A 63,162-nucleotide genomic window follows, 5' to 3' on the forward strand; every position below is an offset into this window, starting at 1 on the left:
ATATTTTTAATCTGCACCTTATTCATGCGCATTTTTTTTGGTTTTATTCATTTAAGTCAAACGAGTTAAACATCAAATGCATTAAAAATAAAACAAAACAAATGCATCAACCTATCTTATATAAGATCGTAAAAATATACCAACGCAACAATCGACATTAAGCCAATTGCAACAAACGACATATCTGACATTAGGAGTTAAACATGTGCCAGTTGCAACATCCGGCATATCTTATAATACGAAATATGGTAGAAAATTACCAACGTTACATCCGAGAGAGTGCCAATTGCAACATACGACGTAACTTATATAAGGAAATATCGTAGAAATATACTAATGCAACATCCAAAAATGTGTCATAGGCAACATACGACATATCTTATATTAGGAGATAATCTAAAAAGCAACAAACGACATATCTTATATTAGGAGATAATGTAAATTGCAACATACGACATATCTTATATAAGGAGATAATGTAAATTGCAACATACGACATATCTTATATTAGGAGATAACGTAAACCAAAACATACGACATATCTTATATTAAGGGACAAAGTAAATCGCAACATACGTTATATCTTATATTGCAACATACGACATATCTCATATTAGGAGACAATGTAAATTGCAACACACGACACATCTTATATTAGGATATAATGTAAATAGCAACATACGACATATCTTATATTAGGAGATAATGTAAATTTCAACATACGACATATCTTATATAAGGAGAAAATGTAAATTGCAACATACGACATATCTCATATTAGGAGACAATGTAAATTGCAACACACGACATATCTTATATTAGGATATAATGTAAATAGCAACATACGACATATCTTATATTAGGAGATAATGTAAATTGCAACATACGACATATCTAATATAAGGAGAAAATGTAAATTGCAACATACGACATATCTTATATTAGGTGACAATGTAAAATGCAACATACGACATATCTTATATTGGGAGACAATGTAAATTGCAACATACGATATATCTTATATTAGGAGACAATGTAAATCACAACATACGACATATCTTATATTAGGAGACAATATAGATCGCAACATACGACATATCTTATATTAGGAATTTATGTAAATAGCAACATAAGACATATCTTATATTAGGAGACAATGTAGATCGCAACATACGACATATCTTATATTAGGAATTAATGTAAATTGCAACATACGACATATCTTATATTAGGAGACAATGTAAATCACAACATACGACATAACTTATATTAGGAGACAATGTAGATAGCAACATACGACATATCTTATATTAGGAATTAATGTAAATTGCAACATACGACATATCCCATATTAGGAGACAATGCAAATCACAACCTACGACATATCTTATATTAGGAGACAATGTAGATCGCAACATACGACATATCTTATATTAGGAATTAATGTAAATTGCAACATACGACATATCTCATATTAGGAGACAATGTAAATTGCAACATACGACATATCTTATATTAGGATATCACGTTAAAATGCGACAGCATTTCATAGAGGACGTGTGGTATGTTTCCTTACTTTTTTATGTTTGTATTCAATATCAACATTTACATTTTAGAGTTCCGAACAAACAAACACCATGCAACATTACGAAGGATTGCCGTCGCCCTACACAATGAGCCCGAGGATGCTGGGCGTCCCACCACCACCCACATTTCTACCACCCCAGATGTACATGACCCGCCACGTCCCCGCCCCCTACCCCCACGGGCTTCCGGCACCTCTGCACCCGTTTACTCTTGCAGAGAGACTGGCAGGTAAAACTTTATCGTTAGAGCCATTCGTCTTCATGGGCCATTGGTGCCTTAGCCATTAAATGATTTTAAATGACTTTAAAAAATCATTTTAGTTCCTATTGTTCCTATTTAGTTCCTATTGTTAAATGTAAGATGGGGTTACCAACAAAATCCTTAAAAAGTACTACGTTATAAATAAAGGAATCATAACAAAAATAATTAGTTTTAGAAATGCTGATTGAATCAAACTTTGGAGAAATTTGACTGAATGTTCCCTATATAAATCTAAAGGAGCTTTCAAGACCCCTGATAAACCCCCATCGTTGGCAATGATTTGTACGGCGTCAAGGTCTATCAATAAATTGTATATGAAACTAAACTTTTCTTTACCTAGATCAAGCCTAAATATGCAAAGAAAATCACAAATGGTGCATATTGAATTAAAAATTAATCAAGCTCAAAAAACATTAAACAATTATGTAAGCTGAGTTTCCAGGATTGCATTGCGAGACACTTAATTTCGACATTTAACCAGATTTCAACTTAAAACCATTAATAGTGTCCGAATTCTGAAACTGACCACAAATGCTGACCTCCGACAACACAAAATGCCGCATGTGATTTTATTAATTATTAGTTTTATTAATAAATAAAATATGTTGGAATTGTAGATATGATATTCGAGGCACGTTACGGTCCACACCGGAAGCAGCGACGTAGCCGCACGGCATTCACGAACCAACAGCTGGCGGCGCTGGAGAAGACGTTCTCCAAGACTCACTACCCGGATGTGGTTATGAGAGAGAGGCTGGCCATGGTGACCAACCTTCCAGAGGCAAGGATACAGGTAAGTTACATAGAGAAAGGACAATACAGTTTGAATTCAAACAAATTCAGGTCGGAGGCATTTTCTATCAGGCAATGTTTCTCTTGGATAAATGTGAACATAATATTAGAATACAGCCTTCATTTCAGCAAATGAAGTTGCAGATATAGGCAATCATTTAGTACTAGGTTTAATCATAAGAATTTGAACTTTCGCGGGTGTGCTAAGGTCCGCCTACTGCCACTCATCCAAATGAATACACAATCCCTACGTCAGATTTTGCGTTCACAATGTGTCAGCCAATAAGGTTGTATTCCAAGACAGTTAGATGCCCTGAAGTAATATTTTTTATGATTAAGAAAGGCTCTTTCGCTTCGCTCACTCCGCAAATTTTTAATCATTAAAATATTTCTTCATGTCGTCTTACTATTACTTTGGATAGAAATTAAATCTTCATTTCCATATTTCATACTTGACAGAATCGTGCCTTATTGTCTAAAAGTACAGCACGTGTAAGTACGGAATGTCTAACTTATACAATTCATCATAAGACAGTTGGGGGCACAATTGACTGGTGCATAAATACATTGTCTGTTTCGTTATGTTAATGAGTTTGCTTTGAATTCGCAGGTGTGGTTCAAAAACAGGCGAGCCAAGTTCCGTAAAAGGAACAAGCTTCCGGCAACAAACGCCACAGGCGTTTCGTCAACAAGCACCAGCAGTAGCAGTAGTACAAGCGCGTGCCACGATGACAACGAGGCAACTTGTCCTGACTTTGGGCAAGATAGGGAAACAGTGGGACGAGATGAACCGGGGGCGGCGAGTACTGAAATTACAACAGAGGATGAGAATGTTGATGTAGATGGACACTCGGAAACCAGCTGCGAGGAATTAGACAACACACCTTGTAATCATGGTAAGGTGGTATTCTTATTGATCGATTATTTTATCCCAAACCACAAAGGGATTGCCTTTGGCCTTAAAAGTACTCCTGGTTCAGATAACACGGCTCTTCCTAAGAAATAGGCACCGACCCAACCGTTTTTATAGTCGGTCAGTAAAACAAATAATAATAATAATCATAATAATAAATAAAAAATACAGTGCGTGTGTGTACTTTTAAATGTCATTTAAAAAGCTTTACAGTTATGATTACTTTAAAGCTGCACTCTCACAGATATACCAATTTTACCGCTTTTTTATTATTTTTTTCTTGGAAAGAGCAAATTTTTGCGTAGATATCTGAAAACCAATGAAAGAAGATTGCTGACAAAAAATCAGATCGTAGATTTACATTTTTTCGTCCGAAAATTAATGTTTTATGGCTTAAACCGTTACTAACGGTTTAAGAAAAACTGCATTAAACATCAATTTTTTGGCTTAAATATAAAATTTGCGATCTATTTTTTGTCAGCAGTCTTATATTACTGGTTTCAATGGATTTTCGAAAAAAATGGCTCGTTCCAAGACAAAAAAATAAAAAAAAGTTGTCAAAACATTCAATCTGTGAGAGTGCAGCTTTAACGCCATTCCCAAATGATGACAATAATGTTTTTATTACATGAAGCCTTATAACAATATAAAACCCCTACGCATCCTGCCTGTATTTGGACAAGATGCAACTCTAACCACACATATTTTTGGCTACTATCAAAACCGCCAACACACTTTATGCACCAGTCAATTGTAAACACGCCCCCCCCCCCCCCAGGTCCGGGGGTATACCGGGGATAGCCGGGGAACTGGGCCGAGTTTTTACCTTTTAGGTGGCCCCGCAGTGCCGGGTGAATGCGGTGGTTTTGCCTTCGCGCAAAATATAGCGGGGAATGGGCCTCACCTAGGGTCTCTGGGGTGCGGGGGCATTTGGCGTGGATTTTACCATCTGTTCGTCCCCACAGGGCGGGGATTTTACTCGGGGTTGGTTGGACTGAAAGTCAAAGTCCCCGCTATTCCCCAGAGCTGGGGGCGTGGTTACAATAGACTGGTGTATTACATTTACTTAAATGTACTTACTCATCTATTATCTTTTTGGATATTTTGGTGGGGGTTTCCGATATTCGTTTTATTTATTATTAGAGTGTCGTCGACAATGCTGGTATCATTAAACTGATTGAGTTTGAATGGCAAAACTTTAAAACCAATAACAGTGTGTTTCGACAGTTTTTCGCTTGGGAGTAAGCGGTTTTCATATAGTTATAGCATTTCTAAATACAATTAAATTCTTTTTTCCCAGAGATTCAAAGCAGGGGAGATAACTGTGATGCAATTATGCCCTCGAGCAGCAACCATCGAGGGACCTATTTTCATCGGCGTTCACAACACAAAGGACACACGCTAAATACAGCTCTACCATTATAGAATATCTTTTCATTGATTGTTTTTATTATCTAATTTTATTTTATTGTTCTAATGCTTTAAACATATGCTTCCGAATATTTTTCGGAATAGTTTAGTATGAGTTGAATAAATCTTTATAATTAAAAAAGTGTTTAAACAATGAATGTAAAAAAATCTCGATGCTGAATTGGTGTTTTAGATTGAAGAAACCTTACAAACATGCGTTGAAACAAGATAGCAATCATATTCCTGATAATGTATAAAAAGAATCATACAGATATGTCTGAGTGTACCGGTGTTACGCCTTCATCACAAAACAATCTTAGAAAGGAAGTGACGTCATACACTGGGAGTTTTTTAGGAAAATATAAGTACCTCAATTTTTGATGGCAGGCAGTTAAATTCTTTAATTCTTTCTTGGTCACCCAACAACAACATTATGTCTGGTGATAGGAGTGGATTAGTCAAAGGCCAAGCTCTTGCCAATTTGGTGGTGGGGTAAAGGGGTACTTATGCGCCAATTGCAATTCTGGAACCGCCCTTGCATTGTATACATATTGGTACTGGTTCACTTCATTTTTCATAGATTCAGACTTCAGTCTTCAGTTCAGTTTTGTAAACGTGGTGGTTGAACATCATGATTCGTTTCTATTTCATTGTGTTAACTTTCAATTTACAAGCATCATTTGAAATTTTCGATTAATTAATCAGAATCGATATGTTTTACTCGTTATTTGAATCCCAAAACCATGTTAGGGAACGGAAAACCTCGGAAAATCTATCTTTTTTATTAAATTGTCTGAATTGCGCGGAACCGGAAGTTAATACATCGATTGACTAGCTCCCGTTTCATCGTCATCTTCTTATTGAAAACCGAAAGCCAGTACCAAGGGAAGCAACTGCAGCGTATAGCAACGCCAAGGGAAGCAAGTCATTCGTGTCTTTCGGAAAATGCGGAACAGGGGCTATTTTGTAACAAAACTACCAGCTCATGAAAATAATTTTTACTTAATAATATATTGGCTTACACTTGGGAATTATCAGTCTTTGACATCGTTATGAAATAATTAACAAATATTTAATTAACTTTACACTAGCAATACACTTGGGATATGAAAGCAATGCTCATATATCCTAATACATACAGTATAGGTTTAACAGTTACTGTTATGAAACTAGCTAATTGTATAAAATTTCATTAATATACTAGACCTATTCTTAGGCAATGACGGGCACTCAAGCGTTTCAGTTTGGGTCACTCTAAATAATTTTGGATTCGATTTTTAATGCCAGTGAACAGAACTGTAAAAAACTTCACGCTTGTCGTGTCTCCAGCCTTTCAACGCTTTTATTTAAATAGATGATTGGTCAGCAAACGGGTCAAGTGTAGTTTAAAGATGCACTATTACTCCTAAATAAGATTTACCATATTTAATACATTTGCTTTAATTTACCTAAATGGATTAATAAATGTCGACAACAATGGTTTTTATGAAGTATACTGCGTTTAATTTGAAAGAAAGGTGCAGAAAACACGCTATTTCTACCTTATGAGACGATAGTAAATCACAGTAAATATTTTAGCATTCACCAATCATTTAATATTTTTGCGTTTTCAGCTATAAAATACACGGTTATAAACTTGTTATCAGTATTAATATTTTCCATAAATGCATTATTTAGTAAGTAGTTAAAGGTTTATCACTCAAAACGTATGTTTGTTATACATGTGTATGTATTGATTTTGAATAAATGTGTCACTTTAAACCTTCGGCCTACGCTCCGTAGACGGGCGCAATAACAAATAGGCTATGGAAGCGGTTTACGTATAATAGTTTCGAAAAACGAGCCATACAACACGATTGATTTACATAAGCACTTGAATTTCTGCAGATAATCAAAGCACTGATAGTGCTGAATGGCTTGAGCGATGATTCCATCTATGTGATATTAAAAACAAATCAAAATAGCATGACACTCGCTCACTCGCTCTCAAGCCTATCTGTCTACTCATCCAATCTACCGACACAACCTTCCCGCCCGTTCACTGACTCACTGGCTCACCACCAACTCACAAAAAGAACCCACTCACCAGATTCGGTGTATTCCGTTGGCAGCAGAATAAAACGTACACCAGAGCAAGAAACTAAACTTGTATACTAGTATATAATTATATTGTTCCAATCAACAATTTTAAGAGAACATGAGCACAATTGTAGTATACAAAAAACTATTTCAATTCCGATCATAGCTTAAACAAAGGGAGTATAAGAAATTATTTACAAATGTATATACTTAGACCAATTATCCATAACAGTACTTTATGGAAATAAGAATCATTACCTTGTTCATAAGCTTACGACTTGCATGCGCAGGGGTTGATATTTTTAACTTCTGCGCAAATACATAGCAATACGGAGGAAAATAACCAAGTTACCCAAGAAGTTGGAGTATGAACGCCAATACGAGTTTGCAAAATCTGAGGTATATTTTAATTGATAATGATAAAGGATATATGCTCTTCCATATAACCTGCAATGTTACTTGGTATATTTCGACCATTTAACTAAGTTCACTGAAAGAGCAGTGCATGGATAAGGGAGTAAACCGCACTGAGTCAATAATGTATTGTATATCTGAATTCCCTCCCCTGTGGTGTATTATTTATAGAACTATTATGCCATATTGCTCATTGAGGTCAAACCCAGAACTGCAAGGAATTTTCCAGTTTATAGGAGAGCTCCCTTTCATATCCGCGTTTTATGCGATTGTTTAACTGCTAATAAACGCAAAATCGTTCATATTCTTACATGAATTTATTTTGTAAAACAAATATGTTCCAGGTATGTTTAACAGTCTGATTTTCATTGAAATCTGATACTTTCGAATATGATGTTGAACTCCACATGGACTCAGGTGATATTTTGTGGTCTAATACAAAAGACTTGAGCTAAAGCTCAAGTCTACAAAATGCGTTCATTTTGCATGAACCGGTCAACCTCTCGCGACCTCTGTAGCCGAAGTTTCGCAAGAGGGACCTGTGCAATGCATATTTAAAACACGAATTTAAAAATCTCGATAATATTCTAGACAAACGCAAGACAACAAAAAATGGAAATATGTTAAAAATCATAAAGTTTGAATCTTATTTCTGGTGCGTTCATGCAGTGCGAACGCTCCAGGGGCGGATCCAGTATTTGAAATTGGGGTGGGGAGGGGTAAGTTAGAAAGGGTAACCTTTTGACTTGCTCCCCCCCTCCTACTTAGAACCGAAATAAATATATTGGTTGAAAGTGTATGCCGGGGTGGGGGGGGGGGCTACTCGCCCCACTCCCGCCTTGAAATCATCATCGGCAACTACGGTACTTTTTTCCGTTTCACTTCATACACAAAGAAGGATAGCGTAGTGTTTATCGGGTGTATCCGACGGCGCCTAGACAATTTTAACAATTTCTACTCTAAAATGGTGCATTTTTTGCGTATTTTTTCTCCTTTATTGAAAAATAAAAAGTAAACTTGGACGATTTTAGGTGGTGGTGGTGTGTGTGCGCGTGTGAGTGTGTGTGTGTGCGCGCGTGCGTGCGTGCGTGTGTGCGTGTGTGTGTGTGCGCTCGTACTAACTGCATGAACGAACGAAAATTAAAAATAAAATATAGGAAATAATATCACTTTTGATGTTGGCCTTTATGCATTTGATTGTTTCCAACTGTAATATACAAGTCGTATTTGCCGTAAGGATTTGTATACGATTTTACATTTATTCGTTGCCGTAATTCGGATAACAAAAACATGCTTAATATAGTTATATACATGTAATACGTACATTTAAAATGCAACGCTGTATCAGCTACTTGTATATGACTTTAGTACATTTGTAGTTTAAATAAAAGCAGAAAGTTAGCCGTAGATATTTTCTAATTCATTCAAAATAATTTTCCATATTTACACATACATAATTTATTTGCTAAGCTTATGTCCAAAAAGCGGGATAAACTGATTACATCTGGTATGATGTCGACTTGTTGAATATTAAAACAGAAATCTGAAACTTCTTTGTCAACTGCACCCTGTACCTACGACATTTTATTTGCTATTACATCCGTGACCCCCAAAAAAACACAAAACATACTGTCGATTTGTATGTACATTATGACGTATTATATTTCGAAAATATGTACTTTATTTAAATCCATTTCCAATGACGTACTACATTGACATTAGTTTAAGGATTGATCGTAATAGTACATAAAATATTTTATTTTATTTTGCAATAAAACATGTAATATGTATAACCGAAGGATGGTTATACAGGATTTAATATTGAATCAAAACATCGCATAACAATTGTGTTGGCATTTGTATAGGTCATAGATGAACCACTTAAATTCGCGGGATTGACGGTGATTTGACTGTTTGGTCCGATAAAATACATTATATTATGCAAAGAATATTAATATCGCTTTCGTGGTGCACACCATAAGTCTTACCCGTTTTGGGCATGTTCGCAAAATTGGCCCGCCTTCACAATGAAACGTTAAGATATTATCGTGAACTAAGCAGGGACTTTGAATCCACCTGATGGGCCTGTTCAATGAGATTAAAGGACTTTAGGCGGTAACATTTTTTTGTCTTAGATAATCGAGAATCGTTCCGTTATCTTTCACTCCACTAACAGTATAATGCTCCAGTCAATTGTAATATAACCACGGCCCCTCAAGTCCAGGAAATAGCGGGGGCTTTGACTTTCGGTACAGCCAATCCCGGGTAAAATTCCTGCGGGGGACACACTGCTGGTAAAATCCCCGCCATATGCCCCCGCACCCCTAGGACCCCATTGTTACGGCCCATTTCCCACTATTTTCGGCGTGAAAACAAAACACCGCCCTCACTCGGCACAGCGGGGCCACCTAAAAGGTAAAACACGACCCATTTCCCCCTGCTGTCCCCGGTATACCCCCGAACCGGGGGGGGGGGTACAATTGACTGGTGCATTAGTAACGAGCTTGTTTTCACCTGTTGAATTCAATAACAGTTTTCTTTTAATTATTTATAAATTTACATTTGGAGTAAATAAATGCATTTACGTCTCCTGTTTTAGTTTAATCAAGACAATGTACGTGCCATAAACCTGTTCTAAATATTTCTTGTAATTATTTTAAAGAATGTCGATGTGCTTTACGTTTATTGTGTAGATATGTACATGTATTATATTGTTCACAAATGGGACTGAAATAAAATATAATTCTAGTACAAGTTACCAGGTTGTTGTCCAAAATCGTTTTTGTCAGTTAGAGAGCTCTATCACAGCTGCAATGTGATATGAATACACAACAAGCCTTTATTTGTCTTCTAGTTTATTATTTAAAAAAAAAGTTTTATTGTAACTAAGATTACACCTTGAACAAACGCATACGGGTACACGACACTCAATTCTTTCAATAAAGATGACTTCTTCTCCTCCGGTAAATTGTCTGCCCCTGAAATAGAAGAACGAGACATGGGGTGGTATTCAACACTGTTATTAATTTGATCTAAGAACGATGTAGCTAATCGGATTGCTCGATATAAATAACGGACCTATACAGACAATTATGTTATCCAATACTTTTCTAAATTGGATCTAAGAATGATTAAGCTAATCGGATTGCTCGATATAAATAACGGACCGATATAGTTCAGATGTTCAGAACTTTGTTAGAGTTAACAATGTTGTTAACGTCGTCATTGTTAACTTTCAAATCTTTACTACTCTGTAAGTTTAATGGATACACTTTTGTTACACAGTATTGCTAACAAGACTAAAGACAACTATTTTAGCAGTAGATATTTTATCTAATTATATGAGAATATTTTTTTTTTTAAATCACGTTAACAAATTTTGTTGTTTGCAATTTTGTGTGGGCATATGATAATCGAGGATTTTTTTCAAATGTTCTGCTTATTTTTTATTTATTTTTTAGATCGATTCTGACGAATGCTCCAACAAACACCAAATAATTTTGAGTCCAATTTCGTCGACGAAAAGAAAACATTGCGGGCTACCCCGGCCTGCGGCAGAGATATGCCCTCTCTTTTTCTGTAGTCTCTAACATATACATGAACGCCCGGTGGCACATGTCCAAAATACCAAATACATAGCTTAAGGCAGTTGTAAAATATATATTGTCTTGTAGGGCAGTGTCTCTTGGCTGGTGATTGTATGGCCTTGATTTGAGTGCCTTTAAAGCTGCACTCTCACAGATTGACCGATATGACAACTTGATAAAATGTGACGGAATAAGCCAATTTTTGCGTAAATGTTTGACAACCGGTGACATAAGACTGCTGACAAAAGATCAGATCACATTTTTTTATTTATTTATTCGACTATTTATTCGACTATCGATTATCGATTCCACTCAAGAAACCGACTATCGATAGAAGGATCGGTTTCTGACAAAACATTTATTGTGATTTTATTCTTGTTTATTTATGCTTATATTATGTGTATGTCTGAAGTTATTAAGCGTTGTTGTTGTATTCGTTCATATTGTTAACGACAATCACTTCCGAATAAATAAATGAACTCAAAGGTGTAAATTGGCGGAAACTAACCGAACGCAAATAAAGAGAGGAAAGAAAAAAATAGCTCGCCGGTCATATCGATGATCGATTATGACCAAAAACGATGGTTTACCGCCAATTTCAGGCCCATCAAATCATTTTTCGATTCAAATCGATCATCGGAACATCGCTACTTATATGAACATCGGAATACAAAGTATACGCACCAAGGCCTGTTGTTTGCAGATGTCCGGCACCACGAACACAGTTGGGTCCTTGATACCAAGATTGATGTTTTTGAAATCCACACCGGACAAAAATGAAGCTGAAAGACCAAAAACGTAGTTTACTGTCAACAAAAGCATATATTTTCAGGCAAAATACATGTATGTGTCTAAATGTATTTCATATTTGACTTTCTGCGTTTTCGAAATTGCGTAACACAAATTCGCTTTGTAACAAATATACATGTTAATATTTTAACAAGTGATTCCTGTTGTTTTTTTTTTGCTAGACATGAAAAGTAGAAGTTGATTAGTGAATAAATGAGTATGGTCTAAGATATTATAAAGACAAACATTGAGGCGAATTAAAGGAAAGAGTGGTTTGACAAGTTTTAGGAGTATTTTTTGATTAATAATGCAATCTGTTTAACATAAGACAAACCGTTACTACTCTATATATATCGATACATTTAAGACCGGTGTGTGTGTGTGTGTGTGTGTGCGTGCGTGCGTGCGTGCGTGCGTGCGTGCGCGTGTGTGCTTGCGTGCGTGCGTGTGTGTGTAACAAGACCACAATCATGAATGTAAAGATCTGGCATGATGGTGGGTCCGAGGTCTAATGGTATAATAGTTGAAGCCAGGGGTTTTCGGTTCAATCCCAGCATACACACTAAACAACATAATTATCATAATCTTCCAGGAGGGACGATAATTAGGTGTACCGTGTGAAATCGTGCCTGTGTACTACGCAGCCTTACCTCCCCTGGAACAGACGCCCAAATGGATGGTCCGGTGACGTCATGAAATATACGCACAACACATATGCGAGTATAATGCTATTGCAACGTGTTTCACAGTCGTTGTCAAATAAATGCACAATAGTTTCACTTACTGCCTTCCCTTGTGCCATACGTGAGTTCAGAAAGGGGTGTGCAATTGTCTGTAACAGTCATGGTTAGGGAAGTTCCGTCTGCCAGGTTCCACATATAAGGGGTGACCAAAGCTGATTGCTGGTGTCCGATTATAAAGTTTGTCCCTGCTGTCGCATTGTCTGTTTTAAAAGTGAAAGTTCAGTACAATCTGGAAGAGGGAGATTTCGTTTAGCTACATGCAATATAGTAAATTTACATCTCAACTTCCATTCCTGAAATGTACGGCCTTTCGGCAATTGCAAATATTTTCCGATGAACGCAACATCTTTGGATAGGTTCGGATCGCGAGTCATCGCGTATTAACATAACTAGCGTACTATTATCTTGTTATTGTTTGTATTGACAGCAGGCCATGGAAACCTTGATTCAACATGTTGAAAAGTATTAATTTATGATGTTTTAAATGAATTGCTGTCATTAGCTTTCAAAATTTACGTTCAAACGTGATTTTTTTTCGGGACTATTTTTTGTCAATAAAATGTGTTAACCGGTCGGGTTGTTCTTTTAACAAAATGGGTGAGAAAGAATACCTGTAAGGTGTTCTTAAATAAGTTTTTTAACAATTCTGGAAAATCGATGATTTGAACGCATTTGGGCTGGTTATAGTACGCGTAGAGTCCACTCCACACACTTCAACCTGCCCAACTGCGTTCATACCTCGATAATCAATTAGGCTATTCATTCCATAAATAGGTCAAGTTCAGTTTTCCTACCACATCTTATGTCATTTCTTAACTTAAATGGATTTCTTTAAAAGTTCATAGTCAAATAAAAAGAAAAGTTTATGAGAAATTCGAATAAAATTATGTTTGTTCAGTAACATCAATAAAAATGACACTTTTTTAATTTATTATATCAAATGATCAATAAGATACTTAACTTAGAAAAATGACTTAAGTAGGGAAACAACTTAATTGATGTATGTTGTCTGTGTTTTATCAAAATAGGATTCTCGGATAATGGGCTAATCCCTGGAGTTTGGAATTGCATCATATGTAATCATTTATTTTTAAACAAAAAATGAAAAACAAACGAGCAAAATACAGCCAAAACGAGCGAATAGTTGATAAAACCTGTCTTAATTAAGTACCTGGTATGCAGTTCCTGTTCTCCCAAGAGCCAAGTTTACCGCCTGTGCACGTTCCGTTATGAATAATATACTGCATGTTCTGAAAAGTAGTCCATGGTGCTTTTACTACACGTGTTCAAACTGCATTGCACAACATAGGAGTTCAGTTTAATTGTAACTAATCAAAAGGATAATATGAGTAAATATAAGGTCAGATTTGAAATATGTTAAGGTTGGCAACGAGTCACCGAATATCTGGTTAGTAACAGAAATAGCTGGAAAGAATCTAAACGCTTATCAGACCAAGCGCGTAGCTGCCTATACGCGAGTATGCGGCTGAATCCTCATGATTCTGACAAAAATGACAACAACAAAAGTGGCGAAGTTGCAGTAGGCGTACTTGACTACATAATCATAAAACTGTCCTTTTCCAGTACTAAATAAAGCACCACAGAACGCCCATAATGCACTAGATTGCACCATGGTTTTCAAAAGTTTCCGAGGGGGCATGCTCCCGGATCTCCCTACCACAATTATGAATCTACATGAAAAGAGGGCTGGCTACGCCACTGCCGACCCAAGTCAGGGGGGAATAGTTGTAATTACCTCATTATAGAGCTGAATAAGTGTATATGTCTCCGTGATGTTTCCTGTTTGCAGTTGTTCAAGAACATAAATCCTTCTCCCACTCGCATCGTACGAAAGTTGAAGGTTACCCTGTGGATAGGAGAGAGATTTTTTAATGTTGATGCTCTTTAAGATTTGTAAACAATGTCTTGTAATAAGCTCTTAAAGCTGCACTCTCACATATTTCCGTACGAAAATTAATGTGTTATGGCTAAACGCGTTACTAACGGTTTAAGAAAAATGCATAAAACATAAATTATTAAACTTGAAAATAAAAAAAATATGCCATCTGTCTTTTGTCAGCAGTCATTTTCGCATACATTGGCCCATTCAATGACAAAAAATAAAAATGTTGTCAATCTGAGTATCCTGCTGTGTAGTTTGGGTTGTTTTATTATAAAAAATGGACTCTAAATGGCCCTGGGCCAAACAAACGAATACACAGGAAATTGGCCCCTACTGTGACACCAGTGCAAATAGCAGGAGATGCACAGCAGGGGATTATTATGCCAAACATTCCTTAAGCTAGGCCTTTAAGGCAATAACATAGCAGATAGACAATCATGAAGTTATAGACTTATGCATTAGGAATGTCACATTTAGCTGGTGTTTAAAGGTCCACCTACTGTCAATCATCTGATACTCACTGCCTGTGTCAGATTTTGCGTTGACAATGTATCAGCCAATAAGTTTGTATTCTAAATCAGTTAGATGGTCTGAAGTAATATCTTAATAATTCAGAAGGGCTCGTTCCTTACGCTCACTCCGCCTATTCTTAATCATTAAGAATTTAATTCATGTCATCTAACTTTTAAATAAACTAGGCTTTTAGGCGGTACATGCACGTGTTATGATATCATTACCAGGTGGTGGAGTGTAAGCTTATTTATACGTGCACTCGGGCCTTGCCCATTTCGGAGAGAACTCCGACCAGATTGTTAGTCATTTTGAGATTTCGGAGCATAGTGCACAGACAGAATGTAACCCTGGTTAGAGCTACCCTGGTTCTTTAAAGGGGTTGTACTCCGTATGATGAAATAGCAAACAAAACAAAAAAATGTCGAAAACTGACATAAACTTGGTATCGATGTATACAATGCATTGAAACTTACTAACTAAAGTAGCACATAGTTTTCAATTAATTTATTTTTTCGCAGTTTTTTCGTATTTTTCCATTAAAAAAGATTACTAGGTATGTCAACCTAGTAGAATTCATTCCTTATGCGTGATTGGCTAGTCGATGTTATCACGTGATATTACCAAGTTAGGTATATAGCTTAAATATTTCAGTCGTTTAGAGTAAGCCTTCGTAGCACAGTGGATACAACACTGGGCTGCAATTTTGGCGACACCGGTTCGAACCCGGCCTCCGATTCGATTTTTTTTTTTACATTTTGGTATTTTTTTACAATTATGATATCAAAGAGTAAAACATTTTATTAAATAATTGTCCTGAGATTCGTTACAGAAAAAAACTTTTTTGGGTGCCAATCTGGTGTACAGTCCCTTTAAGGTCACACGTGTATAGCACGGGATCCCCATTTAACGTCCCTCCCGGAATAAAGTTAGTATTTTTTGTGTCGTGAGACGGGATATGTGACTCCTGGATTGATAGTCAATAGTGTCGCTAGACCACTGGCACCAGATTTTCAAACTCAATCATATATATTTACAGTACAAAGTGCATATATTTTTTAAATAGATTAAGTTAGATTTTTTTTACATTTTTAGTATCATTATATTTAGTTTGGAATTATAAGAATTTTTTGGATTTTTAAAAAACAAATGATTGAGTTTGAAAACCCGGTGTCAGTGCACTTAACCATGGATCCACCACTAATTGTCACGATCAGTGTGTGTATACCACGTGATAAATTACGTCATATATGCTACGTCGGAAGGCAACAATGAAGACTTAAATCAAAGATAACTTTTCTTGTACAACACCATTTTAAATGAACCAAAGGGCAGTCTATTCCTCTTAAAGGGCCCCGCATTTGTTTTGTTACCGAAATTTGATAAAGTCATTAGTTTCATCAAACACTTCGACAAACCTGTTTCCAAAATCATGTTTTGACAGTGCTACGTCAGACGGCCGTATTGTGAAAAGGTTTGTCGAAGTGTTTATAGAACTTAACTCTCAATCAAACTCCGGTAAAAGACCGAAGGTGGGGCTCTGTAACCTGCGTAGACTGCGCTATGTTTCATTTAAAATGGTGAAGAAATAGTGAAGTTATCTTTGTTTAAAGTTTTTTTTTTCAAATCAAAATATTGCCTTCCGACGTAGCATTTATGACGCAATTTATCACGTGGTATGCACCCACTGATTATCTAGGCTGAAGAATATAATACCACGCACCGTTGTAACAGACGTATGGCCCTCGTCATCAGCGCTTCCGGTAACAAGCCCTTCCACACACTCGAACTGTGAGGGGAAGCAGCAGTTTTTCACCCCTAAAACCGCGGGGGTGAGGATCAGTAACACAAAAAGTTTGTCCATTGTTCTGTAAAAAATAAAGATACAAAAATGACGTCGGGAAACGTTTGTAGCCCGTACATTTTCAAATGGATAAAACGCGTACTTAAAGAAGGCATTCAAAACGTTTTAATTTACCACAAATAAACAGGAAACTATTTTTGCAATATATGGTTAAGTACAACATGGCAGTTACCAAAATCATTGTTCATGAAGTTTTTGAAGAAAGTAAACTAATATCAACATACCTTCAACAGCGTTCGTGAATAAAAGAGACACACTAAGTGGAAATATCCTCTTTTAAAAAAACCCGTCCAAGTTCAGAACTTCATCAAGAAAACAATCTCGCGATAGTAAGCATATGATACCACGTAACGACATTCTAAGACAACGGAACTATGCTGTAGTCGCGCAATAGGTACGGGTCAACATCGGAATCTGCTGATAAAATATCGCACTATAGTAACCGCATCATCTCACAGCAAACGATTACATAGACACCCGGTTCACCTTAACCTATATACTTACATACGACCAAAATCATCAGTAGGAGAACCATATTAAAGCAACGATCCAGTTTTTTTCTGATAATCAAGGTGCATTATTCAGCATTAGTAATTGAAAAATAGATCATTGTGGTGAAATGGGATGAAATCATTGCACTCAGAAAAAACAAAGATATATATAATTTGGACGAAATAATAGACTGCAAGAATAGAAATGATGTTAACATAGATATAAAGCTCGTGGCGGATTGTCCTCCCAGATATGTATTTCGGGAAATGTTATTATACACATGCTATAGACTCTTATGTTATTATACACATGCTATTGACTCTTATGTTATTATACACATTCTATGGACTCTTATGTTATTATACACATTCTATGGACTCTTATGTTATTATACACATGTCATTGACTGTTATGTTATTATACATATGCTATCTTGACTCGTATGTTATTATACACATGTTATTGACTCTTATGTTATTATACACATGTTATTGACTCTTATGTTATTATACACATGTTATTGACTCTTATGTTATTATACACATGTTACTGACTCGTATGTTATTATACACATGTTATTGACTCTTATGTTATTATACACATGCTATCTTGACTCTTATGTTATTATACAAATGTTATTGACTCTTATGTTATTATACACATGTCATTGACTGTTATGTTATTATACACATGCTATCTTGACTCGTATGTTATTATATAAATGTTATTGACTCGTATGTTATTATACACATGTTATTGACTCTTATGTTATTATACACATGCTATCTTGACTCTTATGTTATTATACAAATGTTATTGACTCTTATGTTATTATACACATGTCATTGACTGTTATGTTATTATACACATGCTATCTTGACTCGTATGTTATTATATAAATGTTATTGACTCGTATGTTATTATACACATGTTATTGACTCTTATGTTATTATACACATGCTATCTTGACTCTTATGTTATTATACAAATGTTATTGACTCTTATGTTATTGTACACATGTTATTGACTCTTATGTTATTATACACATGTCATTGACTGTTATGTTATTATACACATGCTATCTTGACTCGTATGTTATTATATAAATGTTATTGACTCGTATGTTATTATACACATGTTATTGACTCTTATGTTATTATACACATTCTATGGATTCTTATGTTATTATACACATGTTATTGACTCTTATGTTATTGTTCACATGTTATTGACTCTTATGTTATTATACACATGTTATTGACTCTTATGTTATAATACACATGTTATAGACTCTTATGTGATTATACACATGTTATCTTGACTCGTATGTTGTTATACACATTGACTGTTATGTTATTGACTCGTATGCTATTATACAAGTGCTATCTTGAATTGTATGTTATTATACACCTGTTATTGACTCGTACGTTATTATTTACCTGTTATTGACTCTTATGTTGTTATACACATGTTATTGACTCTTATATTATTACACACATGTTATTGACTCGTATGTTATTATACACATGTTATTGACTCGTATATTATTATACACCTTTTATTGACTCGTATGTTATTATACAACTGTTATTGACTCGTATATTATTATACACATGTTATTGACTCGTATATTATTATACACCTTTTATTGACTCGTATGTTATTATACAACTGTTATTGACTCGTATATTATTATACACCTGTTATTGACTCATATGTTATTGTACACCTGTTATTGACTCTTATGTTATTATACACATGCTATCATGACTCGTATGCTATTTTACACGTGCTATCTTGACTGTTAACACCTGTTATTGACTCTTATGTTATTAAACATATGTTATTGACTCTTATGTTATCATACACATGCTATCTTGACTCGTATGCTATTTTACACGTGCTATCTTGACTGTTAGCACCTGTTATAGACTCTTATGTTATTATACATATGTTATTGACTCTTATGTTATCATACACATGCTATCTTGACTCGTATGCTGTTATAAACGTGCTATCTTGACTCGTATGTTATTACACACATGCTACCTTGACTCGTATGCTATTATACACGTGCTATCTTGACTCGTATGTTATTATACACATGTTATTGACTCTTATGTTATTATACACTTGCTATCCTGACTCGTATGTTATTGTACACCTGTTATTGACTCTTATGTTGTTATACACATGCTATCTTGACTCGTATGGTATTATACACCTGTTATTGACTCTTATGTTATTATACACATGCTATCTTGACTCGTATGTTATTATACATTTGTTATTGACTATTATGTTATTATACACATGATATCTTGACTCTTATGTTATTGTTCACATGCTATTGACTCGTATGTTATTATACACATGCTATCTTGACTCGTATGTTATTATACTCATGTCATTGACTCTTATGTTGTTATACACCTGTTATTGACTCTTATGTTATTATACATCTGTTATTGACTCTTATGTTGTTATACACCTGATATTAACTCTTATGTTATTATATACATATTATTGACTCCTTATGTTATTATATAAATATTATTGACTCTTATGTTATTATACATCTGTTATTGACTCTTATCTTGTTATACACCTGATATTAACTCTTATGTTATTATATACATATTATTGACTCCTTATGTTATTATATAAATATTATTGACTCTTATGTTATTATACATCTGTTATTGACTCTTATGTTGTTATACACCTGATATTAACTCTTATGTTATTATACACCTGTTATTGACTCTTATGTTGTTATACACCTGTTATTGACTCTTATGTTGTTATACACCTGATATTAACTCTTATGTTATTATATACATATTATTGACTCCTTATGTTATTATATAAATATTATTGACTCTTATGTTGTTATACACCTGTTATTGACTCTTATGTTGTTATACACCTGTTATTGACTCTTATGTTGTTATACACCTGTTATTGTCTCTTATGTTATTATACATCTGTTATTGACTCTTATGTTGTTATACACCTGATATTAACTCTTATGATTTTATATACATATTATTGACTCCTTATGTTATTATATAAATATTATTGACTCTTATGTTATTATACATCTGTTATTGACTCTTATGTTGTTATACACCTGTTATTGACTCTTATGTTGTTATACACCTGTTATTGACTCTTATGTTGTTATACACCTGTTATTGACTTTTATGTTATTATACTCATGTCATTGACTCTTATGTTGTTATACACTTGTTATTGACTCTTATGTTATCATATAAATATTATTGACTCTTATGTTATTATATACATATTATTGACTCTAATGTTATTATACATATGTTATTGACTCTTATGTTATCATACACATGCTATCTTGACTCGTATGCTATTATACACGTGCTATCTTGACTCGTATGTTATTACACACATGCTATCTTGACTCGTATGCTATTATACACGTGCTATCTTGACTCGTATGTTATTATACACATGTTATTGACTCTTATGTTATTATACACATGCTATCTCGACTCGTTTGTTATTATACACATGTTATTGACTCTTATGTTATCATACACATGCTATCTTGACTCGAATGCTATTATACACCTGCTATCTTGACTCGTATGTTATTACACACATGCTATCTTGACTCGTATGCTATTATACACGTGCTATTTTGACTCGTATGTTATTATACACATGTTATTGACTCTTATGGTATTATACACATGCTATCCTGACTCGTATGTTATTATACAACTGTTATTGACTCTTATGTTATTATACACATGCTATCCTGACTCGTATGGTATTATACACCTGTTATTGACTCTTATGTTATTATACACATGCTATCTTGACTCGTATGTTATTATACACATGTTATTGACTCTTATGTTATTATACACATGATATCTTGACTCGTATGTTATTGTACACATGTTATTGACTCTTATGTTATTGTACACATGTTATTGACTCTTATGTTATTGTACACCTGTTATTGACTCTTATGTTATTATACACATGTTATTGACTCTTATGTTATTGTACACATGTTATTGACTCTTATGTTATTGTACACCTGTTATTGACTCTTATGTTATTATACACATGCTATCTTGACTCGTATGTTATTATACACATGTTATTGACTCTTATGTTATTATACACATGCTATCTTGACTCGTATGTTATTATACACATGTTATTGACTCTTATGTTATTATACACATGCTATCTTGACTCGTATGTTATTATACAACTGTTATTGACTCTTGTGTTATTATACACATGCTATTGACTCTTATGTTTTATTATAAGATATTTCGTAAAAAAAACACTTTTATGGCATTAACAAATGCCCATTTTCATTCAAAGCTTTTGTGACGTTTTCACTTCATCGAGAAAGGCGCCTGCAAATAAAAAAGGGCAGACAGCTGAACCTACGGCAATGAGAAAGAGTTCCATCCCTTTATAATTATTAAATTTCCTCAAAATTTGTTACATTATTGTTTAAACAGAACCTCCTTCTTGTGTGTTTTCCGTGTGATGACAAGTATTCTCATAATTCTTATAAGAATACTTATGTGTATGTAAAAATACCTTTGGAGCTCCATGCGACAACCTTTTTCGAGATCATTTAGCGAAGGGCAATAACTTTTGTTACACGGAGTAAAATGTCACACAAATTGCACGTGCACAGTTTCCCATGCTGACCAACAGTCCGTCACGTGTTTTCTTTTTGCAGACACAAATATAACAATTTAGCAGTAAAAACAATGAAATATAAGTATGGTAAGACATTCTAAAATGTTTGCTATGTTAACGTTAGCTTAATCTTAATCTTAATGATTAAGAATGGGCGGAGTGAATGAAGCTAATTCATGTCATCTAACTGACTTAGAATACAACATCATTGTTGACAATAGTCATTGCAAAATCTGACGAAGGGATTGTGTATCGGATGAGAGGCAGTGGGCGAACCTTTAAACACCCGCGAAAGTTGAAATTCTTAATGATAAAGCCAAGTTCCTAATGATTGCTTATCTGCAATTGTATTGGCTGTAAATGTAGGTTGCATTCTAATGCCAGATACAGAACATATATCTTGTCACGAGTTCTGCAGGGTCGGTATCGTTCCAGTTGCAATATATACTGAAGGCCCTTATATATAACTGAAGTTTAACATTGGCTGATTGGCACAAAGCTGACAATTTGAAAGTACGTTGTGCCATAAGTCAGTGCAATGGATATTGTGAATGAGCATTCAACACACAAGATGTTTTCAGTATTCTTAAACGTCAATATTATTCATAGAAGTCAAAAGGCAATAATTCTAGTTAAACTTTATGTAGAACAAAACCCTTCTTTTAGGATCCCAATTTCTCCCAACCAAGATAAGAATATCAATATATTTGGCCATGCTTGAAATCCTTATTTTGCCAACGGGAAATGATAAAAAAATACTTGTATGAAATAAATGAATTAAAATACAGTTTCGCTACATTTTGTTTAACTGGGGTGGAAGAAAAAACATCTACCATGGCCGCTCGTGTACGATAGGTTCATCCCAATCAGTATGCAGGGTTGGGATGAACCTATCGTCAACTCTCATCCATGGAAGATACTAAAAGTCTGATTAAATTTGGGATCCTTCTGTAGTCATCCAAAAGGTGTCAGTATCTTAAAACATTAAAACAAAATAGCAAAGGGCCATAATTGACTTCAAAAATATACTCAACACAAGATCCCTCCTTCACGTTCATATACACATGATGGAAGTTTGAAGCCAATCATGCAAGTGATATATGAGGAATTCGACATTCACAAATATTCACTATATACTATATAAAGAAAACTATAAAAAGGTTATAGTTCTGGTCATAATGGTTTTAATGGTGTGACACATATTATTTGTTTTGCTTTACTCTATAATAATAAAATCAAGACGAAAACAATAAGTGCAGTTCTCTTGGTCAATATGGTCGCAGCAAACAGATCCTTCCTACTCGGTTATCGACAAAGAATGTTGCCTAATCATCTATGAAGGGTTTATGAAAATCCTTTTAAATGTGCATGAAATGTTTTAAGTTTGCTCACAGAAAGAAAAAAGGGGGTACAATTCTGGTATTAATATACACAACACAAAACTTTCCTTTTGAAATCAACTGCAAATAATTTCTGATCAAGTTCGATGCAAATTCTCCTAAAGGTGTATACAACGATCGACACAATGATTTTAACATATACTTTGTATTTAAACATAAATAACACACAGCCATATGTAATAAGAATGGACGAAGTACAACATTAACTCATGGTCTTCTGAACATAATACATGATCAGCTCAAAGAGTTTGGAGTAACACTTCCTAATGGTGTAATAGAGGTTCAACACATAATACTGGTCAAGATTGTCTCGGTACTAAGTCCGTCATCTGAACATGACACCCGATGATATGTTGATGGGTTTTTTTTCTAATTTATTTCAGGACTTCAATATTATTTAAATCAATTTCTGATTCATGGTTAAACCAGTACTGGCGTCGAAAACACAAGATCAGGGTGAGGGGCGAACAATTATCTTCATAAACCATTCTCATCCAGTTAATGCAAGAAGCGAATTTGTCCATTATTATAAGAGTAGTTCGACTTTATTTGAAACTATGTATACCTTCAATAAAACATTTGTGGGTAGCGTTGCTTTTGTTTTCCTTTTCATTCAAGGCAAACACTTAACAATCAAGTGTCATATTGATCAGACATAAAGTAAACAGACGATATTTATTCATTTGTTCTATATAGATTAAAACGTGTGTCGTACCGGAAGTTTCTGTTTTCTATTTAAATTCGTTATTAAGGTGAGTCAAGAGTTTACCTTAATGTTTACGCATTTAGTAGTTTTGTTAGTTTATTATTGTTGTTTAGTTGTAAACCGTTCTTACTTTTCTCAATATGTACGTTAAATGCAAATTGATCAGATTTCATGTTTTTCTTTTGTTAAAAGAGTACTTGAAATTGTATAAACGGGTTCAGTTTAAATTACCATTTAGTTTGTATATAAGGGAAACGGGTAAAATTGCACAACCATTTACGACGGAGGGGGTTGTGTTAATCGATGGTTTAGCAATAGCCCCTTGAACTCTTGTTTATTGTTGTTTTAAAATATTGATATTTATTGAAAAAAAAAACATAATAAATAATAAGCAAAGCATTCTTTAAAAGCATTTCAATCGAAATGTTTTTATCATACTATCTAATATATTGAAGAATGCCCATGACTCTTAAAATATCTTAAAATATTCAACTTACGGAGATATAAAGATAATGAAGATAAACCACATCTCAAACCGTATGTACTTAATTGGGGAAAAGGAGAATTTAATTTGACCCTATTTCAGCTCTGACTTCGGAAATATACTGCAATTTATCAAGTATCACATGTCCGCGTTAAATCAAATCAGAAACATGAAACCAATATGATTTAATATTTTACATATACATCTGTATAATAACTAAACTTCTTTTATCTGTACATTCCTTTAAAGCAGTATGTGATCGTCCATAATATATACGACATGATGATGTAGTTCTTATCTTAATATGTGTCAGTATGTGTTATGTATGTTTTGACGATTGGTCTATATGATTATTAAACTGTTTTCTTTTTAGAATGGAGGTGTCAGGCAAATTGTTACCGGTGGATAAAAGTGAGTCTACAACTGACCCTGCAAACTGCCAACCCTGTTCCAAGGACGGTAAACACGTTCCTGCAATATCATATTGCCAGGTCTGTGCGGAATTCCTGTGTCCAAGCTGTGCGAAAACTCATCGAAATATGTCAGCAACAGCTAGTCATGCCCTTCGTGAGAATGGAGACATGCCTAACCCTGCCAGTGCTTTACTAGAAGGTGGTCTTACCGAACCCTGCAAAGAACATCCAGGGGAATTTATAAAGTACCACTGCCCTGCTCATAAAAAACTTTGTTGTGGTCATTGCATCGTTCAACAACATCAAGGATGCAAAATGAACATTATCGCTGAGGTTTCTAGAGATTTTCTGGAAGGGCGCGATTATAACACTCTAAAAGCAAACCTTTCTGACTTAAAAGAAGAACTTGGTCAATGTTCGAGAGACATTGAAGCTATTCAGGAGTCAACCACAGAAGATTGTTTAAAAGACCTTGATCAACTGAGAGCTTACACAACTGATATCAAACAGCACCTGGACCAACGTGAACAAGAATTGTCTGCACAGATCTATCAAATTAAAGAAGAAAAACAGTCTACGCTGAATTCACTAGCCACTAATTGTCAATCACTTCAATCTAAATGTCAAAAAACGACAACTCAACTCGAAACTCAGGAATCAAATTCCAACAAACTGTTCATAGCAGCCAACAGAGCATTAGAGCAAACACCTGGACTACAAAGGGAAGTTGAGGAACTAAAACACAAGATGAATATTCCGCAGTATAAACTCACTAAGGATGCAAACACAGTCAAATTCCTTCAGTCAAATTCAGTCATCGGATCATATGTCAAAGCTGCTGAAGGTGATTAAGCTTTCTAATAAAAGTAAATGTTATCATATTGATAATATATGACATGTGTATATGGTCCGGATAGAAAACTGCGATCCTAGGGCACCTGCGTTGCCAGGTAACGAGGCTTACCGAGTTACCGGCTACACAGCGCTCCCGAGGTTCGGGTTTTTCTCTCCGGACCGGAAACACATGATTTATGTTTTTCTAGAATACCTTAAATACTTTTTTTTGCAAAATTGATTTAGAAAAACGCATTTTTTGTACATTTCACCAGTAAGCGCGTGCGATGATGTTTTCTGACGTCATGGTGCGCAGTATATTTATTCAATGCATACGTTATGAAGTTTCTTCAATAAAACGTATTTTATGTTTATTTGTTTTTTTGAAGCTATATTTTTGTAACGTGAATGTTAATGGAAATTAATTATTGAAATATCACAATTATGCTTACATAAAGTGTATGGTAAGAGAAAAAAAATATTGCGTCACAGCGCGTGACTCATCTAGCAAAGGGTCGCCAGACAGAGTTTTCCAGCACGGCTGAATTTACCGGAAAAGCCTATCCGACGTGCTAGAAAATTGTATCATGTTATCAATTAAACAACTGGAACACTTTTTATGTACAAGCCTAATCAGCTTAGTAGAAGACATCAAAATATTATATATATATATATGACTTCAGAATATATTTAAGTGAACTGTATACTAGTATACGATAAAGGTTTTTTGTTGTTGTTTTTTCTGTAATATTTACGAGGTTTTATATTTATTATTTATTCAGATCAGAAGGAAAGGTTTTCAAAGTTGGATTCCAAGAATATCAGATTGATTAGAAAACATTTTTTCTCAAGTGACTTTATAACTGATGTCACCGACATGACCCTTCTTCCAGACGATAGGCTACTATTTGTTGACAGAAATAATAAGAACGTAAAGCTTATGCTATTAAAACAAGATGATTGCTCATCGGTGGAACTAAACAATGACCCATTCGGACTGTGTGTGTTGCCCGGAGACCGGGCTGCTGTTACACTGCCAATCCCGGGGAAGATTTGCTTGATAAAAACGCTTGGTAATCTCTCGAAGGAGGACTCTTTTGAGGCTGGAAAAGGATGTCGGGGAATTGCTTATCATGACGGAAAACTGATAGTGTCGTTTCAAAAGAAATTTAGTAGTCCTGCAAGAGTTGTTTTAATGGATTTAAAAGGAAACGTTTTGAAAAGTTCAGAAGACCATTCGAACAGGCTTAGTGTGTTTCAACAACCATTTAACCTAACAGCTAACAGCAAACATTCACTTCTTTACATTTCTGACTGTGGCACCAACATGGTCACAGAATTGAACATTGACCTTGCTGTAGTGCAAACATTTCCTCTTAAGACAAAACCAAGTGGTATTACATCCATTGGAGACACAGAACTGCTCGTTTGCAGTCGTTCAACCAACGCAGTATCTCACATTGATACATCTACGGGACAGATAACAGAAATTTTGGAGGGAAAGGACGGAGCAGATGGGCAGCGAGCAGTGCAGTTTTGTTTAGAGACACACTTGTTGTACAAAACCGAATATACTGACTCTAAATGTTCATTGGGTGTTTATAAAGTAAGTTAAAAGTATTCAAGGACGACAAGTGCGTGTTTGCTTTATAAACTACTATCCTACGTGTGTAATATACTAGTATGCGTGTGTATGTATGGATTTAGAAAAATGTATGTTTAACAAAACATGACGACGAAGTACTTGACAGTGCAACCTTTTTATATGCAAAATTGAAGTGATATAAAGTTGATTTTTGTGAAATATTTCAATATTTTTGTCAGTAAGCATGGGTTATAAACTAACAAAATAAATCAATGTAAAAACAATACATACATGCGTTATGTCTGAAATAGCAAAGCTTGCTACTACTGGTTGAGAAGCAGTTTCCGACGGAAAGCAGTTTCCGACAATTCGCCTTTTCGCGTACTTTCTTTTGATCTTCATAAAGAAGGTAATGCAACTCAATTCTATGGTTACTAGGCAATCAAAAGTTGGAGTTCTTACCGAGACACGTAAGTTGCTTTTATTATTATTTACTATTTAATGTTTGTTTTTCATTTTGTACACAAACTCGCACGTGGGGGTCGTCACGCGCTGCACATTACGCATGCGTGTGAACCTAATTTGCATATCTATGAATAGCTGCAAGGTTTTCCTAAAATGCCTTATACAAACGATGATCATTGTGTACTTATTTGTGAACACTACTGCCATGCTAGTTTCAGACCCACATTCACTATAATGTAAACAAACACAACATTTATCAGAAATGAATCAAAATATCAATGATATTCAGTGTCTTTCTGATTTTGCGAACGAACTGACTGTTATTGTTTACATTAGCGACGCTTCATTTTCTGCTACTGTACGGCACACTATTTTGGAATCATGAGGCTGCCTACGGGGTATTTATGTTAATTGGTTATCAATTAGTGAACAGAAATATAATATAGCGACCTTGCTGATGTGTTCATAAATATGTTATTTTAATAAAAACAGTATTTTAATCATTTCTTATATTATAACAATTATTGCTATGATTATTCTTATGAGTATACTATTAAAAAATAATTGTTTTTATTATTTATGAATTAATTATTATTATAATAATCATTATTATTATTATACTTGTCCCTATTTATACATAAATGTAAATACTTTTTATCATTCATGCAAACTTGCCACAAAAAAGTACCCTTTATACCAATTTTATCATTAATTTGTGATCATTTATTTCAGTAAACTGGGTAAAGACATCATGCCAAAACAATATTCTGATAATGATTTGAAGCATGCGATTGCCAGCGTCCGTCGGGGGCATTTAAGTATGTCAAAAGCTGCAAAGGAATTCTGTATTCCAAGAACAACCCTACATGACCATGTAAATAATCCTGACCTCCGCACTAAAACAGGGCCTCCAAAGCAGCTGTCTGAGGAAGATACTCAGGCATTTGTCAACTTCTCTCTGTACTGCGCAGCCCAACATCTACCTTTATCTAGAGAAAGAGCCCGCTGTTTCATTCTGGGCATTGTCAAGAAATCTGGTAACCTCAATACCTAAGATATAAGTTCGTTTATGTTACTGACTACTAAATTTAACACGGTTAAAATTCAATGAATACTCCGTCAGATTAAAATTTATGTATTTTTAAAAAATGTTCTACTGAGACTGCATCGCTATAACAAACATAATTATAAAGATGTATACATATTTCAGAGAAACCCTGTCTATTCAACATGGAGAATGGTCCTAGCGACGAGTGGTTTAGAAAACTGGAAGCCGAACATCACGCCATCCGTTTTCGAACAGCACGGAATGAGGACCGTTCCAGGACTACCATGTCCAATAAGAAGGTCATGGATGAATTCTTCCTGTTTTGGGCGGCACAACTTGAAAAAACATGGAGTAACTACAAAGCCAGCACAGGTACATTATGTAGAACGCGACGAAAGAATACCGCGCTTGAAGTTATTGAACAGAACTGTTTGTTTGTTTTTTAGGAATGCTTCACGTAATTTGTTTTTTTGGCAGATCTTCAATTGCGATGAGACAGGGTGGTGTGGAAAGGAAGAGAGCAAAGTCAAAGTAATTGCTCCGCGTTCGGGGCCAGTCAAGCAGAGACGTGTGCATAATTTACAAGGAGAGTTTCCCACACCGCACCTACAGAGAGGGTGTGCCCGGTACGCACATGTAGCATATAACACGTGTTAAACGAAATGTTCGTTACGTTTAAGTATGTTTCGTTAAGTATTCTGCAGTATTTTTGTACATTCACCTGCATTTTTATCTTTACAGGATCATGGCTATTTGCAGTGAGTGACACGGGGTATGTGAACACTGAGATCTTCTGTCAGTGGTTTCTGCGTGGGTTTATCCCTAACTGCGGTAAGGAACGCCCCGTTGTTCTCCTCATGGACAACCACGACTCACATATCAGCTTATCGCTAATACAGGCTGCACGGGCAAACGACATTGTTCTTGTCGGGCTTCCAAGCCACACCACTCACCTTCTACAGCCACTTGACGTTCACATTAATGGTCCATTGAAGCAAAAGGTAAATCGGCATGCTTGTTGTAGAAATGGTATTGTTATACCTTTATAATATATGCAATACAATGTTAAGTGCATACCAGTATGAATTGAAATTTTAAGACATTTTAAATAACTATATAACATGGTGTATATACCAAACCCGGGTCCACTCTATATGTAATACATGTTTAGGAACAGCAGGATTGTTAATGTTTTTAATTAAGCGACCATACATGCTTTGTTCAGGTTTCTAAGATATGCAACAATCTCGGATTCCAGAGACCAGGTGCGGCCATATCGAAGGCGAAGCTCCCGGTCATCATTTCACATGCACTCGACCAGACATCTTATCCAGCATAAAGGAGGCGTTCAGGCTATCGGGCATCTTCCCAGTGGACAGGAAGCAGATACCAGATGCCAAGCTGGTTCCACAAACCATAGACGTATCTCTACCACCAGATACCGAACCGATCCGTAGCTGTCATGCCTGTGGTAGCTTTATCGGGGATAATCCTCTCGTGAAGAGAGGGCTGGTGCCAAGACATCTCCGAGACATATTAGTGCCACCACCAATGCCGGCTGCCCCGATTAAGAAACCAAGCGCCAAGATTGTGGCGACAGGAAGAGTGATATCGAGCGACGATATATTAGAGTCGTTGAAGGTAACTTTAAGATATTATGGTTAATAAATGATAATCATAGAGACATAATATTTAGTATATACATTGCTTGTATTATGTTTTGAATAATTTAAATTTGAGGTTATAATTGACGCTGTGTAAAGGCACTCCGCTTGCAGGTTGTCATATTCTTTAGGCGAAGGAAACTGAGGCTGCAGAAAAAAAAGTTGCTGCAGAAACACGCGCGAAGGAAAGAGAGGAGAAGAGGAAACAGCGTTTACAGCATGAGGCAGAGCGGTTGTCGAAAAGGCAGCGGAGGGAACATGAGAAAAGGGAAAAATATTTAGAACGCGAGAACTTGAGACGTGAAAGACAGACATTTGGTAGACTGGCCGATAAAAAATATACGTGTGGGTTGTGTGGGATTCGGGCAAGAGTGAATGACGAGAACGAGGGCGTGGAATGGTATGGATGTGACAGGGCAGAGGATTGTAAACGGAGTGGATGGTATCATTTTAGTTGCCTGAGTGAAAGTGAGCAGATGTCGTTGCAAGAAAGTTTTTGATACCGGGAGTGAGTGGGTGTGCTTGTTTTGTTCTGAAGAATGATAATAAAGTTTGTTATATGAGTACATGTATGTTTCATCATCATCATCATCATCATCATCATCATCATCATCATCATCATCATCATCATTTCATAAATTTCGACAATATTATTTCAGTTTTATTTTGTGAATGAATAATACAACTCAGTCGGATTTACGTTAATTAGTAATATATAAAAAAGCAAATAGTCTTTTCTATTTTTTTATTTCTAAACATTTGACATTACGCCATCAGCAAGCGATAAATAAACAACCATAGAAAGGAAGAGACGTCAACCTCATATACTGCTTAATGACGGTACGTCATTATTTAGCAAGAAACCAATGACGTTGATAAAACATAACTATGATATAGACACATTTGTATGGGCATGTGAGTAGTATGGCTCACATGTCATACAATAGCTATAAATTATAAAAATATGTAACTGTATTAAATATCATATAGAAGTTTATCACTGTGACCGCTCGGACGCATTGTTTCAGTTTATGTAACCAAAATGTTTCCTTTTTTAAACGGTCTTAGTTGTTATCAACAACATCTATTGAAAGGACAGAAAAATCAGACAATGAACATTCAATCAATGCCCTGTTTTTGTTTTGTTTTTGCTAAGAGAGTTGTAAAATAGAACATCTCATAAAACAAAATTGTGCACAATCTGCTTAAATTTCACACTCTTAAAGGCGAAGCGTATATAAGGACATGGATGATGATTTTAATAAGATTGTATTGGGCATGGAGTATGATGTTATACCCGCAATACATGATTTAGAGGTATTTACTGAACACAGTTTTTGTCGTTTCCGTTGGCCTTGCGCGGTGTTTGACAAACGTCATAGAATCCTTTAGAATAAGTTGGTTATCTACGAATATTGTTTGGACATCTGAACATTCGGAACTCCTCGGCAATTTTCCATCGAAAACAACCTCGGTTTTATGCCGGTACATCAGTGAAAGTACTTAGTTTTTTTTTAAATAATAGCATTAGCGTATTGTAGTGTTATAATGTATACCGTGTATTACAAAGTTTAAATTGATGGCCAGTGATTAAGATTCCCATGAGTAAAGTCATTAACATTAACTGCTTATTTTAAATTACTACCCGATTTACAGCGTAGTCAAGTATCAAGATTTCTGACATTGTAAACCGTCCATAATACATCCGAGGTTGTTTTCGATTGAAAAAGGCCGAGGAAATTTGCTGAAACGAAGCTAGGTTGGTGTTATTCTAATGTGGTTTTCTTTATCTTCTCTAAATAATCAGTAAATATTGTTCTAAGCGTAAGCCATTCACAATCATTTTCAAAAACAACCAACCAAAAACAACAAAGCATTCTTGAGTATTTTAAACAAATGCATTGTAAATCTATTCATTTTGATTAGAAGCTGTTTAGGCGATCGTGAAAACAGCAAGATATTGAATATGTTTGCACTAAGTTAAGAAGACTAGAAGAAATGTAGTACCTGAACTAATTTTACCGATTTTTAATGATGGAAAAGAATAGAGGAAAAATAAACAAGATGGTACCTAAACTGAAAAAGTTGACTAAGTTGAACAAGGATATCGAATCAACAGATGAAAAAGAAAATTGCAGTAACAACAAACAATGCGTTGAATTGATACACATGTGACCAAGTTTTATCGAAGCTAATCTTACATCGAGGCAAATATTCTGATAAAGTTTCATGAAGATTGAAGATGAAAATTGCCTCTGTTTGTTCCCATGATTTGACCAAATGTCGTCTAAAAGTCTACCAAGATTACATCAAGGGGATCATTCTGACCACAGTTTGCAGAAAGTCTAACAATTCATACCAAAAAAACTGGTACGGAAAAGGTTTTTCAAACATTTGACTAAGTGGCCTAGATTTTGACCTCATGTTACCCAGTTTGAAACTAACACATAACATAAATACTGAACCAGATATATAGCCTATAGTGTGTTTCCAAGATTTTTCTTATAGTGACCCAGTTTTTACCCAATGTGACCCACTTTTATAATGCGGTGAGTTTTCCTGAGGGTAACATTTTGTCCAAGTTTAAACATAATCAGACAAATCATAATCGTGATATGGTTTCTGGCAAAGTTATCTGATTTGACCCAGTGATCTATTTATTTTACAAAATGTGATTTAATTTCAGATTTCAAGGGGAACATTATGATTAAGTTTGAAATATGGTGGAACATATATATTGCCAAGAGTGTGTTTAAATTATTTTCTATGATTTGACCTAGTGACCTAGTTCTTGACCCCATGCTACCCACTTTTACAAGCGGTGGAGGTCTCATCAAGTTTGACCAAATTTGAAATTTTCTGACCAATCCCTACCAATATATGTTTCTTGAGAGAAAAACAGGACGGACGGTAGGAAGGACAGACACACGAACGTGCAGACAAAGCAAAACAACATCTCCTCCCCGAAAGCTTCAGTTCGGCTGGGGCTAATAACAGCATGATAAAGACGCGATTAGGACAGTGAACTGCATATATGCGTATATGGAAGTAACACAGAACAAAACAATGAAGGAACTAAAATCGAAGATAATGTGCGTTCTGGTGGAGAAACTGTACCTAATAGAGATTGCGAAATTACAATCGATATATGTTAAATATGCCCTCTAATTCAAAATCAAAACATACACATGAATGACAAACATAAATATTTAGTGATAAACATTTAACTTCTTTCTAAATAATGCATTAATGGAAAATATTAATTACTGGTAAAGAAAACGTGTATTAAAAAACTGAAAATGCAAAAGTATTCAATGATTGGTGAGATTTACTGTGATCTACTATCGTCTCATAAGGTAGAAATATAATGTTTTCTGCACCTTTCTTCCAATTTTAACTCTGTATCCTTCATAAGAACCATTGTTTTCGACACTTATTCATCCTTTTTTTGTACATTAAAGCATTTGTTTTAATTTTGTTAAACCTTATGTTGGAGTAAGAGTGCATATTTAAGTTGACATATGCACGTTAACTGATGAAAACATTACATTCGATAGAGATTAATGTATATTTTATTCAATGTTTTCTTTAGTCATTTTTCATAGCTGGAGAGAACTTAAAAGCTCAATCAAATAAAACTACATTAAATCCCTACAAAATCGTAACTTGCGTACTTGAGCTTAATACGATAATGCAGTGGAGAAGTTTAAGGTCCTATTACAACCGATAAACACAATAGATATTGCTCAATGAGGATGCTGTTATTATTTACCATCAAAGAGTGTTCATTCGACCCAGGGACCGCAAAGTCGTAGGTGAACATATGTAGCAACGATTGAAGTAAGTGAATAAATTAAAAAATGTTTACATGAATCTGTGGTCACAGTGTCTAATACGGATGCATCTGCTTTGGACACACTTCGAACAAAAGAAAGAGTTGGCGTGTCTCACTCCTATCCATTGTTGTAAAATCATGGCGATACCGAAGAAACGAGTATATAAGTGCCTACGAAGCAATGCTTTCCCAGATTTAAAAATTCAAAATACAGCTTTTGGAATTGACAAGGACTACGAACGAAAGCAGTAAGATATTTTCTAATATTATTATTATAGCAGTCATTTAAAGACAAATTATCCGAAAAATGTCGGATGTTTTATTGATTAAACGTATTTGAAACGTTACATTTTCTTTAAACTCCCTAAATTTCGCTCTCGAACACAAACTATTTATACGCAATAGAATAACCTTGATATATATATAATCATAATATAAATAAAATATTTTCTAAACCAGACAAGATGTTCAAACTGAAAACAGTACGCATTGTCTTAGTGTGTTTGTTAAGGAGATGCACATCATCTGCATTCAATCACATTACATATATTGTGATGATAGTCATGTGCTCCAAGTCACAATACATATATTTCGATGGAAGACAGATGTTTTCCAGTCAAAATACATATCTTTGAATGACATTCATGTGTCCTCCAATCACATTTTATACTAGTATAAAATTATGTCAACGTATCTTTAGTCACAATACATATATTCTGATAGTATGTATGTGCCTTTTAGAAAAATCACATATATAAATGATTTAAGAAGTAGATCTGTCTTTCAATCATATGATAGTCATGTATTATCCAGTCACTTTCTAAGTATTATCAATTTTCGTGGCTATATGTTTGGTGATTATGATGATAATTATATTGCCATGCAGTTTATTTTGCTGAAACTGAACACACATAAACAAACACTCAAATTGTTCTTGCTTGCAAAGTTATGCATTGTATTAATATTTTATCATTTTAGCAGAGATGAAATCCCAGCATGCATTCAATGTGTACCTATTATTGACCACGTGCCTGTTACTTGACGTTGCTCACAGTGCCCCATCACATTGCAAATGCTCAGAATACGTGCAGGATATTCACATAGCGACGTCGGAACGCAGACTGATACTAAGAAAGAAACCATGCCTTCTCGGGAGGTACGTGTAATGATACCATTGTCTTCAATTCGTTATCTTTTTGGTTTTCATGAATAAAGACATGTGATTTTATTTTTGTATGTAAAACTTAAATGCGACTGACCATTACATTGTCTACCTTGTGCTCATAATATAATTAAACTACAGGGATAAACCGAAAACTAAAAATAATCCCTGTTTAGAGCCCAAACGACAATGAACCGAATGAACAAGAATAAACATGTTTGTATCTTATATCTCTTAAGGTCGTCCTGTCATCAATTGCGCATGTGTGTACCTTGGTCAACCGACCAAACAGCGATGGAGAATTTGGAATGCTGCTGTCAAACACGGCCTGGACATTTTTTTACAGTAAGATATATGTTTAGTTAGCTCAGTGAAAATTTTAATATTTAATGCGGTATTTTATTATAATTTTATCCACTGGAAATTTTGTTTAAGGGTTATTATCTTATCTTATTATATTATTATTATCCGGAACGATGTTTGGTACACTATTAAGGGTTCAGTCTTGTTATTACTTACTAGAAGGACATTACATGAATGAAAAATTAAGAAGTAGAAAACAAACAAACATCAAATTTCAATCATATACCAAACTGCCCACCACCCCTGGAATTGAAAAACAGAGGAGATTGTAGGAATTGAATGATTTTAACGTTCTTTCTTTAACTAAGGTTCTACTAACAATAAAATGCGCAAGTAAACATATTTCTGGTTCACTTACTCACATACACATTTTTTGGGTTCTATATTGCTTTATTCCATATTTAGAGCTATATCAACTAGTTATGCTATATGCCCCATTCAGACAATTGAAGTCCTCTCTTATTTCACCACAAGATGTTTGATTCAAATCCAGCCGGAAGTATAAATGTTCATCGTTTTGAAATAAATAATACAAAACTTGCTTTGATGCGGAATAATGGTATTATTTTCATATCTTTTTTATATTTTATTACTTCCCATTGTAAACATACTCCACACATGTGATGATATATCCAATATGGTTTGCCTTTTCCTGTTGATTGATGAAACATGGCCATGTGATATATTTTCAGCGTAGCGTTGACATGTTCGACGGAGATGACACCATCTACTTCAATAAAGTTCAGAAATGCCAACCAGTTGACTGTCGAAAATTGTTATAGGAATATTTTATTTTTCTTAGAAATTAAATAACGAATGACCACAAACGCTTGCCAATAAAAAGACATAAATGTACAGTTGTGTATTGAATGTGCCAAATCATTACTGATCATCGATGCAAATTGATTTGTAATTGTCATATTACCTCCCTTGAAATTGAAATTATTCCGTGTTACTGTTTATTGTTAATGTTCTGTTTTATCACAAACGAGTATTTGTACAGACTGAATACAATACTACTTATTTCATAATGCCTTTATGATATATAATCTAACCGGCTTGGAACAAAACAATGCTTAACACTTACTGGATACTTTCTATGTGGATATTTGGACTTCGATTTCGTAAAACGTTTAACAGAGATACTGTTGGCAGTACTTGAGATTTTTTCACAGCACTTGCAATGTCTCTCAACTAGAGCTAAAATAAGTATCTTAATTTACGGAATAAAGTAAAATTTTCAATAACTAATTCTTCTTTGTGTTTATAATACTTTAAGATGGGTTGGTGTCCTACAACTACTCTGATAACTGTCAAATTATCATTATTATTTAAAATCTATTGTATGCACATTTTAAATTTGCAAAAACATGTTTAGTTTCCATCAATCTAATGTTAAAACCAGAAAGCATTATGTGACTATTTGTGTGTGTGTGTGTGTGTGTGTGTGTGTGTGTTTTGACATTGTTCATCATATTTATTTATACATAGAATATATTTTTATAGCATGTATTACAATTTACATTTCTCTGCTAAATATTGACGTACTGGGGTTGTTGTGATTTCAGGCATTTTTTATGTTGATCATAACTATTTTAGATTCGAAAAATAAATTCAAAGAATAGTCGTTTAAATGTTATACTTTTATCTTCGTTTTGTAAATGGTTCAAGTCTTTCCGGAGTAAAGTTGGTATCTTTTCTTATATTAAAGCATATTGGTATTATATTCCCTTGTACAAAAGGAAAGGTGACATTAACTAACGTCTCAAGTAAGGAGCTTTGACTCTTTGTTTGTTTTTCATGTGAGTGTTTTTTATCTGAAAATGTACTAAATATACGTTTCATTGAAAACAAAATATATTAGTACTTTATGTGACTAATAAACATGATTTTGAGAACATCATGAACATCTTTTCTACCTAATTTATTGACGTTAGTTAGCATTTGACTCTATTAATTGAGTTGCACGACGTAGAGTTATAACATTGATAGCATATGCTTTATAAATAAAAAAAAACATTTCAGCTCAGACTGATTTATTTATTAAAACAAACAACACAATGCCAGAAACACGTCATGTTGTTTAAGTCAGACTGGTTTAAAGCGAAATGGTGTCTCCAATGTTTTTATTCTTATCAATTAAAAATACATCAGAGACGACGGCATATACTATTTTTCTTACAGTTTCTGTTTAATGTTTTGCTTCTGTATTTAGAAGATACATTTAGTCTTATCAAGGTGTTCATTGTCATAACGGTGTCAGAAATGAAGAGAAACCCGCTCAAACAAACTACATTTCAGAAAAGTAGAATTTATTCGACAAAAATAAAATCAAAGGAACTACTTTGCAGCAAACTCATCAAATCGTAATGCAAATTGTTGTTGCTTTTTGGAATCATAAGGGCACAAATGAAGTTTGAGCTCATTCATATGAGTGGTCACTGAAATACATCCATCAAAATAGCTTGCATGCCAAACTGTATTAATGACCTAATTGTTTTCTAGTTAATGGTTCATCATGTGCATTAAATTCAACATAGTAACTATAACTTGACCGTCTCATACCTTTGAGGCTACATACACAGTCAACACAGGTATGGTAATTTGATCGTCTTCCACCCTTAGGGCTACTCAAACAGTCAAAAAATTACTATAACTTGGTCGTCTGATACCCTTGAAGCTACTCAAACAGTCAAGACAGTTACTGTAACTTGAAAGTCGGATATCCTTAAGGCTACTCAAACAGTCAACACAGTTACTGTAACTTGATCGTCTGATACCCTTGATGCTACTCAAATAGTCAACACTGTTACTGTAACTTGATCCTCAAATACCCTTGCGGCTTCTCAAAAAGTCAAAATAGTAACTTTAACTTGGTCCCTTTAATACTACTCAAACAGTCAACACAGTTACTGTAACTTGATCGTTAAATACCCTTGAGGCTACTCAAACGGTCAACACAGTTACTGTGACTTGATCGTCTGATACTCTTGCGGCTACTCAAACAGTCAACACAGTTCCTAGAACTTGGTCGTCTAATATCCTTGAGGCTACTCAAATAGTAAAAACAATAGAGTATCTTGATTATCTGATACCATTGAACTTCTCAAAAAATTAAACTCAAAAGCGTGAGTTGTTACTTGTGTGAATAATTCAAACGAACAACCGTTACCAAATAACAAATATGAATACTCGGCGTATGGTGAACGTTTACCTATTCTTTGCCACGAGCATGTTTCTTGACGTTGCTTATACAAATGCTCAAAATAAATGCCGTTAATTTGAATAGCAAAGTCGGAATGCTGACTGGGAGTAAGAAAGAGGCCATGTGATGTGATTTTGGGTTCTGTTGTTTATGATATGATGAATATCTGTAATCTGAACTTAGTTCTCTTTTTGGTGTGTATGAATAAATATATTTATGTTTTATAACTGCGATTGACTGCGATTGACCATTGAATTGTCTACCCGGTGCTGAGCCACTAGTGCAGTGTCAGTGCTTCTGTGGGGGTCACCCTTAAAGAAGACAATATCATCTTACCAAACCTTAAACAAATGAGTTTTGGTATATTCTTGTATCTAATAAGGTACTTCTGTCAGCAGCTGCTAAGTGAGTACCGTTTCCAACCAACCGGACATCGATGGATAATACGGAATGCTTATGTAGGCCAGAGTCTGGACATTGTTGTACAGTAAGAGTAATGTTTAATTCTCTCAGTGATTTATTTCTTGGGAGTTTCTCTTTTGTCATTTTTACACTCGAAATTATGTGAAAAGGCTTTACCTTTATCGTGAACGATGTTTGCAACATAGTTAAAAATTCAGTATTTCAATAACTAACAAAAAGTACTTATATTATTAAAAAGATAAAAGAAGATATCACGCACACCTTTATTGAATTTCAAACATAAATAATTACGCAATTTACATGCCCTTTGAAATTGTAACTTCAGACCTGGTCGTGGTTGCAATTGAATGGTGCATAAAGTAATACCAGCTATAAACTATAAAATAGCTGTTGTTATCGAGAATAATCAACCCGTTTCATCACCTTTATGTTAACGTTAGCAATACACATCTAATCATTCAACAGATCCGCTTGAGGGCGCCTTACAGTATTACGTAATCAAAAGATTCCCGCGCCCGCCATTTCGTTAAAGCATTTCATTGGTTAAAACTCAAAAAGAGATTCAGCGCATGCGCTAAATCGAGCGCGCAACCCCACCGATTCACTTTCGTTCAGGCAGTCGAACCGAAAGGTCAGTTTTTTTAAGAGCTAGGATTGCTATTTAAGAAAAATTGCTTAAGAGTGATAATTTGGGCATAAAAAAACAGAATATATATATAAACAAATTAGAAGGAGAGGCATGTTCACATGTTTTGAAAAGCTGACTGCTTGTTCGACTTTTTGAAAAAAATGTTCATAATCGTCTCAGAGTGATAGTGTGTGCTTAAAACAGTTAATATATCATTGTTTTAGAAAAAAATGCATGTATACATGCTTTGAAATAGGATAGCATTTTAGGCCGCTAGGCCGCCAGGCCGCCAGGCCGCTTACTTCACGCCTCTAGGCCGCTAGGCCGCTAGGCCGCTGAAGTGCTCGATCGACTTTTTGGGAAAAAAATGAAAAACGCTTCAAAGTGATAATTTGTGCATAAAGCAGTAAATATATCATTATTTTAGAAGAACGGGCATGTTTAATGCTTTGAATTAGCTGACTGCTTTATCGACGTTTTTGAAAAAAATGTTGATAATCGCCTCAGAGTGATAGTCTGTGCATAAAAACAATTAATATATCATTGTTTTAGAAACAATAATGCATGTATACATGCTTTGAAATAGGATAGCATTTTAGGCCGCCAGGCGGCTGAAGTGCTCGATCGACTTTTTTGAAAAAAAGTTGAAACACGCTTCAGAGTGATAATTTGTGCATAAAAACAGTAAATTTATCATTGTTTTAGAAGAACAGGCATGTTTAATGCTTTGAAATAGCTGACTGCTTTATTGACGTTTTTGAAAAAATAATGTTTATAAAAGCTCCAATGTATTAATTTGTGCATAAAAACAGTAATATGTCATTGTTTTAGAAGAAAATGCATGTACACATGCTTTGAAATAGGAAACCATTCAAGGCAGCTAGGCCACCAGGCCGTTAACGTCACGCCGCTAGGCCACTAGGACGCTGAAGTGCTCGATCGACTTATTTGAAAAAAAAAAATGAAAAACGCTTCAGAGTGATAATTTGTGCATAAAACAGTAAATATATCATTGTTTTAAAAGAACAGGCATGTTTAATGCTTTGAAATAGCTGACTGCTTTATCGACGTTTTTGAAAAAAATGTTGATAATCGCCTCAGATTGATAATCTGTGCATAAAAAACAGTTAATATATCATTGTTTTAGAAAAAAAAAGCATGTATACATGCTTTGAAATAGGATAGCGTTTTAGGCCGCTAGGCCGCTAGGCCGCTAACTTCACGCCGCTAGGCCGCTAGGCTGCTGAAGTTCTCGATCGACTTTTTTGAAAAAAAAGTTGAAAAACGCTCCAGAGTGATGATTTGTGCATAAAAACAGTAAATATATCATTGTTTTAGAAGAACAGGCATGTTGAATGCTTTGAAATAGCTGACTGCTTTATCGACGTTTTTTGAAAAAAAAAAATGTTGATAATCGCTTCAATGTGTTAATGTGTGCATAAAAACAGTTAAGAAAATGCATGTATACATGCTTTGAAATAGGATTCAATTTTAGGCCGCTAGGCCGCTAGGCCGCTAGGCCGCCAGGCCGCTTATTTCACGCCGCTAGGCCTCTAGGCCGCTAGGCCGCTGAAGTGCTTGATCGACTTTTTTGAAAAAATGATAAAAACGTTTCAGAGTGATAACTTGTGCATAAAACAGTTAATTTATAATTGTTTTAAATTAAAACGTATAGAAAAATGTTCTGAATAGAAAACAATTTAAGGCCGCTATGTAACTGTATGAATAAAAAAACTTTAATTTATCATTGTTTTAAAAAAAAACGCATTAACAATTGCTTGGAAATAGAGAAAAAAAAATAGGCCGCCAGGCCGCTAGGCCACCAACTTCACGCCGCTAGGCCGCTAACTTCACGCCGCTAGGCCGCTAACTTCACGTACATTATTAAATGTTATATTTTATAGTTTTTGATTCTTGTGTTGCTTGATAAAACAGTACAATATAAGTTTGACGCATAACATTGACATGTTCCTCGGATATCCGTCTACCTTAGCGAAGTACAAAATTGCCGTTTGACCAGAAATAGACAGAAAAGTAAAGCTCATTGACTTTCATTAAGCATTTGACCGTGTAGATCGATTTGCACAATGACAGTACTGTGGGGTTATACCATTCATTGCAAATGCTTTATTAATATAAATCAAAATATCTGAAAAGGCCAAATAATGAATCATACCAAACATAAAGTTTTCAGAGACTCGAAATTCGGTGTAAGTCAGGTCGGTTCCAAGCAAAGTAAAAACATACTGCCAATGTCTTTGTTAATATATATAAACAAAGACGACGATGTATATTTTTATGAAGAAAACGTTTTGCTTCTGAATGCAAAACATATATACAAAACATGCCAAACTCTAATCTAATTGTTTGAATAGTCAAAGGGATAACGTATTCGAAAATTATCTTCTTATATTATTGTTTGATTTTTTGTAAAATAAATGTGTATTTCAAGTAGCTTTAACATTTTGGTTATACCTGAATTTCTACTGTATCCACTTACTTGGTTTAACCAGTATTTATTGCAGAAAATATTGAACAAAGTTCATAAGCAATTGAGCTACAGAAATGCATAACATACATACAAAATACGGAGTGATGAAATGCAAGAACCACTTACTTTAATAAGGCACTGCCGAGTTGCCCGCAAAGGAATTGTGTTCATTGGTCATTCTGTGCACTTTCAGTTAAATTAGACAACACATTACTTAAATCCATGGCACCTAGAGCTTGTGCTATATTAGGGTCCGTTGCTTTTTTCAGTACTAACACGTCTTTGATAAATGTTATTTTCCCGGAGCACTCCTTTTAACGGAATCCTTCTTTAACGGTCGATTTTAATCAAACATTAAGCTGTTTGCACATACAATCATATTAACACTGAAATATATTATCTTTCAACATTGTACTTCTCATCCGTATTGAATTATATTGTCAAAACGATCGCTGTACTAAAGTTACCCTACGACAATTACACGTGGAAATCATGTATAACACAGTCTCTGTCCAGACAACTTTAACACTTCGTGTAATTAAAACTTGTTCCTTACATGTAACAGAATACAATTTCTAACACTCCTTGGCGTAATTTAATTGAACAAAATATCCGTGCATTCCGTAAACAAATAAAAAATCACGATAATTAATTAATAACAAAATTATTTATTTTTTGCTACTAGATAAATTTAAAGGGGTCATCTACAGGTCAGGCCCAACACCCTAGTCAAGTTTGATGATCATAGGTCCAGGCTTGTTGAGATATAACCGGGAGAAGCTTTGTTAACTTTTTTGTGTTAAAGGTTACTGTGACCTTTACCTTTGACCCGATGACCCTTTAAATTAAAAGGGGTCATCTACAGGTCAGGCCCAACACCCTAGTCCAGTTTGGTGATCATAGGTCCAGGCTTTGTTGAGATATAACTGGGAGAAGCTTTGTTATCTTTTTTGTATTTAAGGTCACTGTGACCTTGACCGATGAAACCCAAAATCAAGAGGGGTCATCTACTGGTCAGGCCCAACCTTCATGTCAAGTTTGATAACCATAGGTCCAGGAATTGTCGAGTTTGCCTTCAAGGTCACTGCGACCTTGACCTTTGACCTGATGACCCCCAAAATAAATAGGGGTCATATACTGGTCAGTCCCAGCCTCCATGACAAGTTTGATGACCATAGGTCTAGGCATTGTTGATTAATCATTCGGACAAACTTTAAAATCCTTTTACCATTTGAGGTCACTGTGACCTTGACATTTGACCCGATGACCCCTTAAATCAATTGGGGTCATCTACTGGTCAGGTCCTATCTTCATGTCATGTTTGATGACCATACATCAAGGCATTGTTGAGTTATCACTCGGACAAGCTCTTATCTACCGACGGACCAACCGACCGACCTACCGACCGACATGTGCAAAGCAATATACCCCTCTGCTTCGAAGGGGGGCATAATTAATAATTTTCAATGATATTCATTACGTGTCTTCTTGTCAAATAACATATATTTCATTGTTGAGCCTGGATATTACAGAAATAATGAAAATGAAATTCATTCAGTGATGCTATTATGGGAAATTATCTGAAAATACTTCAGAGTAGAAAAACTTCAATTATACGCCAAACTTTATCCCCTATAAATTGAAAAAAGAGAGTAAAAGAGAGTAAATATTAGCATTTAAAATAATATGAATTAACTAAGATGAAATCAGTAAGATTCTTTTCAATAGATAATACATCAACCTTAAAGATGCACTCTTACTTACAAATAAGATTTACCATAATTAATACAATTGTTTTGATATACCAAAAAGGTTGAATAAAAGTCGAAAATAATGGTTATTATGAAGAATACCGAGTTTAATTTGGAAAAGGTGCATAAAACATGGTATATCTACCCTATGAGACTATAGTAGGTCACAGTAAATCTTTTAGCACTCACCAATCATTTTATAGTTTTGCGTTTTCAGCTATGAAATACATGGTTACAATTTTGTTATCAGTAATTAATATTTTCCATAAATGCATTATTTAGTAAGTAGTTAAAGGTGTATCACTCAAAATTTGTGTTTGTTATACATGTTTATAACATAACTTACGGCGCAGGAGTGATATAGCCCCATGCAATATTTTTTATATAAAACTAGTGTAATAATTATGCAAATTAGGTAACCGCATCACAGAAAAATGTATTTATACGCGCTGTCAAAAAAATGTCATGGAATTTTGGTCTCATTTGAAAGGGTGTTGTTTACTGAGTACTCAGAGTAAAATCAGTGCCTAAAAATACCTTACAGATAAAGTTTAGACAGTTTGTACTTTTGTTCTTTAGTTCAATGTTTAAAGGTCGAAAAAGCGTGTCTGCAATTATTTGTATCGGTACGAGAGTAAGATATCTCAGACTACACTTTAAATCTTTTCAAATGATACCAAAATATGATGGGATCACAAGGCATCGACACATCACATTAATGAACACAGGATACCTTAATACGGTATATTGGGTATTATTTAAACGTACTTGGCTCTTGATTCATACTTCCCACATTAAATGTTGTATCTAATATAGTTTAGCTGTTGTATTTCTGCTTAATAAAACATAACTATGCACTCTTTTTGCAGCGAATTGTTGATATGTACCGCGAAAATGGCACTGTCTACTTCATAGAAGTACAAAAATGCCAACCAGTGAATTGTGAAGATTTTAAAAGAGGAAACTGATTTGTTCACATTATAATAACGAAGTGCTAAAAATGGTTTACCCGAAATTGACAGAAAAGTCTTGTCTGGAATTGAAAATGCCAAGTCATAACTATTCATCGGTGATTGAAATATCTTAATTTTCATATTACATCAGAAGTTCAACTGTTCAGTTTTATAATGTTGCCAACTTCATAATGCCTTTGTGGTATACCGAATACATGTGGAACAAGGAAGTTGCAGTGAAGACTTAAGGGAAAACTTTAATTAATAAGTATGGAATGCTTTCTATTCAGATATTTAATTATACTTATATCCATTGCATTAATTTCAAGATATTGATGGCAGCAAATGAAATTTGGAAATTGAATTTTTAATCGAGAAAGATTTATTTTCTGGTCAATTTGAATTCCTCAATGCGGATTATTATTCTGTGTATTTTTCCTTTAATAATTAAAGAAAATTTGCTGTTGACAACCAGTAACATAACTGTCACATGTCATCTGTATATACAAATGGATGTCTTTTTATATTGTTTATGATAAATGGTGTTCATAACATACACATGTGATGTTTTTAGATATGAATAATTCTTTAGTCTAGTATTAAAGTGATGACAAATGTGATCATTGTATGTTCATGTCTCTATTTTGATTCTTTATATTGAACTTCATTATTTAAGATTTGAAAAATGAATGTCATAAAGAAATGATAAGTCTTTGAATATTTAAAATCATTTAACCTGCGTTTTGTAAATGTTTCGAGCTGTTCTTGACTTCGGCTTTTGGATTAAAGGTAATATCGTACATGATATAAACGGACGCTGTTTGGTATTGCCTTGTTCAAAAGTAATGGTCATGTAAATTATCATTGAAAGTATAGATATTCATGACTCCTTTAAGTTGCTTATGTGAGTTTATTTTATTTGATAGCGTATTTGACATGCATATTGACTCTCGTTAAGCATTTGACTCTGTTAAATGAGATGCACGATGGCAGTAACTGTAGAGTTACAACATTGCTTGTATAGCTTCATCAATTTACAACATATCTGATAATGCTGAATCGTGACTCACAGCAAACAAAATATGTCAGAAACTCGTAGTTCTGGTAAGTGAAACTGGTTTAAAGCAAGGCAAAATCTTGTCTCCAATGCGTTCGTGAACAAAAGGACGCCTTGTATTTGAATCCAAGATACTTTTTTCAATGTAAGGGCAAAGGAGTTTTCATCACTGTTTTCATTGAAGGGAAAAGTGTCAGAAATACAGTTCTTAAAAAAGCTAAAAGTAAGGAAACTACATTTTGGAAGAGTGAAAAGGTTTTAAGAAATTGTAAAAGGAACACAGTTGCAACATATTCGTCTAAGTGTATAGTTCGTGACTTTCTGAAACCCCTGAGGACACTTCTTTAATAAAAGTTCATTCAATTTGAGAGCTTACTAAAATTTATGCATGTTAATGGCTCGTATGCAAAATTTAACAAAAATAACCGATTTGTCTTGGTGTATATATGGCGTTCCTTTGCAAAAGATTCAACCCAAATTAGTGTTACTTGATCTTCTTATACCCTTCAAGCCACTCCTTAAGTTTTATCTGAATAGAATCGCCGTTTACTTGTGTAAATTGCCATGCATACAAAATTCCTCGATGCCGACTCCAAGACCTTCTTCTTTTTCGCGTCGAGCATTAAAAAAGATAAAAAATTGTATTAGTTCTTGCAAAAATAGTAAAAAAAAAGTAATTTGCTTATGATTCTTGGCATGCGGTAACAAGCACAAGTACCAATTCCCCACGTAAAGGATCGTTCTAATTGGTCAGAGTAAGTGACCTTTTGAAAGGTATGATGCATCTGTAGCTAGATAGATATGGATGCATCCATAAATTCCTGAAATAACTATGGAACCATATTTCATGAGGCCAAGCATAAAACGGGTACACGTACGTTTCTGGAATTTGGACCTTTTCATTCATCATAGCTATATACGTTATAGTTCTTGCATTCTCTACCCGTTACTTATCTGTTACTTTTTGCACCGTTAGAGCTCTGCATTCTTGTTCCTGTTCGTATCGTGCATGTTGTATAATTTTAAATAACTCGTTATTTGAAACAATGGAAAGTATCCGGTAGCGATGCAGTTTATGTACAGGTTAGTTTGCTTCATTATTGTGTTCACCAGGATATTAATCTATTTAATCCCCTCAAAGTAAGTCACGGACCACGTTGATTAGGTAACTAATTGCAATTCAAGTGAAGTAATACATGGAATAACTCATTTAAGGTCAGACAATATCCATTTAAGCATTTGCACAACATAGAATGGCATGGGTGCGGTAATAGTTAAATCGTATCTTCGAAACGTAATACTATAAGTATCTATCATGTGTTTCCGGTACGGATAGAAAAATCCGACCCGAGGGCACGCGCGTAAGCCGGTAACAAGGCTTGCCGAGATACCGGCAACGCAGCGTGCCCTCGGGTCGGATTTTTCGATCCGGACCGGAAACACATGATTGATATTTTTTCTTGCATATCCAAATTTATTAATTTGTGGAAAAAAAAATTACTAACAAAATTAAATTACCATAAATGACCACCATCTTAAAGCATAGCAAAAAGCTCAGAAATCACCGATAAGCATGTGATTTATTTTGATGGGGCGAAAGGAAGGCATAGAATATGTAAGGAAAAGTAAGAAGAGAGCATTTTGTTACATGAATATGGATATTATTGCTGAATTCAGAGTAAGCTTGAATAGAACTGTTATCCATGTTCATGCATCCAGACCAAACCACGTGGAGGCGCTCTCATTATGGTCCTTTAAATGAAAATATATTTAAGTACTAATATTTTCGATGTAATATACACCAGTAATAATATCAAATTAATGAACTATTCTCGAATAATAACAATGAATAATAGCAATGCATCCGAAAAAGAGACAAGTTCGAGTATTTACATGTAAAAGAAAGAAACATGATCCAAGTAAAATAGAAATAGGAAGTTTGAAGTTATTTTAAACTGTGAATTCATTAAAAGGGGGAAACAAATGACAATGATCCAATATACAATGAAACACTGTGATTTAAAACCATGTAATATGAAATATATGACACTACCAGATGAAATACAAGCACAACAAAACTATTACAAATAAAAATTGCAATGTGACATGACACCGTTGAGTATAAATGAATGAGCAAGCAACTGAAGAATAAAAACGGAACAGCGGCAAATAAATAAGTCAGAATGCGATTATGAAAGAGAGAATTACCTTTCAAAATGAAACGACAATAATGAATGAATAGCAATACGCAAGTACAAAATAACAGGACATAAATGTATGAATAACAATTAGAAGGTACAAATTACAACAAAACTCACACGACAATACTGAACAATGCATAAACAATATAAAACAAAATAATACATAAACCATGTATGAAAAGCGATAATTATATACACAAATCTATAGCAATATGCATGTACAATATTAAGCAAAATAATGTGACATTGGCCAAATGAATAACAAGGCGCAAGAAAAATATAAAGCGAAATTATAGGACCTAAAATTTCTGACATATTTTTTATTTAGTACGGAAAACACAGAAAAGCATAATAGGGGCATGATTTTAATTTGCTTTTCGGTGCTTTCAGGGCTTTTTGCCATGCTCTTTCGGTGGTTGTAGTGCTATTCTGTACATAATTTTTTGTGAATTATGGTGTTAAGTAATACCGCTGTTTTCCGTAATTATTCTGGATTTTAGAACCCCTGAAGATACATATATCATTTGAAATGAATACTAACTCCCTCAAGGCGCAAAATAATTATATACACTGTCAAGCATCTTTTCCACCGTCTCATTGGTATTAAACTACGAACTGATCGTTTATAATTAGAAGGCCGGGAAAAGAATCAGGAAAAAAATAATTAAAAAATAACACAGTTGTTGGTGTAGCACCATTTAATTAATTGGTTTGTTAAAGTAAAATAATACATCAATTAAACATATTTGATACCAAACGGTTCTTATAAAAAGTAGATCTCGGGTCACGTTAAACAAAATCTGAACTTATTTATTTCATAATACTTTTTGTTAAAATAACCAATTTCTTTAGAAAAAAACTAAATATGAAGGTCAAGACATTATGTTCTACGCCTTCAAAAGACTGAACATTAACGAGCTATGAAATTTGACTCTTTTTGTATTTTCGTGCTTTTATGTTTTTGGCTTTGTAGCGATTCATTTATTTCTAAATGAATAGTCCATCCACCACCTGCCTACACTAAGCTAGTAGCGGCATTTAGTATAAAGCGTTTTTTTATCATTACCTAAACGGGGTTATCTAAGAAGGGGTCTACCATAACTTTTAATTATTCTCTTAAGAGCTTTTTCCCGTAAATTGGCATGTGTCATTCAGTCATATACCCGAATAAAACTGTCTCGAAAGATGAATCAATAATACAGACCTATCCCTTGAGATCAATTAAGAACAAATTAAAACGGAAATAATATGCTTACGGGATTACCAAGGAAGCGGCGTACCATAGTTTTTACTTATTCTCTTGACAGCTTTATATTTATTCAGTTAATTGACGCGTGTCATTCAGGATGTATTTGAATCAACCTGTCTCAAAATATTAATTATAAATTTTATACATACTAATACGCTGAACACTCAATCGATAGTGAAATGGTAATAATACAGTTGAACCCCGTTCGCTCGAACTCCAAGGGACCGGCAAAAAAACCTCGAGTCTCGAACAATTCGAGCCAAGCGGGAATGCTTACATTCAGTATAAAAAAACCGGTTCTTTACACCTAGTTCGAGCTCATGAGGATTTCGAGCCAATGGGGTTCGTCTGTATATACAATTGCGTTAACATTTGAATTTCTTTTAAATGAATCTTAATCGTCATTTTGATTTAACATAGACTTATGTCATTCACAACGGTATGTCTATTTCATATTTAACTTTATAGATCGTCTGTCTTAAAAGAGTAAAGTATAAACACAAAATGTTTAAAGATATGAATGTACATTACGTATTTAAAGTGTGTTCAAATTATAAAACATATGTATTATACAAGGTAAGAACAAGCAGTGAACAGATCAATAGAATAGATATAGCCCGAAATTCACATAACTGAGTTTTCCCATGCCGGTACAAATAAAAGGTGAATTTCGAGCTATTAAAATTAATGTATCAGACCAATATAACTCTATTGTTTCCGGAGTACCTCGTGTATATTAAATCGGTATAATTTTGTTTGTACCGGAGGATTAGCTTTGGAAAACCAGAATATTTATAATTCCGCGCTTAAACTATTGCCAATATGCTAAAAATAACTGCTCATGTTCTTCAGCTGGCTAACGTTTTCAGCGCGATAGGATATATTTTACGTCTTGAAGTATATAAGATATGAAATTCTGTTATCTTGTCTTGATGTCCGTTCATCCCTTTCTTGTCGTAAAGCAATGTATATACGCATGTCTCCAAACAACATGTTTTACCGTATATTCTCCTATAAGGTAAGTATAGGCAGAGATCAGTTGAAAAATGAACCTTAAATTCTGTAAAAGTCAAAGATCTTTTATGAAATACGAAACTATCACGTTAATTATCACCTCGAATGACAGAGGATGATCTATTTCAATTTCCATGTCCAGTCTGTAGTTCAGTTTTATACCGAGAAGAAGTCGTATAAATAATATCGTATTTCTTCAGGTATTTATATCTTATTATAGATCTGAAACTGCGGAATTCTTCATAAGTCAAACAGAGTTCTTGAATAGTGTATAGTTGATTTTCCGTATTTTTTTTTCATGTCGCTAGGCGGAATGGTTTTGGAAACGGAGATGCTGAATAAACCTCTTAACTCGTGGATTTACCATTGCTGTCAATGGACATTCACAATCAAGGTGTGACTTATTTTGACTTTATTTGGATGATATTGGTGTTTCGAAGGATCTCTCTGTTCGAATCAAATGGAAGCAGCGAAGCACCAGATTATACATTAACACTAAGGCAATAAGAGTGAAACAGTCAAAACCTTCGGAGTTGTATGCCTCCTTTTCGAATAAAATACTAACAAGAGCATAAACAATGGTTGAACTTTGTGACTCGAATGCATCTTTTCTTACTGTTATGGACATAAAAGGCACAGTTAAAATCACTGCAAGAAGAAGCGGACATAACGTCAACATGATACGTACACAATCGGTTAACAGGATACATGGGTGAAGATATCGGACCAAGAAGCACGTAAATAGAAGAACTTAAAGCCTGCTGGTGAATGCCTAGGGCATTGGTCTAATGCATTTGAATTACTACAGTGTATTTAAATGCTCCTCACAAATTGGCGTCGTAATATGCTGTTTATAAGCTCTACTTGATAAATGTTCGTGTCTAAACGAATAACAAACGAAGCCACAAAGTGTTTCCAAAACAAAGATGTTTTCAATGTATTTTATTTTCTTCGGAGCAGTAGGGTTATGTTTAACTTTAACTGTTAATGGTGTAGCACTATACGTCATGCTCAGAACAAAACGGACACCGAAGATAAATCGGTTTATTTCAGCTGGTTTAGTGATATTTCATATGATTTTAAGAGTTATTTTACTCGCGGAAATGACAATCACAGTAAGAGCAATTAGGAACACTCTGTTGCACGTTGCTGTTACAGTATTTGTATTAACGTACATTACAATTGGACTTATGTGTCTGGAGCGGCTTCTTCTATTCACATCCAGTTTGTATTACCTACGACTTATGAGATATTGCCGTGTAAGAAACACAGTTTTAATTATCTGGACAACTTACTTTGTGTCATCTGTTCTTGTTAAGACTTGTGCATGCCCTGACGTGGTAAGTCAGTTTGAAATTCCTTGCACAGCATTTGCACAGCGGGAACTAACAATCAGTATTTTAACGAATGTTTTGTTTTCATATTTCGCTTATAGTAAAATATATCTCATAATACGAAAGTCGAAGGCAAGTATCTCAGGTGGCAAACATTTGTTGCATGATTCATTCCAAAAGAGCACAGGACTAGTGTTTACATTTCTGATCACATCGACACTTTCTCTGGTCGTTGTAATCTTGCGTTTTGCTGTAGCTGAAGATGTGTCCGATGGTATTGTGTTGTTGAACATTCTTGAGTTCTGCAATTCCATCATCGATCCGTGCCTATATGTGTTCTGGTTCAAAGAATGCCGAATGGAACTTCTGAAGATTTTGCCAACATGGGTTCCAGGTGTTAAACCGAAGGTTGAACAAATGAAAATTGACATATTCAATATCGTAACCAAACAAACTATACCCCCGACTCATGGAATCCGTGGAAACGTATGACACTGGACCAATAAAATAAAATATTTTCAGTATCGTTGTAAAATGAAAAGGTAAATGATTAATACGAATATATTGATTACGTAGTCATTGAAACAATACAATTTAAGGTGTTTTTAATAGAAACTCTTAAATACAATTTTAAGACGGTTACAAGTTAATGTAGAACAGATATAATTGTATGTCAAAATAGGGTACATTTACTGGGGGACGAGATTGGTATAGCTGTCGACCCCTTGTCCAAGTGCTTTTGACCAGGGGTATGTTTTCTTGGCGCGTGCGCGTGTACTTATGTGGGTGTATTTGTGAGCGCGCGCGCGTTTGTGTGTGCTTGTGCGCGTTATCACAATATATGTACATTAAAAGTATATTATTGCTATTGTATGTATACTATTCGTTTGAGTACTTTGTTAAACTAAAGTCTCCTATACTTTGAGCGACAATACATTTACTGTTATGTTATATTGAAATGTTTTTTTGTGGTGATGAGATTTTAATAAACTATCAAACTAGGCTGGGAGAATACTAAAATATGGAGTCTTGACAGCAAAACACTTTGTGTCCTATAATGTGGAAAACAACTGACCATGTGTTGTAAAATAGCATAAAGAAATATATGGTAAATCACATTGAAAATATTACACGAGTGTATAAATACGACTACTGTCTTTCAAAAGTGCATAAACAATGAGCCTAAAGAGGTGACGTTAACTTGATGGCACCAGTAAAAAAATCACAACTCATATTTATCGCGTAAATACCGGATACCAACATTTCATCAGAGCATAATATTTACATTCATTTCGAATATTTCTCGTTTATTTGTTTTATAATATCAAGCAATCATTCGGACTTATCATGTACAAAAGAGTGTACTAGTCAGTAAAAATCATTTAGTGCTCTGCTTCATAACATAATCAAGCAGTGTTCAGCAAAATGAATAACAAACCACGTCAGAAGTCTTAACAACAATATTGACGATTGGCACTGCCATCAACAGTCACTGGTTTAGTTTTTTCCGTCTATAACATTAAGATACCACAGTGACGGTTTAGCCGTAGTTCAGTTGAAATACTCCATTTTGACAGCTGTCAAAACGCGTAAAACATATGGTTCACCAATATTTCTTAACAAGTCTCAAATCCGTTTATCCACGTTATCGAAAACACAATGAAATACAAAATTTATTGCCTTGAATATGCTTGACATATATTTAACACTACATTAAAAGCTACGCACAACATTTCGCGTCCAAATTAAGCAGAACAAAAATTTTTTTTTAAAGGTTTTGCAAATTCTAGTTATAACCTTTGGAAGTAGCATATCTTATACAACATTTTTTATCATTGTTATTGATAATTGTTTTCGTTTGTTATAAACAGCACGGAACTATCTGCTTTCCGTAATGTAAGTTAGCTTTTTTACATGAATATCTTAATGTACACTTGTTAAATACACATACAATGTATCTTGCAAACATTCAAGATAATTAACGTTATAATGCTGTAATGCATACATAGTTTCATACTTAAAATTTCCGAATTATATTTAAGTCAACACAAATGTACAAAAGCACAATCACCGAAATTAATTAAAGATGCACCTTTCCTCCCAAATAAGATTTACCACAAATAATAATATTGTTTTAATATTCCAAAAAGAATTAATAAATGTCGAAAGCAGTGGTTCTTATGAATGATACCGAGTTTTGTTTTTTGAAAGAAATGAACATGAAACACGGTATTTCTACCTCAAGAGACTATAGTAGACCACAGTAAATCTTCTAGCATTCACCAATCATTTAATATTTTTGCGCTTTCTACTATTAAATACACGGTTACAATCTTGTTATCAGTATTTAATATTATTTAGTAAGTATTTAAAGGTTTATCAGTCAAAATAGATGTTTATTACACATGTGTAGGTATTGATTTTGAATAAGAGTGTCACTTTAATGGTCACCTATACCTTTGATCACTAATGATTCAGATCAAGAGCTTTTACAAAAACACAGTTGGGGAGGATGCTAATAGAAATGTAGAGAACGTTAGGCAGTTAGATAATAAGAACGTAGCTGGGTGAGTATATGAAAGTTTTAATGAGATGTGAATGTTTAAACAGTTCCTTTAATAAATGATCCATAATTAAATGTGTTGAATTTGCACAATTCCTTTGACAAGAATCAACAAATCAACAAATTGACAATTTGATAAGTACATAATATGCACGCGAATATTAGATGACCTAAAAGCAAATAATGTCAAAGTTATTATTATAAGAACATTATATGCAAAGAATATAAACATTGATGTCTGCGTGACAATTTCTGCCTCATCAATGAAGCATTATGTAAAAAAATGCAATATTTTGAATTGTTCTGTATTGGTCAAAACATTTTTAGAGAAAGTTTCATGTTTGAAAAATAATGTTTTTGATAATAACCGTCTAAAAATTAGATGTAATATGTTATACATACAACGTGTATTTTGTCAATTGTGCAGAAAACATTCAAAACTGAAGTACACAAAACATATTGCATTAAAGCTGCACTCTCAGATTGAAGGTTTGTAAAACTTTATTTTTGTCTTGGAACGAGCCATTTTTGCAATTATCCATGGAAAACAAGTGATATAAGACTGCTGACAAAAAAATAAATCGCAGATTTTTATATTGCAGTTCAAAAATTAATGTTTTATGCAGTTTTCTTAAACCGTAAGTAACGGTTTAAGCCATAAAACATTAATTTTCGAACGGAAATATGAACATGTACGATCTGAGTTTTTGTCAGCAAACTTTTATCATTGGTTTGCAGATATTTATGCAAAAATTTGCTCTTTCTAAGACAAAAAATAAAAAAGTTGTTAAAATGGTCAATCTGTGAGAGTGCAGCTTTAAATACATGCATAATAATATAAAGACAGATTTTCGTTAATGATTATAAATCAATGTAATCTACTGGGACAAGCCCTGGACCCCTTTTTCAATGTCAGTGTAAATGTCTATGTATAACATTTGGACTTTTAAAAAAGCATTACATATTTCTTTAGCAAAATGTATGGAATGTGCACGTTTAAAAAAAGTTTTTTTTTTGTTTTCTCTGCACGGTCATAGATAAACCTTATCGGTTTTCAGAACATTCGTAAACGATTATGACATTAATCATAACTATTTAACTTCACATTTCTTATCAACTGCAGCATCATGAACAAAATATATGTATACATATATATAGCTTGCGTCAAAAACATGTACAAAACAATAAATGATACACGTATATAGAATAGTATTACTTAATGCAAAGTACATGACACGCAATGCATGTTATTTGAAAACTCAACCGTCCGACGTCATTTGTAGTTTTAACATTTGTAATGTTAGCACAATATGCTATGTGGCTAAAATCGATCTGCCGAGAATCACTGGCGATGTCTACCAGCCAAAAAGGTCCCTAAATCTTTGGAATACAGTTCGCCTGTCTTTCTTTCGTCTTCCTACAACACCAAGGGTGTTTGCCTCCGTTTGAAATGCTTCGACATCTTTTGCTACTTCTGCTCGCTTTTTGAATCGGTACAAAGTTTTAACACGCTGGTACCAGCCATTTTTCTTTTGCATTTTTTCATTCTGGATCATCAAATCGATATGCTCGGTGACAGATAGTGGATTCGGTCGCAGTGCGATTGTTCCAAGCCTGACGTTACAATTTCGAATCGTAACCATCATATCTTCAATAGTATCCATCATTTCTCCCAATTCGTCTCCTATTTTTTCCAGCACTTGCTCCTGTGTTAATAGCTTTCCTGAAGCATCTTCATATTTCTGTTTCATTTCAGTGTAGGTCTTTATCTCGTCAACCAAAACATACTCAAATATAAATGGCGTGTTAGCATGCTTGTCCCAGTAGCAATTGTCTGGACAAATCCTGCAGAACCCAGTGCTCCTATTCATAGCCCAGCATCCGCGTTTATCTTCATTATTAGGAATGAAACAACGTGGATGACAAGTAAAGTGACAGTGTGTGCAGTTCGTGACATGTTGGCCTTTTGGAAGATCCCTCTTTACTTGATGAGTAGACGTAGTCGAATAAGTAAAGCCCTTGTTGTCCGCAATGATTGCTTTGTTCTCTTCAAAAAACCTTATTTCACCTTTAAGCTGGTGGATTTTATATAATCCAACATCAATTTTTGGTTGCAGGTTTACAACAGTCATTTCCAGGCGACAACGCTCATTCAAGACATCTGTTGTAAGCTGCAGGCTTTTTGTGGGGAGGTCATCCATATAGTTGAAGAAGTTTCTAAAGCTTTTTATTCCCATATCCCAAAACATTGGCGAAAGACATGTGCTATCTATGTCTTTGTTTTTCGCAAATAGCCCGGAATTATTGAACGTAAATCGCTTTCCAAAGGGTAACCCAGATTCTTTCAGAGCGGCAAAAACAGGTGGGTCCAATCCATCGGCGAAAGTGACCAATGAACAGATGTTTTCTTCTATGTCTTTACCAAATAGCGACATGATTTGTTGGAAAATGTAACTCTGAATAGGGGTAAGACGGGCGTCCGGTGCTTTGATAAGAAAACAAACAGCATCGATTGACATTACGCCCTTTGGTTCTTTCTCGGAAAACAGTTCCTTAATTTGTTGTACAATTTCTTGGTCACGTTCAATGCCTCTTGTGTCTCCAAACCCTGGTGTGTCGATCATATGTATCGTGTATTGCAGACGACTTCCTTTGGTGGGGTAAATGGTATAGCACGTTATCCATTCGGTCTGTGAAAGCGCCTAGATACGAATAAGATAAAACAATTAAGAAGATATCGGTTCGAAATGCCACTGTCAATTTCATGGGAATTAGCAATGCATGTTTGCAATGATGACGGTTGAGTTGCAAAATAAATCTTTAGCCTACTTTTCACATCTAAATGAGTTGAGTGGTTAATAGTAATAAATGGATAAATATTGACCATTCAATAAACAGTTTCGCTTACTTTGACCAAATTAAAAAATAAACCAGTTGTATACAATTGGCTGCTGAACAGCTTAAGCTACTCATTCATCATTGCCTAGACACTCTATAACCGTATGATGTATGCGATACATAGAGTAATACTTAAATGCTCTTTTCAAATAACGTATTAGTGGCGGCATTTTCCGAAATAAATAAGCGCATGGTGATTTATTATTTCTCATAATTGCGAAGGAATACGTTTCCCTAATGTTTTGAACGATGAAAACGATATTATTTTCTTTTCTTACAATTTGTTTTGGTAAATAATGACAACTTTTCTCAGGAAATGCACCATTTAGATGTTATACATATTTACCTGGTTCGTTTTCTTTTTCTTTTCCTCATCCTCTAAGTTGACAATGGAAAATCTAAAGGGATCTTGCCAGTTAACACCCATAACATAGTTGGCTATGCCATCGACAAGCGTGCTTTTCCCAGTTCCTGTTTCTCCAATCATCATTATAGTTTTTTATTTTACCAAGCCCTTTGGTCGAGCACCTACAGCATAACAAATAGTGTAAGGTAAAGTGAAGGATTAAACAACGATTTCCTTTTCTAAAATGGATAAATTTTGATAGAAAGTATCATTACACACTGAATTACCATTAGCTGCTTTCATTAAAGAAAATAGGTCATGGAAACATGGACATGAATTGTTTGAATCACAGAAAAACGTTTTTATTTAATAGAAACGACTAAGCGTATCAACTGAACTGAAAACCTTACCGACTTCGAATTTCCTTGTCTTTGCAAAAGCATTTCTGGCCTTTTTCACTTCTGTAAGAGGTAGCGCATACACGTCAGGCGACCAGTTCTTATCTTTTTGGTGTTCTTCATCAGTTATGAGTACTGAAAATTCTACAATTCTAGACGCCGGTGAGCTTTCTGTTTGAACCTCGTCACTCTGTTGGCTATACGGCCCTTCGCCTTCAATAGAGACTATACGAACTCGAAAGACAAAGCGAGCATTGGACTTCAAGTTCTCCAGCTTAACACTGGATTCCGTGTATTCGCCATGATATATCCGCCACTTGCCTTCACTATTAAACTCCTTTAAAGAAAACATTAATAAAAGGTGTAAAGGAAAACCAACGTTGTTTTAACTATGAACTATTTCAAGAAACACAACACCTTTGAATACTTTGATGAACGTTTGACGCATTTGAATCTTAGATCTTAGATATATTAGATCATAACTCGAGTCAAGAATTAAGTCGTTATGTTATCAAAACACTAAAACTAGCGTTAAAGATAACACAACTTTGTTTATTAAACACTGTTTACCTTATAAGCAATCTGAAAGTAATCATTTTTTCCAAATCTTTTCGGGCTATTCCAAGATAGCGTTAAAGACTCTGAGGCTACGTCAGCAGCAGTAGGCTTACTAGGCTGCTCCTTAAATGAAAAGAGGATACTATTAAAAACATGTTATTCCGGAGGACAAAACGAATAAAACATTGCTCATACCACATGTATTATGCTTACAAATATATACCAGCTATGCAAATATTTCGTGATTACAAGCGCTGCTTGCTTATAGAGATTTGACTGCACTGCTATTGTTTGGTGGATTGATTGTATAGGTTTGCATGGTTCTAAACATTGTGTTGCTTTAAGGATAATCAGAAATATGTTTATTACACATTCTCTAACATATGGTGAGGATTTGAACGTTTTAAAACATTTCGACGTAAACTATTCACTTTTATCTGTACATTTGCATTAATAAATAATCAGTGTTGTAATAATGCAATAGTGTAACAAAGTAATTGCTAAACCCGTAAAAGCGATTTGTTATAATTATCGTTTAAAGTACAAATCTAAACATAATAGGAAAGAAAAACAAACCTGTCTACGGTTTTCTTCACTTTGCTCTGCCTTTTGATGTGTACCGGTCTCCATTGATCTGTCAAAGACATGTAGGCTTTGGGCAAGTTTTGGCCTGACGGTTCTAGGAAATCTGGCTTGAGATAATCTGTCAGTATAACATTTCATTTATTTTGAAAATTTCAATGAACAGTGAAAAAACTTCAAACAGGATTGTTTAGAATTTTGTTAAACTTAACTACATTGTTAACATCGTCAATGTTAACTTTGAAATCTGAACTGCTCTGGAAGTTTAATCAATACTTTTATTATCTGAAGTATTTCTTACGAGATTTAGATATGTTTAATTTAAATATATGCGCAAATCGTACAAGTTCATCTTTTAAAGTTAACAACGATGTCGTTAACAACGTTGTTAACTTTAAGAAAGTTATGAACAATCGGCCCATTTTTTAATGATTTTTATTTTATAAGAATGCTAATTTGAAACCTTTTCATGGACTCTTTCTTCCCTTGGTTATTGTATTCTGACTTAGGAAACAAGGCATGGTATCTCGTCTTTTTCTGAGCGCCATGATACTTAACACAATGGTCACAAAGGAGTTCGCCATCACATTCTTTGCAAAACATGGATGCTTCGTTTTCCAAGTCTTGAGCCTTGCATGGATCACAACATAGCTTTTGTCGTATTTTCTTTTTTGATGTTTGTGTTAAACCCTCAACTGGATACAAAATATGCTCCTTTGTTATTTTTTGTGCCTTGTGATAACGGGCACAGGCATCACACAACGCTTCATCGTCACAGTCAGGACAAAACATAGTCGCTATGGAATTGACGTTCTGAGCTTCACAGGGTTCACAACACCGAGGAGCTGCCGGTGTAGGAGAAATGGTGGGAATAAAATCCGAAACATCAAAAAGCTTGTGCATTCTTGTTGTCTTCATGCCTTTGTGAACATTCGTGCAACTTTTACAAAGCAATTCATTTTCACATTCTGGACAAAAGCAAACTGCGTCTTTTTGCTGTCCCTGATGTTGGCATGGTTCGCAATATAACTGTCGCTTTTCTACATCTCCAATGTCTAGAACATCGGTAAACTCATGATCTCTTAGCCGTTTTGACGCAGAATGTCTTTCTTTGCAAGTTTTGCACATAAACTCTTCACATTCTTTACAGAAAACTTCTGCAGCTTTGTCTACGTTCTGTAAAGATTTGCATGGCTCACAGTATTTAGAAGATTTAACAAGGAATCCATTGGTTGCATCAGACGACTCAACCGTCACAATTTTAGGGATATCAAAATCCTCTGGCAAATCAGGCCCATCAACATCTAGGTTTTCAAATGGTGTTTGTAACCCAGGCTCCTCCCCAAATACCTCGGTCTTTTTAACGTCTTGCTTTTCTGAATCACCATTTTCCTTCGCGTTCATTTTTCCGCTATCACTAGGAGCGGCCTCGTCCGTCGACATTTCCACTTCTCGATCAAGGCTGAGAGGTATGTCGGGTTTTTGGATGTTGTTTTGTTCCATTGTTACTGAAAACATGATTATTATTAACTTGATATTAGCTTATACGAATGACAGCATTTTGACAAGAAGTGCAATTTAACTGCATGTCAACGAAGAAATGACTCATAACAGTTGGCAACAAGAGCTGTGGTCCTTGTATAATATAGAGGTTAGCAATGTGATATAACGATGCTTTAAGTCCCACTGGATTCCTTTAAAAAGTGTTCAAGTTGTGATGAAAAGTTGTTTTTTTTATTGGAATATTAAAACAATACTTAGAACAATAAATCGTGATAATATTTATTTAAGAGTAATTCAACTTGTAATAACATATCGTATTGCTGATTTGATAAATTGTATGCAGTTTAAAGTTGATATCTTTGATTGTTCAAAAGTCGACCAGGCCAGGTTTTCATTATGGATTCTACACGCCGCTCAGATTGTGACAAAATGTTCATCAATATACGTACGATACAATTATTATTATAAAATGAGTGTCGGTAGATATCTTTTTTTTAACGAGACAACGAAAATTCAACATGGGATTGTGCCCTATAGCTAATATCACAGAAATACTTTTAAAATGAATCACTCAAATGCGGATCTCAATTAATCAATTAATTAGTGGAACTTAGTGGAATATTTTTAGACATTTTCAAACTCCGCAGTAATGTACTTTTTTTATTTAAAACAAGAGCAATCACACACTGCTATATCCTCCGCCGAATTAAAAATAGTTACAACTTCGCCTTACGACAAAGGATAACCATGAAAATCAACAAAGGGAAATAACTTACAAAATACAGCAGCCAGAGTTATGGTACTTGTGCACTGCACTTCTCCTAAATAAGATAAATATTTTTAGTCAATAGCCTAAAGACTTTTCAAGTTAAGCTCTCAAGACGAAAAAACAAGTATGAAAATTAACAAAGACAATTTCTAAACATGGTATCGCTGGAAGCGATGGATGCTCCCCATTCATCAACTTTCTATGAAGGTGATGAATTTGTGATACAATGTGCTGATAGAAGGTGAATGGTTGTAGCATTTTTATACACGGGTTAGAAAAATTATAACATTGAAATATATGGGCAGGTTTAAGAATTAAATTTAAGGAATGAAATAAACAAGAGCTGTCACAGTTTGTGACGAATGCCCCCGAATGTGACATTGACCTACGAACAAGGTCAGTACATGAAAGGTTGATCTTGCCTTTACGTGTCAAATACATATGGCAAGTTATTTTAAATTGCCCCTGAACATAAAAAAATACCACCCATACTTGACAACCTACATTGTTATGTCCTTATATTCAGAATTCCCTTGTGAATAAACACTTTCTTTATCTTTCACCTTAGAGGTAGGGACATGGGTCTTGCGCACGACACGTCGTCTTGGTATGTGGAACACATGTAGCAAGTGATTTTAAAATCTGTCCATACAAGGGAAAGTAACAGCCCTGACACGACAACCTAAACTCTATGTCCTTATATGCAGCACTCCATTGTGAATAAACACTAAGTGTGAACTTGACCTTTGAGTTAGGGACACGGGTCTTGCACGCGACACGTCGTCTTGGTATGTGGAACACATGTGGCAGGTTATTTTAAAATTTGTCCATACAAGGGAAAGTTACAGCCCGGACACGACAACCTATACTCTATGTCCTTATATGCAGCACTCCATTGTGAATAAACACTATGTGTGACCTTGACCTTTGAGGCAGGGACACGGGTCTTGCACGCGACACGTCGTCTTGGTATGTGACCCACATGTGGCAAGATATTTTAAAATCTGTCCATACAAGAGAAAGTTACAGCCCGGACACGACAACCTATACTCTATGTCCTTATATGCAGCACTCCATTGTGAATAAACACTAAGTGTGACCTTGACCTTTGAGGTAGGGACACGGGTCTTGCACGCGACACGTCGTCTTGGTATGTGGAACACATGTGGCAGGTTATTTTAAAATCTGTCCATACAAGGGAAAGTTACAGCCCTGACACGACA

At 34.7% G+C, this 63,162-nt stretch overlaps 3 protein-coding genes, 1 long non-coding RNA gene and 1 pseudogene across 4 annotated transcripts; 3 read left to right on the forward strand and 2 right to left on the reverse strand.

Annotated features, from left to right (window-relative positions):
• Nucleotides 1-1,673: 1,673 nt before the first annotated feature.
• Nucleotides 1,674-3,646, forward strand: LOC128214285 (diencephalon/mesencephalon homeobox protein 1-B-like). Its single transcript, XM_052920678.1, has 3 exons — nucleotides 1,674-1,815; nucleotides 2,466-2,641; nucleotides 3,251-3,646. The coding sequence occupies exons 1-3, from the start codon at nucleotides 1,674-1,676 to the stop codon at nucleotides 3,644-3,646; spliced, it is 714 nt and encodes a 237-aa protein (XP_052776638.1).
• Nucleotides 3,647-14,340: 10,694 nt separating this feature from the next.
• LOC128203534 (uncharacterized) lies at nucleotides 14,341-17,189 on the reverse strand. The gene is made up of 3 exons (XR_008255970.1): nucleotides 17,077-17,189; nucleotides 16,712-16,856; nucleotides 14,341-14,442 (listed from the first exon to the last, which is right to left on the reverse strand). It is a non-coding gene; the product is annotated as an uncharacterized LOC128203534 (long non-coding RNA).
• Nucleotides 17,190-24,134: 6,945 nt separating this feature from the next.
• On the forward strand, nucleotides 24,135-27,743 carry LOC128225171 (uncharacterized). The gene is made up of 3 exons (XM_052935221.1): nucleotides 24,135-24,209; nucleotides 25,021-25,904; nucleotides 26,677-27,743. Exons 2-3 carry the CDS (start codon nucleotides 25,022-25,024, stop codon nucleotides 27,507-27,509), a joined length of 1,716 nt encoding a protein of 571 aa, XP_052791181.1. The 5' UTR covers nucleotides 24,135-24,209; nucleotide 25,021; the 3' UTR covers nucleotides 27,510-27,743.
• A 6,958-nt stretch (nucleotides 27,744-34,701) lies between these two features.
• LOC128243600 (uncharacterized) lies at nucleotides 34,702-37,817 on the forward strand. The gene is made up of 4 exons (XM_052961471.1): nucleotides 34,702-34,739; nucleotides 35,470-35,647; nucleotides 35,893-35,998; nucleotides 36,709-37,817. The coding sequence occupies exons 2-4, from the start codon at nucleotides 35,475-35,477 to the stop codon at nucleotides 36,796-36,798; spliced, it is 369 nt and encodes a 122-aa protein (XP_052817431.1). The 5' UTR covers nucleotides 34,702-34,739; nucleotides 35,470-35,474; the 3' UTR covers nucleotides 36,799-37,817.
• An 18,326-nt stretch (nucleotides 37,818-56,143) lies between these two features.
• Nucleotides 56,144-60,221, reverse strand: LOC128225271 (uncharacterized; annotated as a pseudogene).
• Between the last annotated feature and the right edge of the window lie 2,941 nt (nucleotides 60,222-63,162).

This window comes from Mya arenaria, chromosome 2, assembly GCF_026914265.1.
Source record: "Mya arenaria isolate MELC-2E11 chromosome 2, ASM2691426v1".
Classification (NCBI taxonomy): Eukaryota; Metazoa; Mollusca; class Bivalvia; order Myida; family Myidae; genus Mya; species Mya arenaria.

What these genes read in the sequence shown, in the direction of transcription:
- LOC128214285 (XM_052920678.1), top strand. Translation starts at nt 1,674, where the DNA reads ATGAGCCCGAGGATGCTGGGCGTCCCACCACCACCCACATTTCTACCA. An exon ending in TCTTGCAGAGAGACTGGCAG is followed by an intron (nt 1,816 to 2,465) that starts GTAAAACTTTAT and finishes TTGGAATTGTAG; the next exon opens with ATATGATATTCGAGGCACGT. An exon ending in TTCCAGAGGCAAGGATACAG is followed by an intron (nt 2,642 to 3,250) that starts GTAAGTTACATA and finishes TTGAATTCGCAG; the next exon opens with GTGTGGTTCAAAAACAGGCG.
- LOC128225171 (XM_052935221.1), top strand. Translation starts at nt 25,022, where the DNA reads ATGGAGGTGTCAGGCAAATTGTTACCGGTGGATAAAAGTGAGTCTACA. An exon ending in ATATGTCAAAGCTGCTGAAG is followed by an intron (nt 25,905 to 26,676) that starts GTGATTAAGCTT and finishes TTATTTATTCAG; the next exon opens with ATCAGAAGGAAAGGTTTTCA.
- LOC128243600 (XM_052961471.1), top strand. Translation starts at nt 35,475, where the DNA reads ATGAAATCCCAGCATGCATTCAATGTGTACCTATTATTGACCACGTGC. An exon ending in AAACCATGCCTTCTCGGGAG is followed by an intron (nt 35,648 to 35,892) that starts GTACGTGTAATG and finishes ATATCTCTTAAG; the next exon opens with GTCGTCCTGTCATCAATTGC. An exon ending in GGCCTGGACATTTTTTTACA is followed by an intron (nt 35,999 to 36,708) that starts GTAAGATATATG and finishes ATATATTTTCAG; the next exon opens with CGTAGCGTTGACATGTTCGA.